We start from the raw sequence: 70,778 nt of genomic DNA, 5'->3' as shown, positions 1-70,778 counted from the left end.
GAATGAATGGATGAATGAATGAGTGAAGGAAGGAAAGGAATGAATGAGTGAATGAATGAATGAATGAAGGAAGGAAAGGAATGAATGAATGAAGGAAGGAATGAATGAATAATAATAAATAATATTAAATATTATTAAAATAAAAAGTATATATGTATATGTCGGCGCCCGCGCGCCACCATATACCGATCGCGTCATTCGATGCCCCCACTCTCCCCACTACTAGCTCTGCCACTATAAAAGACGTGCAACATTATTTGAAAGGCAGTCTTGGCTCTGGCGTGGCTCGGTGCACTAGTTGTACTTCGCTTGCTTAACCTAGACGCTTCGGATAGTTAATTTGTGGAAACGAATTAATTATTATTCCGGTGCTATAATTTGGTTCCTAGACTAATTATACTCGGTTATTATTTAAGGCTAATTTATTGAATTGTTACTTTGGGACATAGTTTAGTTTAATGGTTAATTAAATGTCATTAGTCCTGTGATTTTGCTAAAAACTATTATAAAGTTTAAAGTAGCTTCATTCTTTTAACTATGTCCGATCCTCTTCCTACATATATATATGTCTACCTCAGTATAGCTTGGCGACCCGTCGCCACGGCAAGCGTCGCCACGCCAACAATTCGGTTTACAAGTGATCCTATAGATGTTTCACATCAAAAAATATTTATAATTTAATTGGTGATGGTCGAGAAAAATATCCATCAGCGTACATGTCTGGAACTAGACGAAGCGAGATTGGTGTGCCTGGATCAGTATAATTAGTAATTTGTCTACCTATTCGGCTCACCGGATGGCACAGGATCGATCATGACCATCATTGAGAGGTGCCTATGCCCAGCAGTGGGCATCATGAAGCTGAAAAGAACAATACCTCACGGCTGTGAAAGTAAAATTAATTTGTTGAAACAATTCCATAAAGACAGTTGTATTGTACAGCGGAAGATGTGTCTACTTTCGGCGAGGGTTCGGAGCTGGCGGCGGCGCTGGAAGCGGTGCTGGAGGAGCGCGGGCTGGCGGAGCGCGCCCTCGACACCATCTCGGACTGCTTCGCGCCCCCACACAGCCCCGCCCCCGCTCCCGCCCCCGCCCCCGCAGACACACAACACAATAAACTCAAGGTATAGTGCTTTTGTGTGTGATTAAATGATGTGCTTTTACTCCAATGATGGTACTCACCATCTCCTTCTCTATCTCCTGACTGTACTCCTGATCTATGTAACCTCAATAGCTATATCTGTATCTACATAATTATAGCAGAAACATAGGTCAGGAGATATATATTGAGGTTACATAGGTCAGGAGTACAGTCAGGAGATATATATTGAGGTTACATAGGTCAGGAGTACAGTCAGGAGATATATATTGAGGTTACATAGGTCAGGAGTACAGTCAGGAGATATATATTGAGGTTACATAGGTCAGGAGAACAGTCAGGAGATATATATTGAGGTTACATAGGTCAGGAGTACAGTCAGGAGATATATATTGAGGTTACATAGGTCAGGAGTACAGTCAGGAGATATATATTGAGGTTACATAGGTCAGGAGTACAGTCAGGAGATATATATTGAGGTTACATAGGTCAGGAGTACAGTCAGGAGATATATATTGAGGTTACATAGGTCAGGAGTACAGTCAGGAGATATATATTGAGGTTACATAGGTCAGGAGTACAGTCAGGAGATATATATTGAGGTTACATAGGTCAGGAGTACAGTCAGGAGATATATATTGAGGTTACATAGGTCAGGAGTACAGTCAGGAGATATATATTGAGGTTACATAGGTCAGGAGTACAGTCAGGAGATATATATTGAGGTTACATAGGTCAGGAGTACAGTCAGGAGATATATATTGAGGTTACATAGGTCAGGAGTACAGTCAGGAGATATATATTGAGGTTACATAGGTCAGGAGTACAGTCAGGAGATATATATTGAGGTTACATAGGTCAGGAGTACAGTCAGGAGATATATATTGAGGTTACATAGGTCAGGAGTACAGTCAGGAGATAGTGACTGTACTAAGTCATTGTGGTAAAAAGAAAGTCAATTAGCATAGATTGTAGCCGACCAATTCAGTTCATAATGGTAGGTCTCAATCAGAAGAGAAGATTAACCACACTTAATATGAAACCCTCAACTTTATGAGTTAAAAAGGATTTTCTAACGACACCTAAGAGTCAAAAAATTGAAAAGTATGTTTACTAAACTAAATTTTTCGCTTTATTTTTATTATATAACTTAATTTAAATTTTCCTAGCATTGCATGTTACATGAAGAATGTTTTAGGTAACAATATTAAATTGTATTTCCAGATGACAGCGACCAGTCCTTTAAACGTGGCTATGTCACCGAGTGAGCCGTCATAACGTTGTAATAAATTAGTTAAGCTAAAATAAACTCTATGTTCTAATGATTTAGGAACAAACTTATCTGTAGTCTCAAATGATGGTTAGTTTTTCTTCGCGCTTTAAATTTGGTGTACGTGTGTAATGACGTTGTGTAGGTCACAGAGTAGGTATGAAATAGACACGACACTTCCATACAATTAAAATGGGCTCTTGATTTGATCTACTTAAATATAAAAAAAAATATATAGACGGCTATAAAATCTGTCCTTTTTATATTATTCTATAAAGGCTCTTATTAAAACCACAATTTTATACTCGGGTTCTGTCTGACCAAGAATATAAAAATCCTGCCTAGGGAGCATTTCAATCGTCTATTTTGTTACATCACATTCTGATGTGGGTGTGTATTAGTTCCATATTTTTCCTTAATATGACGAGGATTTTTGGAACGAAGTTCCTTATCGCGCGTTGTGAAAGGGGGCTAGACGGAAAAAATTCTTACGAAAAGTTGTCACGACACTTTTTTGCTATAGTAAGTATGTTAACGACGAATGAGCGCTACTTCACCATGGCAACGACGTGACAATATATAACGAAAATTCATAGAAATAAAATGTACTTCTTGTGAAGACTTAAGTTTTTTATTCATAGAATAAACATTGGTTCCTTCACTAATTAATTGAAAGGAACTTCGTTCCATCCGGGTGTCCCTTGACACCTCTCAAGTTTTTTATATTTCTGGTTAAACTATACAAAGATATCAATTTGGTTGTATGGAAGTTTCGATTGTTCGTAGTGAAATGTTTGTGAGTATTAAGAGTTGGTGATGATAGGCTTTAGTTGTATAAGAAGATGGTTTGTGATTACGAAATTACAGAATTCACGGGCGTTTATTACGTACAGCTTTAATATGCCAAGAAAAGTTAGGAATTTAAAAAAAAAAACTTAGAATTAAAAAAAAAACACTTTTTTTTAAACTCTTGTACTAATTTTAGTTAACAAATCATAATGTAAAAGTTGAAATTCGAATTTAATTAAACCTAATTTTTTTTAAATGATACCTACAAAAGAAAATTTAAAAAATATCTCCAAAATGAAATTGCCATTTGATGTATTTTTAAAAATTAATTTTAAATTATTATCATTTTCTCATTTAATAACACAATACAAAGAATTATTATAATTACTTTAAATATAAAAAAAACGGATACCTTCATACATTTTGATACGGTTAAGTGTTGCTTTTAGTGACATTTAACGTAAAGGCCATTTTCCTCTCGTAAATTCTATTCAGTTAATAAGTTTCATAAATAAATTGAACAGTTTGATGTAAAACTATTCTAATTTTTATCTCAATGTAAGAAAATTTCTAGCATTAACAATGTAATAGTTAATTTAAAAAACCAAAAAAAAAAAACGACTGATTCTTTCATCATTTATTTATCACATATTTATACCTATCACATTTCCCGGAAGAATACAAATACACAACAAAGACATTTCGATGTTCAATATATGTCAAGTAGTCCAGGTTTTATTCAGTGGGAACATCAAATCGTCATACTCCTATAGTCATGCATGTACAATCAAGGAATTTGGCGGTGTTCCACTTTAAAAGCTATAGTCGTTTGAACGATCGGTATACATAGAGACAAAGACGCGAAACCAATAGGAGTAAGCTTTTAAATGTATGACAAAAGGTCACGTGGTACACGGCTAATTTATTTTTATTATTATCTTATAATTTGCGCAACTTACTACTACATTACTTATTTGTAAAAAGAGGCGGAGTTTGTCTCGTAAGATACAAGAATTTTTTCCCGTAAGTGGAACACCGCGAAAAGATCTGACTGCACATACATATATGTTGATAAAAAAAACTTTACTTTTCGCTCAATTGGCAATAAAAAGTGCCTGCCAAATCTTAATACATATTTCATATCCATAGATGTTTTTTTCTTCTTTATGAATTTGAACTGAAATGAAAAAATGTGAGTAAAATTAAAAACATTGAATTTTATCATGGCATTAAAATGTTCCTATTTTTAATCGATGTCTTTTAAATAGATTAGTTTAACGATAGTATATTTGTTGTAGGGATATGCCTTAGTGAACAATTTGTAGTACGAAATTGGAAACATGTTATTATAAGTTTACACTGACGAAACATTTTAAATTTCTTCAGAAATATGGTTAAAAAACATGTTTTGTTTTTATAAATGTTTTGGCAGAAATAATTAAAACGAACTTTGCGCCGTTGTGTTACAATTTACATTTCTATATTTATAATTTAATCATTTAAAATAATTAAACACACCATTGTCTGCAATTTAATACATTTTATGAAAAAGAAAGGGTTATAGTTTTAGAATGAAAGCGCCAATAAATTTTTTATGAAAAAAGAATGATCCACTAATTTCTATAAATGGATAGGTAATAACTTGAATATGATAGGTTTAGCTTCTATCAGATTTAAACGCGCTAGTTGAAGTTCCTCGCGATATCTGTTATTAATTCTAATTCTCACCACTGCTACCAACCGCAACCATCAACGCCAAGATGGCGGAAATCAAATAGGCACAAAATACTACGGTTTTAGCCTGTCCATGTATAGAGATCTGTGGAATTACCCCAGAAGTCCACTACAGTGACTAATACATATTGTCATCCCTTTCACTCTTTTTGAAAAAAAAAAGAGACAGCTATATATATATATATATCGATACAAGTTACAATAGTTTGCTGTTATGTGAACAATATTTAAATCACATTAGCAAGTTTCAATCTTAATGAATGGTTTATTTTATTTTATATTCTTCTAATTCATGATTTGGGTATTTTTTATTATCACAAAATATAGATTATTGGTAAATTCTAGTAGCAAATTTAAAGAAAAATGTATTTAAGTATAGTGAAATTCAGGGAAAATGAGAAATTAATAACAAACCTATCTTAAAATTGTCACTTTAATCAGGTTTTAATCACGGAATTATTAAAAACTAGCAGTTGCCCGTGACTTCTTCCCCGCGGAATTAAAGAGAAGTCAACGAAATTAAAATCCAGTGTTAGGGTAGCTAATAGTGAAAGAATTTTTTAAATCGATGGAGTAGTTTCAGAGCCTGTTCAATGTAAACAATCAAATCTTTCCGTATAATATTAGTATAGACAGACATGTTTGTATCATAAATTAAAACACTGGAAAGTTACAAAAAAATCGATATACAATAAATGACATTGTCAGCCAGTGTCATTTGTAAATCTTTGTCTTTTTCACAGAGAATGTAAGAGATGACAAAATGTGTCACAGAAGTGGAAACACACAGTTGTTAATAATTGCTGATAAATTAATTCAAGTATTGAATATTATTTCTTATTTTATTAATTAAATTTGATGTCGTAGTTAAATAATATTATAACTTGGTAATCATTTTTGTAATGAATTTTCAAAGTATTTACTCGCAAATAATTATCGTATAAACAAAAACAAAGTAAATGATCTTCCTTATTAAGTGATCAAAATATTTAAAAACACAAAAACACAATTATTTTTGTGTTTTAGTGTTTTTAGACACAACTTTAGTTTTCATCAATTTAGGATGCAATATTTTAAATTCAATTGTAGCTTAAAAATTGTATCAAATCATTTTAGTGCGAATTTCTTGTTTAATTTATACTATATTTTTTAGTAATAACTTGAATACTATACATCATCTAACAGTTGAACAAAATTAAGTACAGAAGCAATTGATTAACTTAGTTTATGTTGAACTAAATATGGAATATCTGACTCGAAGGACCAATATAATTTGAGGTTATATTTTACGCACGTTCCTTTTCAATTCCGATGTGAAACAAATAATTTGACAATAGTTTAAACAATTTGAAACGGTAAAATAATAACTTATTAATGTGTAAAAAATGAAAAAGAGTTACAGAAATGATAGTAACACCTGATGTCTGATTGCGACTATTGTCCTGTCTATAAATTTAGTAAATTTATGTCACGTCATTGCAGTTTTATCCCTGAGACATAAATTATATTTTTAAAATTCATTATTTATGGTTTACTTTAAGAGATATAACGATATAAACAATCGTTTTCTTAAATATACATGATTGAAAATTACTTTTTAATCCAGTATCTTATTCTATTTTATTACTAGAGTTATGGCAGATTTTAGTATCAGTTAGACAGTTGTGATGACGTCCACACGGATGTGACGGTGACGCTCCCTTTCCGCCTCTAACAAAATACTAAGCAACCACAATAACGTGATACTCCAAAGTATAAAAGTATACTACGTACTTTAGTCTTGTTGAACACTTATTTCTGCACTGTATGCTCAAGAATGATACAGCCGTTACAGTCTTGAAGTGTCACGTTATTGTGCCCGGGTAGTATATACTGTATATGTATATTAAAATGAATATCGGATACGCTTAATTCTCTATTTGCAGTACCTGCACTTTCGTTTTGTAACATTTATACATAACAATAGCGTTAGACATTATGTAGTTATTGTAATTATGTATTTTTTAATCGCTAGTTATTTATTCTTTGTACTTTTGTAGATGAATTCGAAACCGACTGCTCTTAGGGAGATTAACGTATAATAAAAATAGTTTAAGTGAACATTTTGCACTTTAAGTTTTAAGTTTGTAACTTAGTTTGTAACAGGACGGGGGAAATATAATTACACAATTGTAGCTGATTCATTGTAAAAAAATATAAATACCATATTTTTATATGCACCCATCGCCGTGTAAAGATACGCCATAGACAAGACATATATTTTCTGTAATAAAACTTATATACAATACTAATTAAAGCTATAAACATAATGGTACTTGTTGCAATATATTTTACTTGAAAACTAGCAGAAAAAATATAAAATTTTTAACTCTTTGGCTAATATATTACAGTAAAGTTTTATGTAGCAATATATTTATGTAAACAATAATCTAGATCGAAAAACTTGGCATAGCAAAATATTAAATGACCTTCATTTTTATCCTAATCTTCAGTAAGAGAATAGTACCCAAAAAGGGGCTCCTTTTCGCTTCAAATGAATTTCGGGATCCGCCATTTACAAAAAAACATCGTTAAATTTATTTTAAAATATTTCTGTCTCAAAACAAAGGTCTCTTGACGGTTGAATTGTTCGTTCGCTACGTATAGTGTTGCTATTTAAAATGGTTCTTGAATTGTGGTAGTATTGGATTGTGAAATAATTGTTACAAATTGTTATTGTTGGTATAATATGTTAAGAATTACGATATTATCTTCTTAACGTAGATATATCTGTGTTGATTGGATACTTGTACACGAATTGACCTGTCATTCTATTTCTTCAATGATTTTTTTTTGTGGTAACACTGGTTTTAATGTCATTAAACAGGTGTAAGTAGAAGTTGGTAGAAATATTACGAAGGTAGATTAATAAGTACGTTCGATGTCGAAATTTTAGATAGTTATAAATTGAATGAATGAAGGAATGCGCTTTGTGGATGAACTAAAAAACTGCTACCTCTTGAAATGCCTAAACATGTCCAATACGTGTATTACAATGTTTAAATAAAAATTAAGGTATTTTATCCATTGTTCTGTTTCCCATTTTATTGCAACCCATTTATTTTGTATTCTTTTTTTTTTAATTACCATAAAGTTGGACATAAAATCGATTTTGTACTGTCTATGCCTCATCAATTTGGTTTATGGTGAAATAAAAATTTTACACATGATACATGCTCTTACGTATTTCATAACAATTGCTATTATCATCGAAATCCAATATTCTAGATAGTCACCGTTTTTCTCAATATGTATTCAAAATGTGGTTTTTAGAACTTTACGATTTCGGCAGACGGCTTTGTTGGAACGAGCCCTATAGTAATTAAATTAGGATTTAAACTCGAACAGTAAAATATTTTAGTAATATAAAGACTGGTTTATGATTTTATAAAAGTAGTTAACTGATCTTTTCATTTATCGTGAGCGTAATCATATTTAGCGAGGTCATTTAAATTTCATAGTTGAATAGGTGATATACTAAAGAAAAGCAAAACTAATAAAGTATTTTGTTAGTTTGTATATAAGGCATAGTCTCAGCCTCGATTTTTAAACCTAGATATCCTTAATGGTCTTATTACAGAAATAATTGAGTTACTTCTACTATTGATATTTAAACTCGGGTGTTAAAATAAAACACAAAACCAAATGTTTAATTTTACTTTATTATTGTAAATTCTAAAATAAATCTTTTTTTTATTTGTTGTAATGTAAAAATATAGCTTCTTTAAATGTCAAAATTTTGAATATGTTTAGGTTCATATTCGACGTTGTGTAGATGACTAAATTTTTCATTTTCCGTGACTCTTCACTTTCGAGTAACTCTTCCCTTATTCTTTAGTAAACATTCTAACTAAATGAAATAAAAATAAAGTTCTTTCTTTTAAAATATCCGATATATTAGAACATATTTTCAAGTATCGAAGCTAGGAATATTCAAAAACTCTCCAACTTGAATCAGCAGATGTCCAACATTTTAACCTCAAGTCTCCATTGACGAAGTACCTACACAAAATAAATGTTCAGATGTTAGAAAAATTACATTAAAAGGACAGGAAAATTTTACAGTATGTTGACAAAATTAATATAAAAATATATTTAATAAAGATATTATCCAACAATAACAATAGTAATGAAGACAACAGAATCACTGACAACTTCCATGATATAGTATGCCACAGTTCTAATTAAGAACTCAAATAATAAAAAAAATGTAACAAAAACCATAACAAAATACAATTAAATATATATTCTTTTTTTTTTGCTAGTTTATCACAAGTTTTTTTTTTTGTAAAAAATATAACAAAAAATTACAAATATCAACTCTTATTCATAAAAAGATTTAATACTGAATAATATTTTTGTTGTGATTACAATGTACACAAAGTAATTTGAAATTTACATTGAAACTGATAATCATCAATCGAGTGGTCAATTATGCAGACGATTCATTTAGATCGTTATTTAGGGCCCCCCTTAATGTCTCTGAGTGGTAGTACGATAATTATTGGAATAAATTTAACCCATCTAACACAATAATCACTTACTTCATACCTGATATACGCAACGGTGCGAAAATTCCGTTTAATGTGTACTGTTTGAAAAACACACAAAATATATTTTTGTAATAAGAGAAGCATTTTTAGTTGTAGTTTACATTTTGTACAGATTGTAATTTTGAAAATAATGAAACATCATTCTGTAAGTGTGGTTAAGTATCTATTTATAATTAGTAGAAAAAAAATAAACGATTAATTATTACGTTTTCGAGTTTTACTTTCTTGTTTTTCCCATCCGTATTTTTTCTTAAAGTATCGAATTGGATAAATAATTTTGTGACTGAAGTTACAATGCCGAAAGACTATTAAAAGTTAAAGTTTTTCTTTGTTTTTCAAAGATCAGGATGACTTGATTGTATAAATACAAGTGCTTCAACAGTGAAACTGTGACGACTCGTACTATGCACGCCATTTTTAGGTTCATATAAAAATCTTGCTTATATTATAAATACGAATGTTTAGATGGATGGATGGATAGATGTTTGTTTGAAGATATCTCCGGAAAAGTTCAACGGATCTCGATGAAATGTGGCATAGATGTCACAGGAAGAACACATAGGTTACTTATTAAGTTTTATTTTCCACGCGAACGGAGTCGCGGGCGACAGCTATGTTATGAAAAGGTAACGTATATTAATGGGTCTGGATACGTGTACAGCTGATGCGTTGGCAAGCTTCCCGCGAATGCACCTGAAAATGTTTTTACATTTATTTCAGTCCCAATGACAAATAACGCAGCGGCACAATGAATTAAATAATGCTATTTTCACAGTTATCACTATTTTCGCAACACCGCTTGAAATAAAAGACGTGCCAACGACATCTTGATTAGGTTTTTACATTTTTAGAAGTTAGATTTTGTAAGGGAAAATTTCGAACTTACAAACATTTTTGTCAAATTAATGGGTGAACAAAGTTGCAGTTTATACGCATAATTAGAAAAGTAGTCTATTATTATGCGCCAAATTATCTTCTCGCCAAAGTCCTGTTGAAATTGGTGCAGCCGTTGCATAGATTATCCGAAACAAACGCGGTCTTGTAGACAGATAAAAATTTTAAAAATTGGTTTTCCATTATTAACTACTCAAATACATCATGTGTACGAAATATGAATTTATTTCGATTTTACATACAGACACTCTAATTTTATTAATATCTAAAGATTACATCGTTGAAATACATTTAAGCAATGGAACCAATCTTAGGTATGAAGGAGCTCTGAAAGTTAAGAATTGCAGGTTAAAGTTGAATCAACATGTGAAACTATTACAAAGTAAATTTTTTGACGTTGTGAAAGACAACTACAAAAAGGAAACATTGTTGCTTATCTCAACAGTTTCTCTTATTTCGATGCAATTGGTAAATTTTTTACACAAACAATAAGTGCATTGTTTTAAATTTTTTGTCCAAAAAAGAGTAATTTATTGGAATGAAAATATGTAAAATAGGAAATTTTAAAAATAAACTTAACAGCATAATATAATTTATAAGGAATACAAAACATCACGTTAATTATTGATTTTCTAGTTATGTAAAGTCCCGAAACAGAAATACAAAAAAACTAGTCAAATTACTTTTAGTCATATAAGAACTCTTAATTTACTAAAAGCTTTAAAAAAACAAAAATTAGCTTGATTTCTCTGCTAGCTGCAATGGAGCCACTGTCGTGCAACTGGTTTCTCCCATGTGGACGTGGAGTTACCGACGACTGAGGGTGAACGCAGAAGCAGTGGAGTTAGTGGCTGTTGTCACATTACAAACAACCAGCTAACCACACTGCCAACGAGTTCTACCCTACACACCAATACCATTGTCAATTGTCACTTTACCAGTGTCATTTTTCAGTTTTCTGGCTAGGACACCACTTCTCTCTATTTCTTCATGGATGGCAGTTCAATCTTCAATGCGTTTTGCCTAGACTAGAAAAAAGCTAGTTAAGAATTGTGCATTATGTCCGGTTTATATTTTTCCTGTTGTAGTCCAACGTTGATTTAAATTGCTGGACTGGAATAATGTAAACCGGGCATTACGTGAAACAAAGATATGTGATAATTTGTAATTCCAAGAAATGGAGATGATGAAGGAACAGTTACGGAATTGGATAATTTCTTTAGAGATCTTGTCTTCATCTTGAACTGCAGAGTATTCGTTTCTGTCAAACACTTAAACTGTATTTGTGAGGTAGTTGTGTTTCCTTCCATAAAACATTATTGTTTCATATCATCGAAGTTCTTGTGGCGTTAGTGTTGTCCTGAAACAAATATTTTTATTTATTATCAAAATTGCTATAAGTTACGTAACCTTTAAGCATTACCACAAATCTTAAACCTATTAAAATCAAATAAGAAAATGAGATAATCTAAAGTTTTCTTCTCTGAAATATCTGTACATAAATAATGGGTTCGATGATAATGGTAAAATATTATGGGATTACAATACTATTCTTTCTCACTCAAACCCCGAAGTATTTAGTTCACGTGGCGAGAATTTAAGGATCGTACCGAATAAAAAAACCATGGATGTTTTATTCCTCTGGGTTACAAGGAGTGATTTTTTACGTCAATCTATGATTAAGATCTATTTAAAATAATTTTAAACTACCGCCATTGCTTCGTTTGCAGTCTGATGATGAATCGTAATTTATCTGCGACCGACTCATTATCAATTTTAATTCTCTTGAAGGACTGTCAGACATCTTGCGTATTGAAAATTATCGCTGAATCAAACATTCAAGTAGTAGAACATGAATTAGGATTTACTGTAACTGATTTTGTGAAGCGAGTCACCTGCTTGTTGGATACGTACACGATCACTGACAGATGAGTTATGTTTAATACTAATATTATAAAGAGCAAAGATTTGATTGTTTGTTTGTACTGCATATACTCAGAAACTTCTCAACTAATTTGAATAATTCTTGTACTTTTGGGAAGCTACATTATTCCCGGGCGACATAGACTATAATTATTATTACATTTTTTTATTCCGCGCGGACATAGTCGCGGGTATGCTATCTGTGATAAATATCAACTACCCACCTAGAAAGTTTTGTTATAAAAGCGTCAGTTAGAGGTTATTTGTAATATTTGTATTGGGAAATTAAGTTCACTTATAGCACTATTATGATCGAAAATTTTATCCAGATACTATAAAGCATTGAAGTAGTTTGAGTGAAGTACTCGTGTATGTAGGTAATGCATTTGACATTTAACCTCGCGCCGAGTCTGTTACCAACACATCTATGATAGTTTATATTCGCTATCATTGATGTTTAAGGCCCATTGTACACAACGTAAGTCTTCGAAACACAATTATTATAGTCGCTAAGTAACTTACGCAATAAAATATCATTGGGGTTGATACACAACTCGCGTTGCCGATATATTGTAAAAAAAAGTCGCTGCAATTTTCAAGATGGCGGAGCAAATCTATACATTTGACATGTATTCGCCATCCATGTACTGGCCTAATAGGCGACTCACAACAACGATTGAACGTTGTGTGTAGGGACTGCGCGCAACGCTATTCTCGTGACGCACCCTTACATTATTAGTTTCGACGATTTACTTTGTCTTGTGTACGAAGGGCCTAAGTATTTCTTATCAGTTTTAAAAGTCAACTATTGAATTCCCTGTTTGATGAGGATAGTTTTTGTTAACCTGAAAAATTAAATGTAATAAAAAATAACCTGTTTTAAAAAGGGATGAAATCGCTTTTACGTGTGCTATTTACGTAATTCTTATAGATTTACAACCCTTTGTTGGCCTTGTCTTGGTGCTGCAATTCCTTCCACTCCGGTCTATACGTGGCAACAGATTTGCATTATAACCTTATAAATTTTACAATATATTTGTATAGTTTAGTTCTTTTTTTGGATCAAAGATCAAATTTAGTTTTTTTTAAGTAATTTGGTTGTGGTCTTCCCTTTTCTTCTCTCTGAAACTCTCGGCTCTCGTTCAAATATTCGATACAAATATGTTTTCTTTTGTTATCAAACGTAAATGGTATCACACAACGATACGTAGTTGTTGCGAATTTACATTTAAATTAAAAACGAAAGTCATACGTGCGTATATGCTGCGTTTATTATTCATACCGACAGACCGAAGTTAATCATGTTCGATTAATGGTTAGAAATACATATCCGTAATTCCGTACATAGCATGTATATGATTAAATATTTTTATACATGCACAATGCATCGCTTACACGGTACTAATAAGTTGAGTATAAACGTTTTAGTAACTTGGTCGACGTTGTTAACTATTGCACACAAAGTAGACATTAACTGTTGATTTCTTATACTAAATTTGTCTGTCAATAATGAAAGACCCTGAGTACGATAGTAAATGGTACCATCCAACATAATAGTATGAGACACTGCTACGCATAATATAATTTTAGGAATCGGTAAGTTGTAAAATGTTGGGCGCAAGCCACAACTCTAGAGCGATCTTTCCTCCACCCACAGGCTGCAAGTAATCCGTGTACGGCCGTTCTAGCCTGCGGTGTTTATAAAGTCATCTGTCTGTCTTACCGTGGGTTTCTGAGACCAAAATACTAATCCGTTTAAAACATATTGTTATCTCTAATTTATCAAAGATAATGACAAAGATGACGATATTACAAGGAGACGCTTCCTGTTATTAGATATATTTGTATCAAAGAGGTAAAAAGAGTATGAAATAATTTCAATCGTTTTGCGTTTTATTATCCTGTAAATACTGATGTTTTTGTAATTCGATTATCGCCGTATAACAACATGGTTTTAACCAATCATCAAATGAACACCGCCATCTATTATCGGTATTTGCCGATATTAATTGACCCTACCAGTTTGTTATATAAACACAAATTTTGTTGGGAACTCCCGTGTTAATACTATGCGAAATACCGAATTATAGAACTGAAGTTAAAAATAGTAACTGATATTTACAGTATGGTAAAAAGTTCCATTATCATAAAAGTATAAAAGTTCTGTTTGGTTTATTATTATTTCATTGAATTAATTTAAAAAACATTTGCTTATTCTGCTTACTGTTGCATTACTCTAATCTCTGAAAGTTGGCTACCTTTCCCTTACACTTAAAATTTAAATAAATTTTCTAATACATGCTAGATACTTACGGTAACTAGTTTCGTACGAGTGTTGGGTAATATTGAAATGTATCTAAATGTGATTATGGCTAGTACATACGCAACTATTTACATTAACCATTGGCCCAGAATTCATTCAATTTGTTAATTAAATTTGTTTAATCGACTCATAAACTAAATGATTTGAGATAATGTTTTTTTTATATCTTAAGGTGGCAAATGAGTAAACGGCCACCTGGATTCGCCACAATAGCGAGGCGACCATTGCCCATAGACATCCGCAAATGCAGATGCGTTGCCTACCTTTAATTAACGGAGGAGACGCACAGAAAGAGGATATTTCTCCTTCCTATGCGTCCCCTCTTCCGTCGAATCCACTTCCCTTTCCATCCTTTTTAAGAAAGGTATTACGTGGTAAGGTACCTCACGTGTATTTTACTTGGACTTATTTGCATATCAATGGAGTGTGAAATTCATATGTAAGTTACGAGCTTGAAAATGGAAACACATTTGTAACTTTCACTTATTTTATATACTACCGATAAAACTAATATTTTCATGTAATATTTATTTCTATTTTTATTATAGTTTTAATACTTAATATTCAATGTGACGGTAGCACACGTTAATTGAATTACTAAAAGGTCGGTCTCAAAATTGCTCGAATACGTACACTACAAGCTGAGGCCACTAAATGTAAATGACGTTGGGACTCAGTTCATACCGTAAGGAATTTAGAAATAGTTGTTGGGTAAGAAAAAGGTTATTCATTACTGTCGCTATAATTCTATTTAATATTAATATTACTTCTGAGATTGATTTGTATTCCAAATAGATTCAAATATCAAGTAGATGTGGTTAGGAAGGCGTTTGTTTTGGCACGCGGGGTCGAAGAGTTCTCTTGTTCCCGATGTGCCAAATCAAATGCCGTATACTAGATAATTATAGGATTTTCATATGTAACTTAACATCAAATAATCTATTAATCAATTTAATCTGTTCATAATAGTTTGAATGTGAGATTAAAAATGTTTAATTAATTTAAACATAATAATCGTGGCTTAATAAAACAACATAAACAAAAATAATAATCAATTTTATTTAAACATAAAAATAAAAAGTAAAAACAAAATACAAGCTAAAACTAAGAAAATAAATGACCTGTAAGATTTAGCACGTAAGTGCGGTCTTCATTTATTACATTGTTAAGCATATGCGAAATAAGATTACATAGCAAGGCCTCCAGGCTTCGCTACGGCTTCCTAAAGACTGTGGCCGATGTACTTGACATACTGCTTTCACGTTACTCTGTGATTTATTTTATAAATTATAATCCTTTTTACACTTTCACCCTAAAGAAATAAAAATATGCTTTATTGTGACAGTCTGCAGATTTTATAATCAGCCAGTGCATAACTATAGTGATGGGAAAGCATAATATTTATCGATATCATTTAGCGATAATAATTCTGCAGTATCGTCACATCCTTATCAGACGCGTGTTAAATACGTCATTGGGTAATCATCGGTTGATGTTTTTGTGATGGAGTCAATAACAACTAAGATTCCTAGAAATGTGTGTGTGTAAGTCGGTGTCTCAAGGCCGCGCGAGAATAGCGCACATCTATGAACACCGAGTGAAACATTATTTGTTGCGGTTCTAGTGTTTCTCTAATTATATTTTAGCACAATAATTTCTAACCGCCAGCTGAGGCTGAGTGAGACGAGTGCGACATAAAACATCAACAACCAAGTCGATCATGAGTTCGATCTTATTGCAATATGTTCTTTGTTCCACATACTTACTTTGTTTGTTACAAATGATACTTGAATTTAAACATTTTCGATTTTAATGTCAAAAATTGAGAATCGAAGGAAAAGTCGACATAATTTATATGTGAAAGTCTTCTAATCTAAAAGCGATTACCGCTTTTCATTCTCAAGGTCATAAAGTGCCACATGTGGTAGAAATTCCAAGTTATTTTTTATTTAATTTATATTTTAAAAGACTCGCAGATCTTATTGCTCTTTCGGCTTCTTTTAAGTTTGATTTTAATAAGAAAGAGCTGGTCATTTGAAGACAATAATGACGTCATTGAAGCATGATTTGTATTAATTAATTAATGAAGGTCACGTCATAGAATAACGTAATGGCCTTAGCGTAGTTAAATACCTTTACTCGTAGGCGTACTTTATATAAGTATTCTAGTGACTATAAAAAGGTAAGTAATACATTAATATCAAGGGCGTATACTGGAAAAATAACAACAACTACTCGTAGTGGAAGAACTAGTTAAAAATAAAACAAAATATCTATAAAAAAAGCTGTAATAAAATAAACATCATATAAAACATTTATAAAAATCATGCCACAATTAAATATACTATTCACAAATACATTTATTAAATAAAAAAACTACTTATAACATAAATACTTCACTACTAATACAGATAACAATCCATATAGAATAAATATGACAGGTAAATTATAAATCAAATATATTAAGAACTATTCAAGCTATAAATGAGATTTATCGACTATTACAAATAATATAATTTTAAAGAAAAAAAACAACATATTCAAAAGCATAATTGTAAAAAATAAATACTGCAAATATAAGTGAAAATAAAACTGTGTTTTAGAGTTGCACTTAGAGTTCTTATGGTACGATTGTACCGAATTGCTTGGTACGGGCGTTCTGGAGCGTCGCTACACGCCCCGGGGTGTCGTACCAGATAGTGCATTTACAGTATCAATTTTGCAATAACGCAAATTGGTCGTATTCTTTGCAAACGCACTCCTGATACGAACTCCGGGACGAAAACAAAACCGTCGATATCAATAGTTCACGATAATGGCGCGTCACTAAACCGTCTTTTCACAAGCGTCTTTGACCGTCAACACTAATAAACTACACTCAAAAACTTCGCATCGAAAGTTTTTTAAACACAAGATTATAAATTAGTTACTTAGTTTTGGGTTAAATGATTGGTTACATTATGTACAAGTGAGAAAAATTAAAGATTTGAATTAGTAAAAATGAGTGTCGTTTTTTTTTAATTTTCAAATAATGAACATATACCCTCTTGTTAAAAGTGGATATGAAGCGATGAATGCATTCGTAATATCCTTGGCGTACTATACTCCATTGGGATTTTATTATTCCCGTGTTATTTGGCGATATTTTTGCTATATGACGGTTTTTACAGAGATTGTGACTAAGGGGCCGGTTGTAAGCGAGAGAGGCTCCCACATTCAAGTTTTTGGAAAGCATTCGTGTGAACTTAAAAAGATTCAAATGAAAGTGTGCGGCGAAAGCGTGATATTTAAATGGATAGAATTAATTTGTTAACGTATACAGAATAATAAAGAGGATTATCATTTATTTAAACAAATAATCCTTTTTTGATACCTAATTATCAAAGTCCATTTTTTTAAGTTAGGCCTTCTTTTGTAACTTATTCTATTGTGTTTTTGTTAATAATTAAAAAAAAATCCTCTACTAAATTAAAAGCGTTAAAGTACAACACTAGTATTAGATTGTAGTAGGTACTGAAAAAAAATATGCCGGGCAATGACTTTTATATTGGTCATCTGTAATTCAATACGAATTATAATAAAATTGTATTTAATACTTTTGCACCGATGACGGCATAATTATTAGTAATACGACATAATACGTTGAATGATATAACATTGTTAATATAACTGAAGGTATTTTGAAACTTTTGTAACAAATTACAAAATATCATTTTATATTTTGTAGCAAAATAAATTGAACGATATTAGAAACCGCACTGGCCGTAAACTACGTATATCCGGAATCGATTTTGTATCGACTTCATATCGATTCATTTTAATTATCGAGTTAGTTCGAATATCGATTTGTGGTAGTTATTTTGTATTCGTTAAAGGCTAGTTTCGCTTGGCATTAATTCGATAGGTGAGCGCAAGTAGGTCATACTCGCGTCCTTGCGCTGTCGAGAGACTGACACAGGGCTGCATCCACACACAGCGAAGCGAATAGCTTACGATATTTTATGCTAACAATGAATTGATATTTGTAATGCAAAATGCACTTGCTTTTGATGTTTTTTCTTTTATTGTATGTAGTTTGCGTAAATTTACGTAACTTTAACTAAGCTTGATTATAATAGTAGTTACGATGACTTCTTAAGTTGAAGTTAAATTGAGCCAAATAGATTGTTTGGTTCTGTCTTTCATTAATAATAATAAAAAAAGATATTCGGATAAAAAATAATAATTCCCACAAATAAAATAAAATTGTGCCAAATGTAATTTAAATGCAAAGTTATTTAAATGAAAGAAAAATGTAAAAATTGTTAGATTTTACATGATTATGATTTGAACGTAAAACTATAAATATTTATATAGCAAGCGAGCGAAATATGATAATGCGAGGTAGTTGCAGTCCGTGGCATGTCGTGTACAGAGTAGCGAGGTATGTAGTTGTTAATGCGGCCGCCTACGCGTGCCCCCGCGCAGTTGCAGTGCTGACGTAACTGCACTGCGGCTATTTCACACTAGCCACTCGTTAAACATCAGCTATTTCATCCTATTTATACCTCAAACATAACTAGCCACCTTATTACCCTTACAAAAAACTAAAAAGTACATTTTAAAGGTAAAGTGAATGTTCGTATTATGTCACGGTACCATTGAGTTATGAAAGTGGGCCGTATAATTGTTAGCTCTATGGCAGATAAGCCGTTGTGCAATAGAACACCGGCTGTACGATAAATGTGTCTGATTGTCATTCACTACACACTATTAATATGTCCTTGAGCACATGGCATCGTTAAAGGGAACGTACGCTGCACGATTACAATGCTCTATGCAAGTACTCTCTGTACTCTCTGTACCCTAGGTACTCTGCATCGTAGATGATTTGTAGCCACGAGGTATTTGATCGAGTGGCGGAGTGGCGCGAGGAATACAACGCTCCAATGAACACTTTCCCTTTCCTCGGAGCTACGTCACGTCCCACCACCGTTTCGGTTTCAACACGCGTTAGTAATTAAAGACATTTTAATCGACTCAGCTCATTCGATTCGATTTCATTTTCGAGCCGTAATCGATTCAAAAAGGAAACGTTAATTAGCAAAACCGTTTTAACTGCACGTTACGATTATTTGCTCAATCTAATTTTTAGTAGAACCAAGTTTTAGATCACATAGTTTTAGATAAAACAATATGATTATTTTTATAATGAGTTTAAGCGCAGCCTTGAAATGGGTATGGAAAATATGGTCGATGATGAGATCATGCATTATTTATACAATGTACATGTATGCAATGATATTTTAATGCAGTTATGAAGTACATGCGATAGACGTAACACGTGCACAAATAAGACACTAGTATGAGATTATAAATTGAGACGGCGGCTTGCGATCCGGGCTAGACGGAGTTCGGACGTAATCTAGTTTAAAGTATTCCCGTGGGCGTAGCGCAGGGCTTGCGCAAGCCGCGGTGCTCTACAAGCGGCACTGTCACGCGCGAGAACTGGCACTGGCACTGGGCACTGGGCACTGCACAGTCGCGGCGGCGGCGGGCGTGCTGGTGCGGCGCGCGCGGCCGACCCACTGCGGCCCGTTCCACTTTTCCTTCCGGCGCGTTGCGAGTTGGCAGCGGCATGGCTTGCATAACCAACGGTTTCGCAAAGCGCTCGTTCACCGCTGTGAGCTCTGCGCTCGCCGCTCGACACGGTGCAGCGGCCGGTCGCAGCACCGCCGCCTCACCTGTCTGACTCGACTCTCTTCCTTCGATTTCACGACGTATCACTTTCGCCAGCCCCGCTATTTTACTCCCCGCGATGGTACCTATCAATTCTGAGAGGTACAGTCGTTATCAACTGTTGCGGAGGTTGCACGCGCGAAAGATAAGCGCGAAATGCATCGCTCAAGTAGGTCTCCGTGCACTCTGCCATGCGGCCGATCGCAGTCGATAACCCGCTCGCGCCTAGGTACTATGTTACTCTGGATAATTGCACATACGTTTGGGATATTCGTGAGAGTCGTGTGTCAGTTACGATAGTGTCGCGGGCCTCGGCCGCCACAAATAGCTGCTCCATTTCGACGGCCGGCCGCGGCAAGCGAAAACATTACGAGATACGTTGTCTCCTTTATATTCAAGCTTGTACAAAAAACAATATATTCGTTAATTAATTATGTATATATTTAGAAGCGACGACGAGCTCACGTAAAGTATACTTTGGACGTAATCATGACGAGTAATTACGTTTGTACATATATTTTATAGTAAAGAGGAAATATAAGCTACCTTTAATAAAATTTCCCGCCAATAAGATACACTTTTGAATGGATTATCTAATAATGACCATAACATTTTTAGTCTCTCTAGTTTAGTTATATCTCTGTGTTAAAAGGTTAACGATTCGTGAGGCGTCAATATGGTTTAAAATGAAAAAGTGCATTTACTTATATTGGTATATCTGTCGCGATTAACTGGGGAAGTAATAAAAATAACATTTTAGCGTTGAAACTGCGAAGTGCCGTTGTGGCATGGTGCCGTGGCGCAAGGTCGACTGACTCACGCGAGACTATCCCGAGCTCAGATCATTGATGTCTCTTATATGGAACGTTGTCAATGATTCGTTTATAAAATTACTATTTAGCCCATAAACCGAGGACTACTGTAATAGATATGAGCGTTTCTTTGAAGAAGAGTTGGCGAAAAGCGCGGTGGGTAATATCGCAGGCCAGGATAATTATTGTTATATTGTATTTTGCCTGTTCGTTCTAATATTGACATGTGTCAATTTTAAAAAGATTTTACCAGTTTTGAAGAGTCCTAGATGTCAAAGTTTATTTTTAACTAGCGGGCGCACGCGACTTCAACGGGGTAAATTAAAAAAAAAAAAAACCTATAATATTCCCGCGTGCATCAGCTACCTTCCCGTCAAAATCGGTCCAAAACAAACGCGGCCTTGCGGACAGACAAACATTTTATAAATGTTTTTTTCGATACTACATACATATACACTATTTTTTTAATATAAGAACATAAAGAAATGTTGTAAGTCAAAAGTACATCAGAAACTACATTATGCATTCAGCTATGCATGTACCTTATACAACCTATGAATTGATGCCATACCTTTAAAGGACGATACTTAGTTAATCTATTATTTTAGTATCAGGCTGATTTAATATAATTAATTGGGTACAGAGAAACGTTTAATACATTCCAATTGGGATGAAAAATGATTATACATTCAAGAGAGGTTTTTTTTTATGAAAGAATTGTAAGAAATAAGAAGTATTGTAGAAACAAAACTTAACTAGAATTTATTTATTTCTTAAACTTTTCAACCATATATTTAAAGCCAGTATTCGCGACATTTGCGAACCTAGTTTTTTTTTTCAAAAAGGGCAATCGCGGTAAGAATCCCATTTCATACAAACTACATGTGAATTTATCGATTTGAATCGATCGAATACAAGAATTTTAATCAATATTGTAAATTATTATATTTTTAAATAATGAAAAGGCACAGCAGCTGAGCGGCTGCATTCGCAAAGCTGTGCGAGGCCGGGCTGTGAATAGAATGAGAAGTATGCACACGATCTGCTAAAGGTCGCGACCAACTACACTGATAAGTACATGCAATTGCTACGCACTAAGTCGACTGGAAATATCGCATGATAATAAGAAATTCTAGCTTATTTACTCCTAAACTAGAACGCGTTATTTAAAAATGCACAGAGATAATGTCTTAATCCTTTAATGCTGCTTGATATTTAACTTGCCCTTTGATTTACGTTTACTGTGTTCAAATGAAAAAAAGAATTGTAATCTGTTTGAAAAATAAAATAAAGTTTTTAAAATCGCAGGTAAATTGAAACGAAGGTCGCGCTAGTTATACAAGCCGGTCAACTTATTGATCGGAGCTGGAGCGTTATTGGAGATATCGGTCACTTCCTGAATGCGCTAGCATCCCGGCCGGGCGGCGCGGGGGAGCTGGCAGCTCGCCCAAGGACGCCTAGGCAACCTAGGACGTCGCGGTCAAGGTCGGGTCACATCTAGACTTGCGCAACCGAACTATCAGAAACGTGATTTAGGTAACCTTGAATTAGCTACCTATTGTATGTAATAAAGATTATTTTATGATATCGGTCACCGTGCAAGTCAATAACCGTCTTTTTATCGATTTTCACGCGATATTATTATCATAAATAAATTATTTTTATACCATAAACGTAAAAGGTTATGGACCATAAGCGTGTACGACTATCTCTGCCATTTTCGCTGGTAACTGAAGTGATGAGTGGGAATTATGCCGTATTGTACCAACGTCATTAACATCAGCTGTCTAACAACTGGCTAATACTACAGACAAAATAATCGCAATCGCATTCGTACTTTCTACGGATTTGCGAAAATGCTACACGTAAAAAAACATATAAAAAAGTAAAGTAATGAGATCGCGTGTAGTTGTGAGGCGTGTCGTGAATTACAATAGCCGGGGGCGATCACCGCTGTTACGACATTAGAAAGCCACCACGGTCGACGGTCGCACCGGCGAAAGTTAGCATACGTGCGCGCGATGGCCGCGTGAGCCATGCGTGCAACTTTACACTTACCGCCGCAAGATGTCGCTGTATTTAGATGAAAGTGATAGCACAACGCCCACAATTTTAATCCTTGCAGTAGGTGTAGACCATTACTCCAAATTTTAGAGTTAGGATTATAATTTTCAACACATACCAAGTATCAAATTGACTATAACGTATTGTGTTTTTACACGACTGCAAAAATTATACCCCAATGTTTATTATTTTAGATTATGGGTACTGCTATTGAAGTAATATCATTGTTTTGTGTAACCCGACGCCCACATTATGACCTTTCCTCCCGGCTCCGACATAGTTTTTAATTTTACTGCCAGTGCCTGTCATTCAATATATGATTGAGGTAAAATGTACCGAAAGCCCTTTTTATATTTTTTCCGTTGTCGAAATCGGTTTCCGATTCTTGTTAATTAGTCTGTTATTTTCTCTTATGATTCAGAAAGATTCTTATCTTCATGGTCAATTCGGTTACAAAACAATTTATAAGAAACCTGACAAATCTGCTCAATGTTGAAACAACAACTACACTAACTACGAAACAAAAAAATATAAAGCTCAATAATATTAAAAACAAAACTAATCAAATACGCAGCAAATTAACTTCAAAAATATTATAATATTACAACTTACTCATTTAGGCTTTCCACTAATTACTTCGTTCCTATTCCCAGCAACTCCCTATCAATGACAAAATTAAACAGCTATATTTAAAAGAGTTAAAATATGTACCTATAAAATCTCAATACTTTAAAATAGTCAAACGTAAAATGCATTCGCGCTGTTTGAAGGTTGCAAGCGAATTGATTTATCTAGCCCTAGCTGTGTCCCGGGGGAGTCCTGCGCAGTGCTCGGGATTGCATCCCCTCCCACACCCCGCCCGGGACTCGCAACCTCCCCCAGCGAGCTCCCGCCTCCCCGTAACCTTCAGCAGTGCATCCCTGGCCGAAAGCCAGGTGGATTTGTTATAGCACTTACATGTCCTCGCCTAAAAACGTCCATATTAATGAAGATGGATAATACACTAGACTTTTAAATGTCGTTGTCTTGTGTATATGCCTATTTTTTATAAGCTACTAAATGTTAAAGCTCAATTAATTGCAACCTGAATGAAAAAACTGAGTGTGATAATTATGACACAATCATATGTTCGATGGAAGTAATTTTGTAAAGATTAACTCATACATTTGATGGTTTTGGTACAATATTTTTACATAACAATTGTAATGATTAGGCTTAAAATGCTTGTGGTGACTATACGTAATGGATTTGATCAGAGATCTCCAGTTCTGAAGGATACTCATAACTAAGCAGTTATCGTGACTCAACTATCACTTTTATAAGACTACAAGTTGCAACATACATTGACTGTTACATATGTATATATACTTTTCCTGCTACCAATGATTACGTTTACAATTACTTTTAAATTCAAAAGGAATAATTGCTATTAAATTTTAATTAAAATGTTTCATATCAAGCTGAGTGGTGGAGGAAGCGGGAGGCTGCAACCTACCCCTCGAGCCAACCCGGGGCCGGGGGGTGGCTGGGCGTCAGGTGACCTTGGGAATTTAACATTCAAAGGACGCAAACAACGCATCCCGCGAAAGCTAAATCGATAAAAACATTCAAGATTTCTAGTGGAGTTTTCCTATCGACATTCCTATTGATGTATACTCTTTAACGTATACACATATACATCACCGGGTTATAAACAAGTGCGTCGTAGGAAACTGTAGACACGTGAAACTAACGTTGACACGTAATTATCGTATATATTTGCCGCGCACACTGAGTACTGACTACTGGTTCAGCGCACGGTGCCGTCGTAGTCGTCGCCGGAATGTGAGCGGTGAAAGTAGACGCGTCCGCTACCGAGAAAAAGAGTTTTCCACGACGGTTTCACCACGCGAGCAACAGGTGCAGCGCCGGATGGCCAGGAAAAATTCGTCGACTATGTAAAAAACGCAATGTATAACACAATGTCGAGGTGATGGAACCGCATCGCTGGCAGAGTGCACGAGAGGGGCGTATTAGAGTGTAGTCGATGCGAGCGTAACACGAGCGCGCTATCGGAGGCGCGGCGAGCGACTGCGGCGATAGAGTTGCACCGAAATAACTGCTCGATGCAGCCCGGCCGCTCGATGCAAGGCAGGGGCCTTCGCCGCCTCCCTCCCCGCCTCGCCCCGCACCACCCCGCGCCTCCCCCCTCGTGCCCCACCCCAGCAGGTCACGGCTGCAGGTCGCCATGGTGATGTGGAGAGTTCCTCTGCGAGCCTCTATCGATCCAGCTGTTGCTTCTAGGCCCCGGAGATAGCGACATTGAACTTGCGATCTTTCTAGTCGTTAGGGCGGAGTCGTTATGTAATTTCACATTAATTGTCCACTGAATTACGTTAATGCACTTATAAGTGATCAGATATTTTTCAACGCATAATACATTGAAAACAACAAACAAAGTGACACTGGTGAGAAAATCACAACAAGTAATAAAACCAAAACTGCAACTCATTTGCAATAATCACATCCATTTTAAACATTCAATCAAATCCATTTAATAAATTCATAAACGTGTGTGGCTCCTTATTTTTTTAAAAACCACCGATTTAAAAAAAATGCATAAGGAATCTAAAAAAAATCTTTTCTATTCTCTTCGTTGACAACTTTCTTATTTCCTTGCTATAGTAATTAATTACGAGTACATAGAGTTTAATACGAGGAAGCACAATTTTAAATTAAATTATTCGTATAATAAGCAAGCCCAGCCTATACTAGCGTAGAAAATATTTAGCAGCTGTTAGATGTAGTTACGTCAAATCAGCTTAAATGCATTAAATTAAATTAAGCATTTTTTATAGAAGGAGGCAAACAAATCAAAAATCGCCTAAAATTAACCAAAGTAACCGCAAACGCGTTGCCGGTTTTTAATGATTTACAAATAAATTGTTTATCAATCTAATATTATAAATGTGAATGTTTAGATGGATGGATGTTTGTTTGGAGATATCTCCGGAACAGCTCAACGGATCTTGATGAAATTTGCCACAGATATAAGACATAGTCTGGAAGAACACATAGGCTACTTATTAAGTTTTTTTTAAATTCCGCGCGGACAGATTCGCAGGCAACAGCTAGTCTATTATAAAATATAATTGATTTAAAAAATCGTAACTGTGGGTTTACACTCTATAACATAGTCAGCGATGTTTTATACAAGAGTCACAAAAGTGGAATTCCACTACGTACATCTGCTTATTTCGAGCGCATTTTGCTTTCATAGTTCGCGCGGTGAGCGATGAGTCAGGCAAACAATATCCTTCTCAACCTGTAACGTTATGACTTTCATGAATAAACAGTTTCACTCGGTATCATAAAATAACGTAACGCATTTTATTACTTTAAAAACAATTTAGATTTAAAAAATGTAAATGTTTTAAGAGTTAAATTTTTTGTAATGCTAGATTCGTTGCTAGAGCCATACTTTGAGAATTATGTAGGTACTTCTTACAAAATATATGTCAACTCACTATTATGTCATAGTAGTGAGTTGCGTAAATGGCGGCATAACAGTAAAAATCAATTAATATTGTACCACAGAACGACATTTTGTCGTAAAGCCACATTTAAAGCTGCGTACTATTGGTTATTGTTCCGCGTCGTCGTATTATTGCGTACGAAACGTTCAAACGACAGTCGCTTTCAAAGTGAAATACAGTCAATTTACTTGATTGTACCTAAGTTTTTAATTGTAACTTTGAGATGCCGCGCCACCAGTCCAATTACCACCTCGAGCTAGTGTAAAATTTGGAATTTCAGGTCTTTCTCCATGACGAATGAATGGGAATTTCGAAATATGAGCAGAAAGATATTGTATTATATAATATCGTCGCATTAATAGTATCATGTGAGGGCTTGAATCGCAAGCTGCCCTTGCCCGTTATATTAATACGTTCACGTAACGTAAGGATGTGCCAGATGCCGCTGGCATCGACATTTGGCGGTGGTCAGCCCGCGCCCGGCCAAAGTTATTCAGACACGATGGTGCCAAGGCATTGTCTTTCGACTTTATATCAGCTCCCCAGTTTATATAAACCAAACGACTAACATTTGGGCCTTTAATTGTTACCGCGAAATCGTGTAAGCCAGCAGTTTCTTACTTGACCACAAATTGACGTGCTATATTTCGATTCTATTTACAAAAGTTCGCAATAAAGAATCGCGGATTGGCGGAGACTGATGACAGTGCACCATTGAAATATCGCATTTACGAATTTCCAAAATATATCGTGTCGCTTTGTGAACGCATTCGTTAAAAGTTTAAGAAAGTTTTACCGCACGTATAGTCCGACAAGCTTATGTGGGCCGGTAAGAGCGTCGCTGCTTAGTTCTGGGAGAAATTAATTTTACCTACATGAGTATTTAAAATGACAAAACAAAAAACATGACAACTATAGTACAACACGGATTTTGTGACACTTTTTTAACGTTGACAGGGGGCGATATTGAGCTGTCATAATTTAGTTTGACTTATGCCCACCGGGTCAGAAAAGTTTTTCGGTCTATAATTTGTATGAGATCCATCGGTACCTATAGTCTTCATTTACAGTGACAACATTGAACTAAGCGTCGTTTTATTTGTTTTTAATTAGAAAAAACGTATGACATTAAACTTTTCCTTCGGCAGTGGCAATCCATGACGCATTAGATAAATAACATTGGATTATTTTAAAAGTGTCAATAAATGAAAGTTTGAACTTTGTACACGTTCCATTACTTGTATATAACTTGTGCGTGTTTTCTTGACAAGGTTTCATCCAAGACATTCTTTGCATTTCAATTGAGCTATTAGAATAATTAATACAACATGTCACTGTCAACATTTTAGGTTTGAATACAAATATAGATTAGTGTAAGTATATAGTTGACATCATGTTCAAGGATGAAATATACAAACCATATATTATATTAAATAAAACTTTATGTTAAAATAAGCTACAAACTTTAGGTTAAAATTAAGTAATTTTTTAATTGTTTTTTTTTGTTTGTTACCGTGAAACTCCGCCCCTGATTTTGATAAAAATTATTTTAATCGAAAGGAAGTGCTTGCAGATTTTTTAATAACTAGAAGACTAGTAGATTTTGAATTTAGCTTCAAAATGTGTTGCGAAAATTAGGTACATTTTTACTTTCAGCGCTTACGTAGGCTAAACTATAGGACCTACATAAAAATGATGTATGGAAGAATTGTAGCTCTTTAAATGTGGTAAATAAAATAAAAGTCCGCGATAACATATATCTTATCTTATCTTTTATAGTTTTCTCACAATAACCATTTTTTTCTTTAGAAACATCAATTAATTACATAAAAAAGTGGTAATTTTCAATCACATCATATTTGACATCTTTTACATCTTTTCCCGATTCCAATTTTTCCAAATAAGATTTTTTACTGATTTTCATCTGAATGTTATGTATAAATAAAAAACCTTTTAGCACTTTGCGAGTTACGTAATGTTTTTGTTTGTGCATTACTGACCTTTGAAGGTGCAGTTATTGCAGCATATAAACTCATTTAAAACCTGACATCACAACCTGATAATATACCCGTTTTCACTCCCAGAATAAAGGTACAAAATTATTATAATTATTATTTTTACATTACAAGGTGGCAAACGAGCAAGGGGCCACCTGAATTCGCTGAAATGGCGAAACAACCCCTGCCCATAGACGACCACAATTGCAGATGCGGTGCCTACCTTTTATCGACGGAGGAGGAGTCGCACAGAAAGTAAATCTTGCGCCTTCCTGTGCATCCCCTCCTCCATCAAGTCCTCTCCTTGTAAGAAAAGGGTGAGAAGTTAAACAAGACTAAAATTAGGAAGACTAAAATATTATTTTACGTTCGTTTTTTCCAAAGAGAAAGATGATAATTTTGTGAGTTTGTTTTGACAGTGGAAACACATTGTAACATTGAAATGATCGTAAGTAACTATAAAATTATTTAAATAATTGAAAACCAAACTTCATTGATCTTATAAAAATAAAAAACAAAAAACTTAATTTATCAAAATAAATACCTAATCAGATTATTATTATTAAGTAATCACGTGACGAGTATTTATAACATGGCAAGTATAATGCTGTGTCAGGGAAAATTCAATAAGTCTACAACCACAATGAAACCACACAACATAATGCTCATGTGGAGATCCGTACCGTCCGTACATCGTCATCTTCTAAAGGTTATAGCGTAAAAATATAGGCTTTTAATGAACTCACAGTGAAAGAACTATTACATGTGGGTCAATCAAGTGATATGAAATCTGTTTCCTATCGAAGCAACCGAAATTAAAATATTATCTCAGATTTTTCAAGAAGAATAAGAGGGTTCATAATATGTTTTAGTCCACGAGTTTCGTCAGTGAAAACGCACGATGATGAATGTATCCAATCAGCTCAATGTTAAACCAAGAATTAGGTTTGGCAGAAGTACTAAGACAAAACACGTGTCCCCAATCTATTATCTTACAAAGTCTATTGTCATCACAAGTAGTGTGCCTCTCCAAACTTATAGCTATAGATAAGGTAGTGCATTTAATATATTGGTAATAGCGTTACATAATTAATGTTTAATACAAACTTAACATAACCAATAATCGACTTAGCGTGGATTACGTTCAAAAAAAATTCCAAATAAAAACAAACCCATCTTCAAATATCTATATATATAAAAGAAAGTTGTGTTAGTTACACCATTTATAACTCAAGAACGGCTGAATCGATTTGACTGAAAATTGGTGGGCAGGTAGCTTAGAACCAGGAAAAGGACATAGGATAATTTTTACCCCGTTTTCTATTTTTTATTCCGCGCGGACGGAGTCGCGGGTAAAAGCTAGTTAAACATAAAGAATGGCTACCTTTTCTCTTATACGATTTAATTGCGTTCATCGAGACAAGTACCAGCTAACCTACATACCCGATACGGTGGCTCAAAAAAAAGTAAAACCAAGACGCGTTGCCCGTAAACAGATATCATCGCGACTTTCCCTCGCAGCGAAATACGCGCGTTTACCTCCAAATAGGGTTGCCAACTTGCCATAAAAGTAGACTCGAAAACTAAAAAAAAAACAAAAACAAAAGACGATCGTTGAAAATTATTTCAAACCTCAACTTGTTGAATGTCAAATAAAAAGACGTCCACACTTGGTCATTAGCGAAAGATATCCAGTGATTTGTAACGCACCATACTGACTCGAAGTCATCGATGTTAACGCCGTAGCCCAAATATTCATAGTAACTCGGAGAATTCGGATTATCTGGAAGAAGTTCCAACCCTATCGAATAGAGCCGAGCATTCGATGTACACTAGCTTCTTGCAGTACAAACAACTTCATTAAACACTGTCTGAGCTTGAAAGGAAAGTCAGCACATGATCATCCCGTTTCTATTGTCCTCTTGGGCGCAAATATATATATTAGAAGACCTTAAGACCTTTGATCTACATATTCCTCTACAATTTAACAAATATACTAGTTACAATAGTTTGAAGTTTATAATTCGTACAATTTACAACTTAATGTTTCCTTTTTTGAGAAATACTTTATATTAAACGCAACACGAACATAATTAATTTATCTTCTGCGTGTATAAAAATCAAAGTTAGTGCATTGGAGAATTAAATTCCTTGAAATTGTATTTCTATGTGTAATATTAAATTTTAGGTCACTTCTTTAGCATTATTTATAAACAAGGTAAACTTATAGCTAAATATATTTATATTCTATTTAGTACTTAAAAAATAAAAGCAGACAAATACGAGTACAAAGGCTACGCCAAGTAAAGTCTGTAAAGGGTATAAGACATAACAAAAGAAATCTGGGTATAGTTTCTTCGTCTTTTTAAATATTTCAAATCAGATCCGAAACATTGTAAAAAAATTGTCTCACTCAAAGTAAATTCCAAGGCATTTCAAGAAACATCACCCATCTATGTCTTAACACTTTACATTATCATAAAAAATACAAAAGAATTGTCTAACATCTAAAAAAAAGTCTAATGGCCTCTTTTTATGACAAATGACAGAAAACTTAGGTCTTATTTGGAATAAATAAACATAATAGACAAAACGAGAATTGTCATTTTAAGCCGTATTCAATTGTACATAATTACCAAATAAACCGATACAAATTGTGTTTTCCGTATCAAAAACAATATAGATAATTGACTGTTGCTTTTATCTTCCTCTTTCTTATGTAGTCTTCAAAGCGATGGTAATAATTTTATCCAATTTCCATCTTCATCTTCTAGATTCTTCTTTATTTTTCTTCTAATAGTGGAAGACTAGGGAACAACTGAGATACCACCAGCTGTGTTCACTCGACCTAATTCCCGAGAGAGCACAGCGTGGCACCCGGTCGTTCAATAGCCCGGCGATTTTGCACCAAAGACCATGCTGCTGAAGACGAGCTGAACACGAGCTAAAGGAACCTAAATAATCCGAACTATATAATATTAAATTGTAAATTCAAAATATATTCCTATTCAAACTTCAAACACTAGAGTCACGTATTTGAAATTGTTAAACCATATGTTTAGAAAGTACTAAGTTATTTTGTACAATTAGTATTATTTTATAAAAAAAATTAACAATTTTTTATTTGTATTCAAAAGAAAGTAAGAAACAATTACATAACACATTGAAAGATATAACCAAAACAAGAGAAAGTCGGTAAAAGCGACCTCTATTAACCAACAGGTAGACAGAGCCATCTGTGTTCCCATCAAAACAATATCATAAAACCCAGGCATCAGCCGTTTCATTTCTCTTTTGTAATTTTCCGACAGATGGCACTGTTCAACCCCATCTTGCAGATTTTTTTTTTAAATTAAGCTTAATTTATTTTTTGTTATAAAAATAAATTACGTTTTTTACTAGATAAAGAATATTAATTCTAGCTAGTTAGTTACCTATGCTATTTTACTATTTATTCAAACAATATTTATGCCACTTTCCTGTTAAGAATACTGGTTTTAAATCAGCGATTAATTTAAATTTTAAAACCCATTATTATAATAAAATTACTTATTAAATAGAAATGCTGAATTTTGCAAAATTATCAAATATCACGATGATAATATTTCCTAAAGAAGTGACTTTAATTATGGAAAACACAAATATTCAAAATATCAAGTCTACTCCATACACTGCATTTTTAATTACCTACATATATGACTTCGTTCGACCATTGTCATATAAATAAATGACTAAGAACTTACGTGGATAAAAAGAAAACAGGCTTACGAATGAGTCCACAAATCGAGCACCACTAAGTTAACCAACGAAGGTATCGCAAAACAGGTTTCAAAATAAAACAAAACCACAACATCATCCTTCACCTAAAGAATCTGACCTATATACCTACTTATAAGTTAAAACTGTCGTGGTATTTGATGGGGAACGGTTTGAAAAATTCGCAAAGGAACGCCAAAGAAGGGGCCGGGGGGAAGAGACTACAGGGGACTCGGTCCTCCTCCCCGCGCTGCGCCCCGTCTGCCGCCACACGTGCCAACCTTGACCTTGAGACACACACATACACACTACTGCACTTGTCAAGCGTAGTTTTGCTCAGATAAAATGAAATAGAAATGAAACTTTTCGATATTATTATATCAATATAGATATTATTCTATTATTATTATTTCAGATATTATTAAATCTTTTATAAATTTTTTTCCCGTCAGGTGTTTGACACTGAACTATTGAAGTACTGGTTACTTTTGTTCTTTTTTTGTTTTTTCTTATTTTTATGCTTATCCAAGGTTCAAGGATCTTGAGAATTATAAATTGTGTGACTACGTAAATACTAAAATTTCTATTGGACACTAAGCACTTCAAAAAATAAACCACGTTTCAGCTACCACAGAGCAGACTTGCTAAAAGCGAATTGCTCGTATGCTTACGTTACGAAGTAAGATAACGTACCTATCTAATCTTGAAAATTACTGATATATCGGTCATAGGCTGATGTCGTCTTTAATGCTGTTTTTTAAGTTTTATAATACTTAGATGTGAGATTCCACTGCCGAATTACTGCACATCTTAGCAGGGTGCAAGATGAGTCTACTGCAAGTGCAGGAAAGCACGATTACCTAATTTTATGCGCACCGTCTCGTTCAAAATTGCGAAGTGCTTTAATGTTTGGATGGATGGCGCTGCGTAAATTGATTTTCAACGTTATTTAGTAGAATTTGTTGCATTTTTTAAATAAAAAATTATCTATTTAATGTTAACAGTTGTTAAACAGTAACAGGAAAAAAATATTAGCTCTTAATCAAAATGACCGGCATTCGGTTCATTCAAAACGTGACAACTCTATCGAGTTGGTATCATAACGATGGAGTTTTGTTATGGAAAATAAAACCAGAAATAAGCTCACCTCGTTATGCTCTCTGCCGGCCGCAATCAGCTAGTGCCTGAAAAAAAAAAACAAAGAATTATCTCACTAGTATTATAAATGAGAATATTTAGATAGATGTTTGTTTGAAGTTATCTCCAGAACGGCTCAACGGATTTTGTTGAAATTTGGCACGGTTGTAGAACATAGTCTGGAAGAACACAATGGCCACTCATAAAGTTTTTTAAAGCCATGCGGACAGAGTCGCGGGCGACAGCTAATATTAAATATACCGTAGAACCCTTTCCTTTCTTTGCTAGTTTTTCTTTACTTATGTGGCCAGAAAGGGCTCTAAAATAAAAAAAAAAGACTTAGTAAGGAACTCAGAAAATAAAAATTTTGGAGTTTGATATTTGATGATAATTAAAAAAAATCACAACTCCAACATGTTACAGAAATAAAAATGCAACTATTACATGTGTATTGTACCTATGGATATCGAGAGATTATTAATCCTGCTAGTTTGATTACAAACACTGAGTCAAACCAAAGCAGTCTTCGTTTAAAAAAATTTAGGTTTAACATTACATATGAGTATGTAATGGATCAGAATGTTCAGCAATAAGTTACTCAGCTACATAGTTACACAAAACATAGTGTATGACGAAGTTACACAAAACATAGTGTATGACGAAGTTACACATATAACTCACAAATATAGCACAGACAATATGTATGAATGCATAAGTCCCACCCATACTGACTCACTGCCTGACTCGACGCGACGGTGTGACATTTTTATTGTTTTTTTTTTTTTAGTGTAGGTTTACGAAAGAAATTACAATTTATGCATATTTTTTAAACATACCTTTAACGACAGGATAATTATGGTACTCCGTATATCAAGGTAATTTAAAAGCGAAACTAAATTTAATTAAATCTTACTAATATTATAAATGTGAATGTTTACATGAATTTTTGTTTGAAGGCATCTCCAGAACGACTGTATGAATCTAGATGAAATTTGGCACAAATGTAGAACATAGTCTAGAACACAGGCTACTTATTAAGTTTTTTTTAACTCTGCGCGGACGGAGTCGCGGGCGACACCTAGTAAAATATAAGAATGAATTATGATATTTTTATTAAGGTAATCTTATTAATATCATAAATGGGAAAGTTTATATATACCGATGGATGGATGTTTGTTAGAAGGTATGTCCGAACGGCTCAACGGATCTTAATGAAATTTGACGCAGATGTAGAACATAGTACGGAAGAACACATTATTTATTATTTATTCAGTTTTTTTTATCGAGCGGACAGACTCACGAGCGACTGCTAGTTAAATAAATTCTATTTGGTTGATTATTAGGTATCCAAAAACAGAAATTAAATACATAAAGCTCAAAGTGTAGTTTTCCTTGTAAATTTTACACAGTTTATAGTAATCAGTTTTTAAAATCCTTAAATGATATTTATTACTTAATAACAATGAAACAAGAATTCTAAATATAGTCATAAACGATCGCTAGTAGGTTTTGCGTCATCTGCCCACGCTAGGGGGTCAGGGAAAGGGGTTTGGGTGGGGAAGGATTTGCGCATGCGCGCTCGAACACCCACGCTTTATAATGTCAAAGGGCACTCCCGGGGAGACCTGGATGCCTAGGACGCAGGCTGAGCTAAATTGATTTACACGGCCCCAATTGCGTAATGCGAAGTACTTCGGAATACATACCAATACAATAAATATACATGAAATGGCATTTCGTACATCAATTTGTTGGTGGAAAATTATTTCTTTATTTTCATGTTTTTTTGATCGTCGCTTTATTTATCTTATGACTTTCAAGCAGATGAGTTCTAATTTATCTTGATTTGAGATGTTAGTTTCGTTTTTGGCGGTAGACGAAACATGTTCTCACCCGTACATAACTATTTTTTTGGAAATTCAAGATTAAAAATTGCTTCAATTGTGGTTCAAATTTTAATATGTAATTTTAAGTATAATGTTTTATTCAATTCAAACAAATTTTGTTAATTGTACTACTAAATTATACTCAAGCCATACAACATGTATGTATAAAAAACTCGAAATAAACAGAAAATCATATCTTATCTTAAAAATATGTATGAAAAACACATGTTACTGTATTAGTTCCAGGTAATATATAAAACTGCCCTAGGATAAATTAGTTTAAGAATATTTTATAATAAATATGAGTAGCAATTTTAATAATTATTATTCTAAAGTTATTTTTGCCAGTCTAACGTTGTCCTAGTCTACTTTACGTGTACATCGCGCGTTCAATAACATGAGACTCAGCGCTCTGACGTCACACCGTGTGCGTCCTTGCTCTTAGACATGAAACCTATGTCTAATTATGTATGGTTTTATATTTTGAACATAAATTGAACACTTTATTTGTGGCCATGGCAAGTGTAATTGTACCAGAGTTACTACAAAAATAAGTTATGACAAAAAAAAACTTTATTTATCATTGTCGTCTTAGTCGACTTGTTATAGATTTACTTTTTCAGATCTTTCATAACAAACCGTGTTAACATTGTCAATGCTGTGTTGTAATCTAATAATAAAAGTGGGAGTCCGGTAGAATGGAAATCCAATAGTGTGGTAATACTAAGGCCAGTCGGTGATATTGTGAGTATCATGTTCAATGTTACTACGCTGTACTGTAGACATATCCGGCTTCCCCGATATATTTATGTTACTTCTTTTGATTTGATTGATATGTACCAAGTTTATGAAATACCTACATGTTAATCAGTACGAGATTAATAAGAAAAACTTTTTGTTTTCCACGTTTTTGTTGATAAAAACCTGAAATCGTTGTAGCAATCGAAATTATGTGTTGCAAACAAGTTTTAATTAGAGATCGAGATGTATACTAGCTGTCGCTCGCGACTCCGTCCGCGCGGAATTAAGAAAAAACATAATAAGTACCTAGCCTATATGTTCTTCCACACTGCGACCTACATCTACGTCAAATTTCATCGAGATGCATTGAGCCGTTCTGGAGATACTTTCAAACAAACATCCATCCATCCAAACATTCGCATTTATAATACGAGTACGATACGATCTCTCTATTAGTAAGATTTAACAAGACTGTTTCGCGAGGGTAATTTTTGTTCGCGTGTATGAAGTCTTTATGTATGGAGGTTTGTTGGTAAATTTCCATTGTGACTGTCTGGTACCTGAAAGACTGAACCAATTCTGACAAATGACATTTCATTCGATTCGTATTCTTCTCCTGAAACATATTTTAAGACTAGCGGTCGCCCGCGACTTTGTCTGCGCGGCATTAAAAAAATACAAGTAGGCTATGTGATCTTCTAGACTATGTTCTCCGTGCCAAATTACATCAAACGTACATTACAACAAACATCCATCCATCTATCTAAACTTTCGCATTTATAATATAAGTAAGATTAAAAACAACGCCATCTAGTTTATAACAACAATCGTTTATTACTTGATAGTGCTTCATTACTTGAAACTTTAATAAATTACTACTGTTTTTCAAAGATTTAAAAATATACAACAGACGTGTTATATTTTTAAATCTTTGAACTTTAAAACAAAACCTTACTTTGTTATGTCTAGGTGATGTAACATACTAACATAGCAATATTTTATCGTACGATAACAAAGCAGTTAGTCATTGCACGAGACAGGAATGATACTGATAGTGGCCGTTTTGCAAAGATAACCACGATTTTAAGATACTTTTCATACTTGCAAATATTTGTCTATGAAATATTTACATGGTGACATATCAATTATAGAGTCTATCCATTTACATAATATTAGGTGGTTACTTAAATGGTAGGTATTAACACGTCCGATGCCACTACAACTTTTACGTACTAGATGAACTGGCATGGTCGAGTCGGTGGCAGTGAATGTATTAAATTAGTTTAGTCGAAGTACAACAATTTCACTGCTTCTATTTTTTATGCTTAAAAATCTTACGACCTTAACTTTTTCTACATCGATGATCAGTGTCTTCGTCAGTTAAAAATAGACATTAAAATGTAAAAATGTTAGCAAGAAAAAAATCATCAAGAGATTATAGTGACAAAACAATACAATGTCACAAACGGTGTCATAAAGCAGAGTGTGCCATCTTCAAAAGAATGTCAACACATCTGACGGCAAACGTCTAACTCCGCCTGCACCATTATGACTATACATAAAACGTTCCGTTTTAAATTGCAAGCGAACGTGCAGACGAGTAAAACAGAAATAAATAAGTGTGGTGCAGTTGGCAGCTCTGTTGCTAGGCGCGTTCAAGGTCTGCCCGGCCCTGGCCCTGCCCCTCACCCGCCCCTCGCCGCATGTGCAGCGCGCAAGCTGCATTCGTCCGTGCACACAAAAGACGCACACAGCGCTTGCAAAATGGCGCGTGTTTATCAATGTGTGGGTTACAAGATGGTCGATTTATAATGGATATTCTTGGTACGAACATGTACGTAATGACATTAAGGTATGTGTGTGTATGTGTGTGATTAAGAAATAATATGTGGAAACTGCCGTGTTACGCAATATCCGTGATGCACGCATGCATGGCAGTAACTAGGCAAAGAACACCGGATATAAATCGTTATATTTTATTATGAAGTCAAACTGCATTTAACATACATATACGGTTAGCTTGGTTTGTTAGGGAGAAAGATGGAGAAAGCAACGAGGATGAATGTGGACAACTACAAAGGTAGAGAGTAGAGAATACATATATATGAAGGGAGTGCTATCAGATATCACGACTGATGAAGGTATGAATATATAACTGTGGTACTTATATACAATCTAGGTACTGTGTCTCCTAAGTAGGAAAAACGGTAGGGGATCAAACTTTACTACAAAACGATTAGAAATTACTACAAGTTTTTTTGGTAATATAAACGATAAAAATGTCAATGACCTATTGAATAAATTTGGGTGCAGGTTTGTTACTGAAATCGTCGAATATAAATATGATTCTATAAATATAAGGGGAAGAGACTATGCTTTGGTATATATACTTGTATACTTAAAGGAACCTTATATAAAAAGACTAGCTTTTACCCTCGACTTCGTCCGCGCGGCATTTAAAAGAACTTAGTAAGTAACCTATGTGTTCTTCTAGATTATGTCCTATATCTGTGCCAAATATATAAAGCCTCCGTTATGATTGTATGATTTTGTTGAATTGACTTATATTATTTATTTAAACGTGCCCATAAAAATAAATAGACTTTAAATTAGATGTACAAATAGATTTAAAATATTGAGGATCAGTGTAGCACGCGGGAAATCCCAAGTAGAAAAATGATCTCATCATGTATGGTTTAATATCACTGGAAATATATTGGCCTATAGTTTTGTTTGTTACTATTTTGTTAGTTTTGTAACTTTAAATAAGAAAAATAATTTAGAATCGAGAAATTTGATAAAAGTCCTAACAAATTATAGGAAAACAAAAGAAAATATACAGTAATTTTGATTTAGTAAAAAAAAATATTTACCTAGTAATTTATTTAAACTATTACTTGTATTTCAGTCTCTTAACAGCACATGCTATATCTCGTCAGAGCTCCAAAATTAAATCTAATAGAGGACGATAGTGACTGGCTGTAAAGAACAAAAAAACCTTAGGTACGACTACCTGACTTCGAATAAATGAATGCTATTTGTCAGAAAAGTCACCCAAATACATACACGTTAAAGGCGTCTTATATCATCTGCAATATTTTTACACGTGCTCATTCGTTTGACTCCGCTGTGACTAATGCGAACGTTGTAAATAAACATTACACAGTCCGCCATATTGTCCGCCATGTTGGCGATGAAACGTCAATGTGACGCACCTATCAGCTGATACTAGGGTGACAATGTAGATATCTAGGAAAAGTTGCACACTACTAAACAGAATTAAAATAAAAAGAATAGATAAGATGATTTTATATTTTTTTTAGTAAATTTTATTATTTTTTTGTAAGTAAATTTGACAACAGAAAACCTTACATTAAAATTAGGACCTTATAAGATATCACTGTCGAGACAATTTTAAAGGTTTATTTTTATACTAATACATATCATTAAATTATTTCTTGTTACCCTAGCTTGTCGACTTTGGTCGCAGCACGAAACATGTTTATATTATTCCTAAGAAATGTATTCTTCGACAAACAATATGAACTGAACGTGAAATTGCTAAAGGTTTACTTCATAAACAACACCATAGACCATTCATGCTCACCGTTCTTATTTTAGCACAGTAATGAAATAGGTTTTATACACTACGCCAAGATCGTTGTTGGATTTCGGATGTTGATACAAATGTAAGCGTATTCATAAATATTAAAGGGAAGTTTCTAAGTATGGTTTGCTCTAAATATATAAGTGTTTAGCCGTGAGTTTACACTACCAAACACCCGTAAAAACAGTGCAACAAACAAAAGAATAAAAAGTATAAAATATGTGTTTGAAATAATAAGTACGTACTGATTTTCTGCTTTCAATGGAATCTTAGTCCAGGAAATTCTCATAGCTAAGTTCGTCTACAAATGTACAAATTGTTTAATAAAAAAAACCAGTGTAGTGATATACAAAACAACACAGTTAATGTTTATGTATGAAAGAAAAATTTACATCGTTTAGATAATTATAAAAAAAATCTCATATTCAAGAGACTAACCTTGTTCTGCATTTATAACTACAAATTGAGATCTCAAATAAAAAACTTCGCATTTTGCAGCTATGTATCAATTCTAACGCATAATGACGCACGTAACAGATGCTTTAAAACATAGATATATTATAATGATATTAAACGAGATCTGATTTAATGTGTGTTGTATTGGATAATTGTTATGCAGACATTGCGAGCGTGAGTTCAAGGCAAAGCAATGGTGTGGGAGGCCACGAGTCGAACGTATGGAAAAATATTGCCTTTTGTGTAACTATTATAACATCAATTATCCTCAGAAGTATTTTATATTTAAATTAAGTGGTTACTAAAGAGGATTAATGTATATTTAATTTTATTAATAAAGACTTAGCGACCATTAACCATCCAAGAACACTGACCGTAGATTTCTGAGGCTAAAATCCTTGTACAAAACATATTATCATACCTGGAACTTATTTAATCATTTTAACTAATATTTTGAATTAAAAGTTTCATGACGGATCATTTAGATTGAAGTTAACATCAGAAAAACTAAATATTTTTTTCCTATATACAGCATATATAAATTGATCTTTTGATGTGATTTTTTAACATTGTATTGAAATTTAAAATACTCATTAGACACGTACGCTGAAATACAAAATACATTGTACAATACTACAAACTATAAACCGAGCAATTATAATTAGTAAATAAAAAATTACACCTGACATTCTGGCGAAAACATATGAATAAAGACCGACAACGTTTTCTGACCCGCTGGGCAAAATTCAAAGTAAATTGTAATTGCTCACTTGCGCCTGTCAATGTCAAAGGAGTGTTAAAAGATCCGTATTATACTGTTTTGTTATAGCTATTTCTTTATCATTTCCTATATCTATGTAGATTTTACGTATTTTCTGGTAGAACTAACTGCGATGGCCTCATCACTCTTACGTCACAGTCAAGCTTGACTTTTTCAATTGGCTTAAAGAAATTAATGAGTTTTTTTTTTTTTTAAAGACAGATTTATAATTACATGGTCACTCTATCACATCGGGTTTAAGTCAGTAAAGCTATTTAAAAAAACACAGCCAAAAATTCCTCTTCCTTTAAGGAAAATTTTCTTATAACCATCATCATCAGCTCTCTATGCGGCCCCACCGAGGAGCTCGGAGCCTACACTAAGTTAGGGGTGATTAGGCCATAGTCAACCACGCTGGCCCAGTGCGGGTTGGTTGACTTCCCACATATCACTGAATTTCTTCTCAGATATGTGCAGATTGCATCACGATGTTTTCCTTCACCGTAAAAACGTGGGATAAATGTACATATGTAAATCGAAAAACATATTGGTACATGGCGGGATTCGAACCCAGGACCTGCAAATTGCAGAGACCCCTGAGCCACCGACACTCTTCGCTTTCTAATAATGAATGATTTTTATTGCCAATGTGAAAAGTAAAATAAAGAATATTAAATTTGATTATTAGATTTCTATCGTATCTTGCTTTTGCATGTAGGGTAGTTATGTTAATGTTAGTTCTTTCCTGTAAAATTTGCTTTAGAAACATGCGATTTTTACGTAGAAACATACCTACATTTGTTAGCATTCGTAGTCCAGTTAGCTGGCTAGGCAACGAGTCTGGGATCACCCGATTGCCTTGAACTCGTCACTTGGACATTTTTTGCCGACCGTCTCGAACAGGATACGACTATTTCGTTTTAATCTCGGGCCCTTTGTCGTTTTCTTGATGCCCGTGATTCGCTTTACGAAATTTTCGACAACAATTTTAGAATTTTGGAGTCGAGATTTTCGAATAAAATTAAGAAGAATTTCACCGTGGCTCTTATTATAAATATTCAAGAATACTTAAATATTACTATGTTTAGTTTAGTATTCTATGTTATTAGTATGCTGGGGTGGGAAAGAGCATTGGAGAGGGGGGGTTAAGAAGTGGGTATGAATTGGCAATTCACGAAATTATCAGATATACATACGTAAGTAATCCAATTTGAAATAATCACAATCTCATCTTGAATCTTATTCAATAAAAAACAATAAACAAATTCCAAACTCAAACCAAAATAAGGTAGTAATAGGGCTAGCGATCCTTTTACATTTTTTTTAATTTGCTAGTCCTAGCTCGTATTCTATATTCCAAATTTCAAAATGGCGGATAAATTGCTCGTTGTGATGATGAATTGAGTACACAAAAAATGTACAAGGCTGATACAATCATCCGCATAAAACTAAAAGACATACAAATTAGATAGGTGCTCAGATTAAAAATTATTTTCCTTTCTTTTCTTGTCGTGATAATACTCGACGTGTTAATATAATATAATGAATATATATATTCAGATGTTAGCAATAGTTTGTAACCACATAAAACATGAAATATTGAATACTTTGTCGTAACTACTGTATTGTAAAGACTAAAAATCTATAGACAAAAGTAAGACATAGACAACTAGATTTCATCTATTGGTTACCTACCTAATGCCTAAAACAAATATGGCTACTGTTGTAACCTAACGTCATTGAAGGTTTTCCTTAAATCGCCACATTGTAATATCAAGTCTTTAAAGGGTGAAATGGGCGTATGTGATTAATACGCAAAAAAAGTTCCGTAAAATTTGTATATGTAAATTCTGAACATCAGTCGGTAGTGGTACTTACCGGATGGGGCGGTGTTTATGAAAATATTGCATAATCTTGGACCGCGTCCGACGCGCTAACGTCAGCAACTCACATGGTGTGCACCAATCGTTACACGTTTAGTTGGCCGCCATTGACACCGTCTATGAATTTATCTGGAGGACCATTGGGCCGTATCAGATTAGTATTGTTGCGGAAGTATAGGGTCGAAGCGCGTCGGTGTGTGTGTATCGAACGTCGGCAAGGCACTGACGGCTGCGAACGGCGGCCGGCGAGCGCTCCTGCATTGCGGCGCGCAAGCGCACTCGCGCGCGCATGACCTTGGCATTGAACTTGGCAATGGGCCGGCGCGGAGTCCCCCCGGCGGCGGGGGAGGGGACGCAGTGCACCGGCAGCTGCACTGCCCCTTCCCCTCAGTGTCCTCACGCCTCCCCTGGCTGCGCCGCCCCTCTCAACCCCTCCTCACTGCCTTCCAGTTTAATCAATCATATAGGATAAAATTGGTACCTCACCTGTACTCGCTAAATGTCATCCAGACATAAATTACGTATTCATATCAAGAATCATGATAATTCATATAAACAATCATCATATAAATGATAGGGATTAATGCTGCCAAGTAACCACTTTCTATTATTTTGGACATAGGAGTTATACAAAGAGAGGTTTTCATGTTTCAACGTAAATTTCCGTATATTCCTTCATCTTTCAGTTTGCATCATTCGCACTTTTAGAGGATAATCTTAATATATATGTATAAATCTCGTGTCACAATGTTTGTCCTCAATGGACTCCTAAACCACATAACCGATTATAATAAAATTCGCACACCATGTGCAGTTCGATCCAACTTGAGAGATAGGATAGTTTAAATCTCAAATTATAGTCGCAATTTTAATTTATTGCTAATTATTTGTCTGTTATTATTTGACAGTCACAATTATCTGTTAACTCCAAATGATTCTAACAGATGTCGATACCTTTCGACTGGGTTGAGTAAGTAATCAATAGATGGCGCTGCTATGGTAAATCTACGAACGTGTCATATAAGCTTATTAACTGCGCGCGGACGACAGCTAGTAGTTTATATAATTTTGTTGATTTCTAAATTCTGTTTATCATCTCTCCTTTGTTTTTTGCCACTTTATCAATTTATACGTAAATCAAAATTAAATTAAAAGTAATAAATCAAATTAAAAGATTCTTTAACTAGTGGGACGATTTATATCAACTCGGCCTAGTATATTGACCAAGACAGTAGTTCTAAGGTAGTAGTAGCACACGCGTACAAGGGGCGACGATTTCAGAGATTTGAAACCCTCATATTATTTAAGCCTTGGAAATCATGCGGTACTAGATCTAAAAACTCCATCTTGGTAAAATTAGTCTGAGCATACCAATGAATCACTTCCAAATAAACCTTTCAATTTATCCTTAAAACATAATTAGTGGACTTATTGGGTGTAAGTTCGAGCCAGTGGGAGAACGGGTTGAGTTTGACAGGGTTGGCTTAAGATGGGTTGAGTCGGGAAGAGTTATACACGTGCCGGGTGGCGGCGGGTAAGATCGATTCTGCGCATGCGCGCTCTCCCGCCGCCCGGCTCTATCGAACGAGCAGACCGATGCATATTGCATTGCACATACCCTCTACATTTATGTTACTGTAACGGTTTCTTATTTTTAATAATTCTGACGACTAAGATCAAGGACATTGTGGTCCACAGTTGAAGATAGTAAATCATTCTAGTGGAAATAAAATACGCGACACCAGAAAAACGATGGTAGCACACATTTGGCTAGTTAGTAGAAATGAGCTTAGATACATATGTTGTTGTTGAGGATGTTGTATAAGTTGACATTAAGTGATGATTGTTGAAGAATACGTAATAAAATAAATGTTGCTTATTCTGTGATATCCATACGAAGCGAAGGTGAGTCTATTAGAAAACTGTAAAAACATGGAGATAGTTTAAAAAATTTCTAATGTGATATTAGTCAGTGCTTGAATGTTTGTAAGCTACTTGTACTAGCAGTTGCCAGTGACTTCTTCCGCGCGGAATTAAAATAAATCTTCTAATAAATATAGCCTTTCCGGGGATAGTGTAGCTTCGTAATAGTTCAAAAAATTTTCAAATCGATTTAGTATTTTCAGAGCGTATTCAGTGCAAACAAATCTTTTCTTTTTATAATATTATATATGTAGTTAAAAAATTAATGTCTGTGTATGTTCTGCGCTTTTCCAAATCAACGGATCTATTTTGATGATGATTTAAGCTAATAATTATTTTGATTTGTGATCGTCAACTATTTTAAAATAACTTTGATTAGTTACATTCAACTAATATGTTGGTTCAACTAATATAAACAGTGGTAGACGCCAGCGACAACAACATCAGTTGCACGAATTGGTCGGCTCGCCCGGTGAAATACCACAACCACACAGAAGACAGGCGTGAAGTGGAAGTAATTACGCGTTTCGTTTGTGTGGTGCCGGAGCTCTAATTTTAGTCCTCTTTCCCTTCCCGTCCCCTTTTCTAATAAGGAAAGGATGGGAAGGGGAGGTGGATTTGACGGAGGAGATGCATAGGACGGTTTAATATTCTCTTTTTGTGCGTCTCATCCTTTGTTGATTCAGGGTAGGCAATGCATCTGCAATTGCGAATGTCTATGGGCAGCGGTCTCTTCGCCATTTCGGCGAATTCATGTGTCCGCTTGCTAGTTTGCCACATTGTAATATAAAAAAAATGTTTCAACATATTACACAAACTGTTCGGTATAAGGGCTGTTTGCACTGTGACCTTATCTTCGTGAAATATTATGACTCGATAACCCGGCTATCGACGTAATAAATACTATTTATCGAGTCATACAAGACAAGAAAATTGCTTACTAAATAACAATTGGATTGTCTAGAGATTACACTATTTGTAGTACTTTGAATATGTCTTTAAGTCGTACTAAATAAACGTTATGGCGATTAAGGGGGAGGCTTCAGTTCAGCAATGCACGACCATAGACTAAAGAATTAGTAATGAGTTTAGATTTAGTCAATCTTTCATAAATAATAATAACAGCCAAGAATAAATTCATAGTTAATTTATGTAAATAAAGTTATGATAATTTTGGTTAATACATATTTTTGTAACAGAAAGAGGCAAATTAGCGGCTTCCCACCGAGGTGATCAGCGACATCAGAGAAACTGCAGATGCGTTGACGGCCTCTTCCTACTCAAATTCTTTTTTATAAATTTATCAATTCGTTTTCAGACTTTTCCTAATCAAATTCGTCTATTTTAGAAATTAAAGTTAGATTTATTTAATTAGGCTTTTTGAAAATAAATAACGACGTTACAGTGTCAATTAGATAAACAACCGTGTTTGGTTTTCTAAAAAACTAGAAGAAGCCTTTTAAAAGGCTTCACGCGATACGAAAATACAAAACATTTTCTCTTTATATTATAAATGAACCATTCTAAAAAGCAAATAATATTTTTCTTAGAACGAAAGATAAAACTAATATAATTTCTCTTCCAAGTATTCGTAAGACGTTCTAAGTGATTTCAAATAAGTTTTCCTGGTACAAAATAAATAAAAGCCTACTCCCACACACTTTATTTCATTTCTAAGGACTGTATTCCCAACATTTCGATCTCAAATCTTAAAGGTCAAAGGTTTCCTCGTTTTCGAACCCAAATAAATTGAAATACTTATGCGTAACTCAAGCGGGAGTATATTTCGTTAGTTTCTTGCCAATTTTCTCAACTTTGACGTAGGTAAGGTTGTGTGGGTGAAAGTATTTTTATAGCAATTTGTTGCGTAATTTGCCGCTAGATTTCTAGGTACCAAAGATAGAAAAGTAGTTATGTTGCAATACTATATTTACACACTTAGATCAAAGTAGTGTGGCAGATAGGGTCAACAAATTAGCTGGTTGAATTATCTGCTTGGTCTGACAGAACAATTTTTTTATAAAGAAGTTCAATTCCAGATGCTAAACAAAGATTTTGAATGTAATTGTTAGTTACTTGCTATTAATAAAAACACGTTTTGATTCACATTTATGTAGATAGAGATAAGTTTGGACGAACAAAGAAGGTATGTATTAAAAAAATAAAAATAGTTTTATAATTTGAACATAATACGATGTCGGAGCGCATATCTCGTGGTTATCGGTATCACGTAGCCTGGCTACGAACTGCAGCTCTGTTAAGGCATTCAGAGGACATCAGCCTATAGTTTGTCTGTTTTATTATATAGTCAAAGGACATCTGAACCGGTGAGAGGCGCTGCTATCGCAGTTGGTGCTGTCAGGATATATATAAAACCTACTTAGATATAGAAAATTATATAAAAGAAAATGACTGCTACAGTAAAAAGAGGATCTTGTGACATTTTTTGATGATGACAGAGGGCGCTAGTGACATGTCATAACTTAGTTCGACTTATGCCCAACGGTTCAGATAGCTTTGGCGGTATATACCAACTGAATATGTCAATTATTTTACTATGTTACCAAGCGTAGTCCAGATGAATATGAAAATAGAAATTCAATAACAAGTTTAAACATCATTACACGAAATGTACCCAATCCTCGGTGCTTGATTCTGCGAACGGAGAGTCAGCCGCGAATAGACACAGCACGAATCAATTCTGGTACATTGGTGTTTCTATATGCATTGTTCAACTTTCGTTGCTAGTTTAGTGAAATCGCTCATTTATTTAGTAATATTCAAATAAAAATTTAAATGCTAAACAGTTACTTTCCACCTGCTAGTAGAGATCTGAACTTTGCACTAGAAGGATCTCATGTATAAATTATGTAATTGCCTTTTCAATGATATAAAATTCCAAACAGCCACCCTGTATAGTACAACTCAAATTTTATGTCGGCTGGCGAGTTCGCACTACAATTTTAAATATCGGTAGAACACAAAGGGATGTTTCATCATGTCCCATACATCATCGTCATTTACCCGTTTTAGGGCCATGTATAACCCACCTGTGAAATCATGCGCTCGTTCCTAAAGACGAACTGCCATAAAGTTCAAATGGTTTAAAACGATATCAGGAGCGTTTAGATGGCGAGGTAGCAGAGGGAGGCGGCGGGGGCAGAGAGAAGGCAGGCAGGGCGGGCGAGTGGCGGGTGAACGAAGAGTGTGAGAGAGCGTGGGCGCCCTTGTCCTTGCGGGAATCGATAGGCGCGCGCCCTGACGAGCTCAGCTGGCTTATATATGTAAACATACACCACGTACTAAATGTCGACGATTATAATATTTTTATAACATACGATTGGATTGTTTTAAGCCATACACGGAGTATGGCTTAAAACAGTAGTGAAAAAGTGGATTGCAATCTGCGAAATAAAAGCAAAAATACCAGGAAATCATAGATAGAGTAACTGTAAGCTTTTACACTGAAACACTTGTATTATATAATAATATATTCTCTGGAAAAAAGATACAACATTATATTTTCTTCAGGTATTTCGACACTAAAAGTTTGTGCTCGTTCATAACTAAACACGCAGGTATGGGCGCTGGCACAGTCGCAAAATTTCAAACATATAATGTTGTACGAGAGTGTTCAATCTAACCAGCGGCGGAGCTCGCGATTTATCCGCAACATCATGTAAGTAATCGGTTTGAACCGGTCGATCGCGTCCGGGCTCGTACCCGCGAGTACGGTATGAACAAGCACTTTAAGACAGCGAAAAGATAGAATTTTTAACAAACAATTAACAAGTAAACTTTAAAGTGACGGCTTCAAATATAACTGAAGTTATGTATTATTTTATCTGAATGGTTTAATTCGATATCAACGTACGGGATATAACTTTTTAAAGTTTACGTCCCAACAGTCTCGCACTCTAATTCGCTAATCATAAAACGCGACTAAAAATAGATAACCAGGAGCCTACACTTACTAGGGCCAACGTGTTGATTCCTTTAAAGGCCTTTAGTGATCAATTAACAAATATGAGTGTGGAATTACCTACTAAATAACAATAGACTTTTAGACATCAAAAACAGAAGATAGCTTAATAGACAAATGCACAGCAGAAATCTAGGTTGTGATCGACGTTTGACTTGCAGTTCGTTTGGTTAACCAACCCGAATGCATAAATTACATACTATATTGCCTAAGTGGTATGAATATAAAGCCGGGGTGAGTCCCGAGTATACATTGCAAAGATCTCAGTCGACATATATTGTGACGTCATAACTGGTTTCTTCGTCCACGAGACAAAAAAGCGCTAGTCACATGATACAGAAAAAAATGTTGAGTGCTATAAAAACTATCTAAATCTGTTTCAATTATAGTGAAAACTTCGGTTTTTACGTTATTTATTTTAACTATCATTATTTTTTGAATTACATAGGTATTAAACATCGGAGTAACAGAATTGTACGATTTAATTTTAAATATTTCTATACTTCATTTTTATGTCATGTTACTAGTGGAGTTTAATTTTTTATTTCAACTATCTTATTTTGTAAGTGTAAAATCTAATCAAAAACACCAATCACGAAAATCAATGAGTTTAGTAATGATTAACTTCTTTATAAAATTGTGGCTTAATCTGGTCGTAAGTGTGGTACAGCCAGCAAAATAAAAAAGACATGACATATATAATCATAAATATAGGTACTAGCTGGTAGGAGCGACGTCTTTTTTTTATTGCGCTCACAAACATGGCGGCAATAGACAGCAAAAAGAGGTCGTATTTGGTACTAGTATCGAACATAAGATTCTTCGTCGGGTTAATAACCTAGATATAATTATATTTCTGCGAATCGCAGTTGGATCGTTTTGAGCTTTTAACTACAAGATTTATTAAGGGCCTTTTTACTATGTCGAAGCAAAGTGCCAGACAACTAAGAAATGAATTACCGGACAAATAATAATACTTTAGAGCGTCGGTGGCTCAGGTTAAGCACTTGACTTGCAATCTGCAGGTCTTGGGTTCGAATTCCGCCATGTACCAATGTGTTTGTCGATTTACATATATATATTTATCCGACATTCTTACACTGAAGGAAAACATCGTGATGCAACCTGCACATATCTGAGAAGAAATTCAATGATATGTGTGAAGTCAACCAACCCGCACTGGGCCAGTGTGGTTGACTATGGCCTAGTCACCCCTAACTTGGGTTAGGCTCCGAGCTCCTCAGTGGAGACGTATAGTATATCTGATGATGAATAATACTTCCTGTCAAAACAGCGTTTGGCAGCTTATTTGCAGATTGTGAAGCAATAAGAAGTTTATTTGACTAATAAGTTCCAAGTAGCTTATTCAAGGTTTACATGGACATTGAAACAGGCTCCTATGCTTTTACATGGATTTTGATACTAAAAACTCACTCTGAAGGCCTCTTTTAATCATACAGCTACGAAGTGGAGACATAAGTATGTATATGTATAAAGGTTGTCGTAGCAGTTTGTGAAAAACAATGATGTATTTTTAACGGATAAAGTACAAAGGAATAGATTCGTAATTTTGTATGGAGTCAAACAATTTTAAACTGTATAAAATCATATTTATTTTTCCGGTAAAAAATAATACAAAGTTCTTCAAAATCGATCCTCCAATCGATATTATCAAGGGGTTACAGGAAAAAGGTCTTAGATAGTCAGGTAAGAAATAGCATAAACAACCAATAACGGACCACTTAACATTTGAAACCAATGTGGTTTTTTTTTGTTTGTGGGCGTTAGACCGGGTTCGGTCGATAGAGGGGTGAACGGAGATAGGACGCCTACGTTCATCCCCATCCCCCCGTACTCCACACCCCTCGCAGCTTCCCCTGACCTACATAGAGGGGGTATCAACGCTTGCGTACATCGCTTCCATAAAGATGCCGATAATAGAATACATTTTGATTCGAAAATACATAATTTCAAACAGGAGCGTTCCCGGAATCCGCCATTACATATAGGCGATGTATGACGTTAATAAGGTTGTTAGTGACATCATTAAATATTTTCTATAAATAAAATAAAACATGCTTAATAATGATCTACGTTATTTGTTATTTATGACGTCATTTTTCAATCTGAGAAAGTTTTATTAAGATATTTATAGAAAAAAAAATTATTGAAAAACATCGATTCCAAAAATTAGGTGAACTTTATAATCAACTAATAAAAAATGACAAACTTATTAACTGGAAAACTGGTACGAATTTAGCTTAGCAATGGTGCAATTCCCTAACTAAAGCAAAGTAGGCGAAGTTTTTGTGCAATTTTACAATGTACCTATATAAAGTTCAAAATAGAACTTGGGCAATTGTAAAAGCTTAAATGGCTTCTTTTGGATTTGATACGTTCTTTCCGTCGTCATGCCAAATATATCACTGCTTTTCGAAATTAATGTTCGCTAAACCATTAGCCGTTAGCTAAGATTTCCACTTCTACATTTTTTATTGGTATTTGTGTAGTAGGTACTACATACTCTAAAGTACCGTGCATTGAATGAGGAATAAAATAAAGTAAAGAAAATATAGTGTACATTTGATGAGTTAACATTACTGTAAGCTACCCATAGTACAGTCGAGAAGTTTTCGTAAAGAATATTTATTGATAAAAAAAACAAGTATATGAGGAAATTATTATACCAATAACTAGCTGTCGCCCGCGACTCCGTCCGCGCGCAGTTAAAAAAAAACTAAATGGGGGGGGGGGTTATGAAAAATAGATGTTGGCCGATTCTCAGACCTACTGAATATGCTCACAAAATTTCATGAGAATCGGTCAAGCCGTTTCGGAGGAGTATGGCAACGAAAACTGTGACACGAGAATTTTATACATATATTAGATTAAATTATCCTGTATCCGGTTATCGTTTTGGATTACAGGATAATGCTGTATTGGTTCGCATGTGTTCTACCGCGACGAAAGTAAAAAAAATTATAAGGACATGCGGGCCCTTAAAAAGTACTTAAATTACTGACGGGTACTTCCCTTTAACAAGTCTCCATGAAGACTTTTTTGAACAAATTGCGCATGTAAATTGTTTCTTTCTATTACTATTTAATTTTCCAAAAAAAAATCAAAAATTGAGATTATGAAAAACAAAAAAGATACGTATTTAATGTTCTTTTGGTCCGGTGCGGTGACAACCGTTCATTAAGTACATCATTAATACTCATCTATATATATAAAAGAAAGTCGTGTTAGTTACACTACTTATAACTCAAGAACGGCTGAATCGATTTGACTGAAAATTGGTGGGCAGGTAGCTTAGAACCAGGAAAAGGACATAGGATAATTTTTACCCCGTTTTCTATTTTTTATTCCGCGCGGACGGAGTCGCGGGTAAAAGCTAGTACAAAATAAATTCGATACTCATAGGCGTCAATTGTCAAACTAAACAACTCTTAGACACACTATAAATGTCATATTTGTCATTTTTGGCGACCTTTATACACTATTAACATAATATTTTCATCAGAAACGGAAATTTAATTATGTTGTAGAAATTGTGATAGTATATGAAGTGATGTGAGAAAAAGTAACAATATTTTGCAATTGACATGTTAACAATAATAAGGTTTTAATTTCTAACAATGAATGAATTTTAACAGCTGTCACTTGGAGATCTCATTAATGAGATCTTGATGGCCACCGGCGTTCACTCGCCGCCACCTCGCCACCGCCTCGACGTCGCCGATTGAGCGGGATAAAATTTGTTAGTAAAACGCTAATTCATTGTTTCATGCGTGACGCGGCGGTCAGGATAATGGCAACCGGACGCTTCGCGGATCACGCGCCAACAACCCATGCAAGCGAGAATGGCGTATAGAAATTATTTATCTTTATCCCGCTCAATCGACGACGTCGAGGCAACGCCGCGCTGCTGCGATCGCAAGGCTGGGCGGTGCCAGGTGGACGAAGTTTAGTAATGTGCGCTAACCATTAGTCGACTTATGGGACAAATAGTGTTAAAGTGCATGTCTTTAGGAGGGAGAACAGAGTAAAAACTCAAACAGCATTCCTACTAACTATGTAGCAAAACTTATTTCTAATAACATCGAAGAGTTAATTCATCGAGAAAGGCACTTTAAAAAAAATGATGCGGTCATTTTTTTTTGTTTGGTTATATAATAGTACCATCCTAACAAGGGCTGTCATCTTTAATAAATCGCGATCAAAAAACACAAATCTTGTTTTTTGCCAATGAAAAAATGACTAGTTTTACACCACACACTCTGCATCGTCGTGCAAACCCGAAGAGGTGGCAACCCTAATCCTAACTGATTATCTTAACGTACTGCCTACAACAAAAATGAAAAACACATGTGTCCTTGAAGTCGTGAATAGATTCATTTAAATACACTTCAAGTTTTTATAAATCAATTGGAATGTATGTTGTAAGCCGTAAAATGCGAAAAATTATTTATTAGTTACAAACATAATATATTGTTAGTTACAATTTTAAATCAAAATTATTGTTACAATTACAAACAAGGTCTTCCTACTATACGCCCAAATAAAATATATTAACTTAAAAGTTACTATGAAAGCGTATGATTTTGTACCTAATTTGATATGCATAAAGTTTAATTTTGAATTTAATGCTTGAATATGAATAAGGAACAATACAAGTTATAAAAAGAAATCAAAGGATTATTTGTTTTAGCGATCAATGGTGAACGCGATGACGCGAGAGGCATGTTAGAGCGCAAGGTGATGTGGCCAATTATACTATAGGTGTTACACGAACAACAACTATTCGTTCGCATTGGTTTACTGCGAATAAATTACAGCACATCTGCCCACGCTAACGTCCGTTGTTTACATTGCTATTCCGACCATCTTGTATAATGCAATTTTATTTGTGAATTATAAACGACATCTATGATCATCTCACGCTATGGTTTCCGGATCACATGAATGTAACCAAGCAAAACATTGTTTTTATTCTATAACTAGTAAAACAATAAATGTATAATTACCTTACAAATGGCTCGTCCTCGCACCGGTTTGCTTTCACTCCCGGCCCGTATTGCGCATTTATCCCTATAGAGAAGGTGTTTCCAGAAAGAGGGCGCACAAGAGACCAACCGAAGCGGCGGCGCACGGCAGAGTCGCGCGGCCTCGACCTTGGCCGTCAAACCAGCGCATGCGTCCCGCGCCGCGCCCCGCGCTTCCCCCCTCCTCGGCCCCCGCGCCTCGCCAATTATGTCATTATGTTTGCTGCTGTTGTATTGCCAAACAGAGACGCGCTTCGCTGGACATAGATCCAGATATCAACTGTGTTTGCTTTTCAGTTCTCAAAATTTTTAAAAGGTAAAACGTTACTACCATAATAGGTCTACATACATAACATCTACACATTACTGAATACCAGATTTTCTTAATTCTACTTAATTAACACTAGCTATGTGACTTACTTTTGAATTATACTCTTTAAAGGTCATAAAAATGTGTTGTAAAAGATGTAAAATACAAACAAAATGTACTTCGAATGTATATCGAATATCATATTGATGGTTAGCTGCTCCCCCCTCCCCATAAATTTAGCTTAAGTCATCGACTGGCGACGCCCATGGGTTCTATAATTATGATAATATGTCTATATTTCCCATCGCAGTTATTTACACAAAGACAAAGTTGAGAAGCGAATGCGATAGTGTTCTCTTACGGCAAAAAACTTCAGCACGACGAGATTTTTGAAACAAAGGTAGTGAAACAAAATAAACGCCTTTTTTCTATCAAACTTTTTGTTTATTTATTTTGATTATCACATTCGTATAAAAATATAAGAAATCTCTTGTTTTCTTCGTTCCGACATAACTTTTTTCAGGAAAATTGTATGACTTATTAAAGTGTCATCTATCGGTATAAAACTAAAACTGAATGGAAAAGATTAAAGATAAGAAATACAGAAAAAGAACTATTCGTCACAAGATGGCGCTTACCAAAACAAGTAAAAGCTTCAAAACAAGCTTACAGTTGCACAACGCGAAAACTTCACTTATGGTAGTGAAAACATAATACTGTTAAATCAGAAGAAAAAGTCCATTTTAAAGTAAAAAGGTGCAAAAATAATTATCAACATGTCTGCATTATTCAATTATAACAAAAACACTCTTACAATAAAGTATTGCTTAAGTATTTTGTAAGTATCGGTTCACCCTTGAGTTAGGGTAGGTTCCGAGACCCTTAGTGGGGAATTATAATGAGCTGATGATGGTGATGATGATATTAGAATATAAATATTTATAATCTAAGTCAGGGGTGATGAATATACAACACATATAACATAGTTACAAAATATAATAAATTAAAATTTAGAAACAACACTGGCCGGAGACGGAAGACTATGTCGATGTTCTTGTAAAATGCCTCTGTTGTCAGTTCTTTTTTGTGAATCTGCATCATGATTGTTTTCATTTGTTTTGTTCCTAAAATTATTAAATAAATTTTTTCAATTTTTTGATAGATGGCGCTATTCTAAATGTAAAATTAAAGTACTATCATTTCATCCTAACATAATTTTTTAAAGGATAAATTTATTTTAATATACTTTTATATCTCAATTGGATTATGTTTTCAAAGCTAAACTATTAATTAAGGGTTAATGCCGAAAATATTTCGTAAATTGGTTTAAACGCCATCTGTCGCCGACAATCGTACACCCAAAATACATCGTTTGCTAAAACACTTCTGTAACCTTTTCAATATTTTCATCCCTCCACTTCAGACTTTCCATTTTCATTAACCTTTGGAATTCTATCTTTGGCTAAATCTATCTAATTACAGTCTGAAATTTTCAACTTTAGTTCCTGAACTAAATCCTGATTTACTTACTTTGTTGTGAAGCACAAATTAAGTAAATTGTTTATTGGTAGTTCATATACAAGCAGAATGTACAGCGCTGCAATGCTACCCATCATGATGACACCTAAAGTCTGTGTCAGCTGGAAAAATAACATAATATGTATTTGTATCGCATATTACTTCATCTTATATCCAACATTCCATTCGTCACTATTTAAAATCTCAATTATGTTACTTATTTAGTGTAATCCATAACATTTATTTTCTAAAGCTTGGCTTTTTTTTGTTGGAAGTTAAACACACTTTATAATTTTCAAATAAACCCATGACAGCACGAACGGTAGTCTCCGCCATAAATCTATAAGTACCCCAGGGAACTTAGTACGTACGAATAAGAAAGTATCAGCGCGCTGTGACACTCTGGTGCTGAAGACGTTGCGGGAAATGATTATGGTGTGCGTGAGGTACAGACCGTAGCTTAGCCGGCTCAGTGGCACCCACGGGTACCAGCTTAGGAAGCTCTTTATCAAAGCTGAAAAGCACAGTTACATAATATATAATTAATCCTGGCAATATATAAACATAATTGTGAAAGCAAACTATGAAGAATTTAATCAAAAATAATATTTTAATTTCTTACACGTCTATAGACGGATGGTTATGGCTATAGGCGTCGCCAGACGTTCTAAGATAGATCTAGTGGGGGGATAGCTACCATTAATATTCGAGCTAGTTTTTGTATCTATTTTACATTTTTCAATTCTTTAGGGGCCGGGTGGAGCAGCTGCCCTTCCCTGCCCCCCTGGCGACGCCCATGTTAATGGCTAAAAATTCGTCTGAATCCTACCAAAGTCTGAAATATGAACGCTTCACGCTTTCGTCCAAACTTTATAGGTGGTTAAGGTTTGTGAGTAATTACCGCACTCACGTACGTTAAGTCTAATCTAACTTCTTAGACTTGATTGAGTAAAAGGAATATATACAAATTACTTTTTAAGTACGCTTTGCAGTGCGGCAAACAAACGTAAGTACTTACGTACGTGTCCCATAGAGCAGCATAAGACTAGTAGTGCAATACTACTGGCGAACAGAGGGCGCTCAAGAGTAGCGTATATAGTGCCTGCCACCCACTCGTAGCTGCGCCATACGTAAGTCGCCCCGTATAACATTAATCCAAATGTTACCACTAAAGATAAGCAAGCGCCCAATACGGAGTATTTCTGAAAATAATCTTACTAATATTAAAATACCCGCTTTTACCCGCGACTCCGTCCGCGCGGAATAAAAAATAGAAAACGGGGTAAAAATTATCCTATGTCCGTTTCCTGGTTCTAAGCTACCTGCCCACCAATTTTCAGCTATATCAGTTCTACCGATCTTGAGTTATAAATAGTGTAACTAACACGACTTTCTTTTATATATTAGGTCCTTACATATGAAATTGGCGTTTTTCGTACTGGTCACTTTAATCACGAATTTCTCCTCTTTGGCAAGGAATTCCAAATTCAAATTTGTACAGCTATAGACTCATGTATTTGTGGTTCGATGACCGTCATTCATTTGTTTTTTTTCTTCTGTTTTTTTCTGTTTGCGTCACTCATTTTACAAAATGGAAAACTTAAAATATCGCATTATTTACGAGTACGAGTTCCGCCGTGGCACTAGTGCTGCGGAAACGACTCGAAGGGTGAATGATGTGTATGGCGGTCGTGTTGCAAAAGAAAACACAGTTCGTTTTTGGTTCCAACGTTTTCGTTCTGGAAATTTCGATCTGCAGAACAAGCCCCGTGGACGGCCTGAGACTCAAGTTGATAATGAAGAGTTGAAGGCTATTGTGGAAGCGGATCCATCGCAAACCACGTCCGATTTAGCTGCAGGCTGCGATGTTAGTGATAAAACTGTTTTAATTCACTTCAAGCAAATTGGGAAGATTAAAAAGCTTGAAAGGTGGGTACCTCACGAATTGACTGAAGCAAACCGGCAAACGCGCGTCGACTGTTGCGTTACATTACTAAACCGGCACAATAATGAAGGTATTTTAAACCGAATCATTACCTGTGATGAAAAATGGGTTCTTTACGATAATCGGAAGCGCTCAGCGCAATGGTTGGATCCTGGCCAGCCAGCCAAATCCTGCCCCAAGCGAAAATTAACCCCAAAAAAGTTACTTGTAAGCGTTTGGTGGACTAGTGCCGGTATTGTTCATTACAGTTTTCTCAAATCTGGCCAGACTATTACGGCTGATGTCTATTGTCAGCAATTGCAAACCATGATGGAAAAGCTAGCGGCTAAACAACCTAGGCTGGTCAATCGCTCCACACCACTGCTGCTTCACGACAACGCTAGACCACACACTGCGCAACAGACGGCTACTAAATTAGAAGAGCTTCAATTGGAAAGTCTAAGACATCCTCCGTACTCCCCGGACCTTGCTCCAACAGATTACCATTTTTTTCGAAATTTGGATAACTTCTTGCAAGGGAAAAAATTCAACTCCGATGGGGCAGTCCAAATCGCCTTCAAAGATTTTATTGATTCCCGTCCGACTGTTTTTTTTAGTAAAGGGATCAATGAACTACCTATGAGATGGCAAAAGTGCATAGAAAATAATGGTTCATACTTTGATTAATTAAATATATTATATTAAAAAATATTCGACTTTTTGTTCCTCCCATACAAAACGCCAATTTCATATGTAAGGACCTAATATATAGATTTAATACTACACTAACATAAATGCGAATGTTTAGATGGGTAGATGGATGTTTGATACATTCTATATCTACAGAAGGGCTCAATGGATCTCCCTGAAATTTGGCATAGATATAGTAAATAGTCTGAAAGAACACATAGGCTACTTATTAAATTTTTATTTTATTTTCGTACGGATGAAGTCGCGGGCAAAAGCTATAGTATCATAAAAACAATGTAAGGAATGGGGGAAAGCATATATCCAACAGTGGAAGAAAACATTAGTACAATAGTCCCCAGATTATTCTAGTTAAGATGCCTTTTACACCAAGCTACTAATCGTCCGCTAGTGTAACCTAGTCCTTTAATTGAAAAAGGTTTATTGCGAATATTCCAATGTAAAATGAATTTTTTGGTAATGTCAGTCTTTCTACTTCATTAAATATATATATATCGAAAAATGATCGGATTATTTCAAAACTTGCGTTGCGCCAGAAATAGCAATAGTGCGGTTTATCGTGCGAGTAGAAGAATGGTTTAATATCTAACTTACGCGAGATATTCTTTTAACATTGCCGGTTGCTTTGCAGTGAGAAAAGTATAGTCCGCTGAAGAAGCCCACCAGGTATGCAGCGTAGCGCGTGTGGCTCTTTATGTAAGTTAACTGGAATTGCTGCTGACTTCTTGGGCTCGATAGGAAACTGTAAAAGATGATTGGCGTAATTTTATTTCATCTTGTCAAAGGGAATATGAGGATAAGTGTATTTGCCTTTAGAGCGGACGCGTAAGAAGGGGAAACATTCTCTTCTTACGCGTCCCCTCCTCCGTCGATTAAAGGTAGATAACGCATCTGCAATTGCGCATGTCTATGGGCAACGGCTGCATCGCAATTTGGGTGAATTCACGTGGCCACTTGCTCGTTTTCCAGCTTATAATTTAAAGAAAAAAAGAATTATTGAATTACATATGGGCAATGTGGTTGCAAAACGCTAATTAGTTAATATTAGTTCTACAGTAATCTGCATATTTTGTTTTGATCTTTAGTAAAACTTCATAGTTTAGAGTCGCATGTAAAAAAATCCATTCACAACATTGTCTAAAAAAATTAACAATGATTATTTATGACCTACGTGAGGTAAGCATTTGCATGTTATCTGCAAATTATTGTGAAGTCATCTTTGTTCGTGTTAATAATTTTTCCTTTTTAATTATGTTAATTATGCGATTACTAATCATGTTTACGAAGTTAAGTCGGAATAACAATTGTTCAGCGGAAATATTGCGCCTTGGATGTAACGCAATTGATGCTTTTGATGATTTTCTTCATTGATATCAATGGACATGGTATTGTTGCTTTACTTCTATGATTGCCTTTATTTTTTTAATTAACTGTCACATCGAGACTCGTTAATGCTGAAATCTATTTAAGTTACAATTAAACGACTAAACGGCGGAAATAAACCTTACTTTACGCAACATTGTATCATAATTTAATAGCGTAAGTAACTAATGCTTACGAAATGCAGCAATTTGTAACAAGTGTAAAACACAAGTGTGTTTAACACTTATAAATACTATCCATATTAATCTACTTCTTACTAATATCATAAATGCGAATGTTTAGATGGATGTTTGTTTGAAATATCTTCGGAACGGTTCAACGGATCTTGATAAAATTTGGCACAGATGTAGAACGTAGTCTGGAAGAACACATAGGATACTTATTGAGTTTTTTATTAATTTCGCGCGGACGGATTCGAAGGCGACTGTTAGTATGTTATAAATGCGAATGTTTATATGGATCGATGTCTGTTAGAAGGTATCTCTAGAGTAGCTGAACGGATCTGGATGAAATTTGGCATAGATATGAACATAATCTGGAAGAACCCATAGACTATTTTACAGTTTTTTTTAATTAATTACTTACAGAGTCGTGGGTGACAGCTAGTTCACAATAAATTATAAAAGTAAAGAATTAAAAAATAATAGAAGATGTTAAAACTTACTCGTACGTGAACAGTTGTATTGGTGGTAGTTTGTGGTAATAATTAAGTAATGCAGGTGCGATGAGAGCACAGATGGAAACAACAACAGCACAAGCAACACCCATTTTCGGCTGAGTTCTGTACAACCAGTACAGTAGTAGCGTAACCACGAAGAAATGGAAGTCGCAGGGTATGTACCATGATACAACTATACACTGAAACAATTGTTCTAATTTAATTCTTTGAATACAATGCTAACGATTTGTGAAATAAAATGAAAAATATCTAATATAAAATGAAAAATATCTAATACTAGCTTTTACCCGCGACTCCGTCCGCGCGGAATAAAAAATAGGAAACGGGGTAAAAATTATCCTATGTCCTTTTCCTGGTTCTAAGCTACCTGCCCACCAATTTTCAGTCAAATCGATTCAGCCGTTCTTGAGATATAAATAGTGTAACTAACACGACTTTCTTTTATATATATAGATATAAAATTCTCGTGTCACAGTTTTCGTTCCCGTACTACTCCGAAACGGCTTCACCGATTCTCATGAAATTTTGTGAGCATGTTCAGTACGTCTGAGAATCGGCCATCATCTATTTTTCATTTTTTTTTTAACTGTTCGCGGACGGAGTCGCGGACGACAGCTAGTTGTGTATAAATATAACAATTGAAAGAAAAAAAGGCGACTTCATATAAATTAGGACAACATGAACGAAAACAAATGACTTCCTCCTATTTTGAATTCAGGATACATATAGTTACTGTTGAGTTTCCTAAAAAAAATTAAAAAAATCTTCCGCAGTAGATATTTACAGTTTGAAAATAAGTATCAAATAATTGTTACTGTCAAATAGCAAGATATGCTATAGGACATTTTATGACAGAAAAAAGAAAAGATTTCCGGAATTCAAAAGATTGCTTATTGCTAAGATTGTGAATTGCTTTAAATAGAGCGTCGGCGGCTCAGGGGTTAAAAACTTTACTTATAATCTGCAGGTCCTGAATTCGGATCCCGCGGATACCAACGTGTTTTTAGATTTACATGTGTACATTTATCCGACGTTCTTAACGTGAAGGAAAACATCGTGATGCAACCTGCACATATCAGCAAAAGAAATTTTAAAGATACGTGTGAATTCTTGAGAGAAAAAGGAAGCAACGCGGCTCGCCACCCGTCACGTTCCATCTCCCGAAATAGCGAAAAGTGGATTGCGGAGGTTCATTTGGCCACACCAAATGGAGGTCCGTGATCTCTGCCTACGCCTCTGGGTTACAAGCGTGATTTGTCTGTGTGTTTTTCTTATAATATTTTTCCTTTAGGGTCTATTATTTATAATTTCGCACCGATATAACAGTTTTCACGTGATTGGCTCACAACAAACCATTTATCTTTTATATAAGTGTTCTTTGAAAAATAAAAAGGAATTAATTAAATTTTTTCATTGATGGAATATAATTGAACGCATTGACCTTATAAAGTAACATGCGCATGAATCACGTGCAATTATTTATTAACGAGCTGTCGCCCGCGACTCTGTCCGCGCGGCATTAAAAACGTAAAGAGTAGCCTTCTTCCAGACTATGTTCTACATCTGTGCCATATTTCATCAAGATTCGTTGAGCCCTTGTTGTGTTGTGTTGATTGATACCTTGAAACAAACATCCATCCATCTAAACATTCACTTTTATAATATTAGTAAAATATAGTGAATGGGAGTATAAGATTATTTATCCAGGTTCCATTAAATCACGGAAAAGAACAATAACTGTGCTTTTTACCCTAAAAATTTAATCTTACTAATTAATTTAATTGCGAATGTTTAGATGGATGGATGTTTGCTAGAAGGTATCTCCAGAATAGTTAACAGATCTCGCTGAAATTTGGCGTAGATGTACGATATAGTCTGGAAAAACACGTATATAAGCTAACAATTATGTTTTTTTTATTCCGCGCGGACGGAGTCACGGGCGACAGTTAGTATCTCATAGATGATTACTTACAATGTTCTCGGAGTCAATATAATTGTTGAGCATCAGTAGACTGAGCCACCAATTCTTGCGGCACTGGTCGGTGTCTAAAGCTATGGCTCTGCCCCACAGAGGTCCCGACCCAGTAAACGGGTATACAGAGCAGATGTAGAATATTATATACGCGTAAGCCACTATTAATCTGCAAAAAAAGTTAAAAAATTACACATAATCTTTTTAATAAATTGATAAATTAAAAAAAATACAGTCGAACACGCATAAGCAAAAGTCTTTGTAAGATCCTGACGGACGACCGCCAAACTATTTAGGGTTAACCTTTATAAGCGAGAAAAAAATTGCTGTCCCTTGGACTGTCGCTTATCCAGGTTCGACTGTATTTTTCTTTTCAACCCAACAGGATAATTAAGTAAACAAAGCAACGTCAAATTCCATACATAGCGGCCATTATGGTAGAAAACTTTTTCGGTTAACTATTTTGTAAAATATTAAATGGTAGGTAGACTGCAAAATATATTTCAATGAGTTAATGACATACAGTTTTGAAATATTAAAGTGATACTTATATCGAAAACATTTTGAAACTTAAGTGCTCTATGGTAAAATGAACATCTATGTATATAAAAGAAAGTCGTGTTAGTTACACTATTTATAACTCAAGAACGGCTGAATCGATTTGACTGAAAATTGGTGGGCAGGTAGCTTAGAACCAGGAAACGGACATAGGATAATTTTTACCCCGTTTTCTATTTTTTATTCCGCACGGACGGAGTCGCAGGTAAAAGCTAGTTTAATCTATAAATAAAATATTTCGGGTATGAGATTAATGGAATAAATAGCTTACCTCACGTATCTTTTTAGAATGATAATAAATAAATTAGGCAGCTTCTTGAAAGCCGACAATGTATTTGCTGAGAGGAAACCTGATAGGAGGAAAAACGTATCCACGAACAAGTCGTTGTGAAGTACCAAAAGGCCCTTGAACGATACCGCATCCTGGAAAATAGATTTTATTTAATGGCAAACTGAGAGTCGTATAATGGTAGCTGAAGGTGACCCTTATGTCTGGTTTACATTATGCCAGTACAGTAGGGCATTGGCACTTGCTTGGCATAGACTGAATGGGCTCACTGACGTCAGTTTCAGTTTACCAGTTTTTCTGTTTATGCCAGTTGTACGGCAGCACTGACTTTGACCTACTGTACTGGAATGTAAACCAGACATTTATATAACTTTGCGATAGAAATCTGTACTAAGGGACTGCTTATGTATTGTGAATGTATTTTTAAATTGCATTTGTTATTTTCAAAAAAAAAATTATAAATGCAAACATTTGGATGTATTTTTTTGTAACTAAGTAGTCACTGTTTGCCTTGAAGAGGCATTTACAGTTTCACCGGGCTTGAGGTAGCCGGGCGCAGATGGCGCTTAGCCTAAACCTCGTTTAAGGTTAACTAGGTTCGAGGGCTCTCTCAGGAGCCTCAGCTCGGGCTGTTACTTCGTTATTATTATCGGATTGGGTTTGGATGGAAGCTTGTTACCAGGTATTTAAAAGGTAGGTAAAAGGTTATCTACTGGTTAAAAAAAGCTGTATGCATAGCTGCTAATAATGATAAAAAAATGAATTTTATCCGTACCTCGTCAATTTAACTCCGGAATAACGAACGGATTTAGAAAAAAGCCCACATAAGAGATAGTACCAGATAGATACCACATAATAGTTTGGAAGATTTCAAATGATTAAAAACTACGCGCATCCGAAAAATGGTACTGCGGCGCGCGGCTGCACAAAATTAAAGGCACGCTCGATGTATTAGTTCGTTAATTTTCAATTAGTATACCGGTTTTGATAATTATTTCTTTGTTTAAAGGTTGAGAGGTTATCTGCTGCATTCTTAACACGTTAGCTGCGAGGCCATTTTGGCGGAACTTTCAGCCAGTGCGTTTGAGGTCTGTTCGTGGCAAAGTTGAACTTTTTTCCAGTGCTATTGAGGCCTCTCCTGCCTCACAAAATTATGTTTTCGAAAAACATTTTTAAAAAGTCCAAATTAGACGATATTTGCTTGAAACTTCACTCTTATGAACTTAAATATGTGCATAATATGAATCTAGCTTCGCCTGGAGTTAGGACGTTTCGTTAATGAATAAAGTAAAATTAAAAATTTGTCATCGGTTCTGCTTCAAATCGCACTGAAAGGAAGGTCAATTAATGCCTCGACTAGTGATGGGATTAAAAGAGAATTGTAGTTACGATAAATGTTTATTGAGTATTAATCACTGAAAATGTTTTTCATTAAAACATGGTAAACAAAAAGATTTGTCACACTGGACACAAAAAGTCACAATTTTCTTAGTTTTCTTAGCAGCTTGCGTGCCATTCAATGTCAATCTTAATTTTTCGTAGCAACCTACGCAGCGCTTTCTTTGACCACCTCTTTGGAACAAATGATCAGCACATCTGCCGATAGGAAATCTTGAAATAAAATATATATTTTAGATCTCTTGTGTGTGTGCGTGCGTGTGTGTGTGTGTGTGTGTGTTTGTGCGTGCGCGTGTGTCTGCGTGTGTGTTTATGTGTGTGTGTGCGTGGCTTTGTCTGTGCATGTACTTATCCGTTCATCGATGTTAGGCATATATGGTACAAATTATGCCCTAGCGCGTAGTTATTTTACTATACCTGAAAGGAAAGGAAATTTCCTTTTTTTTTTGAATTTGAGTTTTGTTGTTTATTTTGGATTTCGTAAGTGTTTTTGCGTTTACTTCTTTTTTTTTTTTACTCACAAGTGTGTTGAAAAACATCGTATGAGGGAGCATGATGATTGTTGGTCGCTCGGTTTTCTTGTAGAGGTCGCCTTTGAACAATGCCACCTCGCACGCAATAATCAACTTTGCTACCTAGTAGCATAACATACTAATATATGTCTGGTTTGCGTTTACGTTACCGCGTAGTACATATGTGAGAGTGTGGGTCTGTGTGTATGTATGTATGTACCTAGTCTTACTAATTTCAGTATAGCAGCCGTGGCCACCGAAGAAACAACTCGAACTTTCCAAAAGAAGATAAGACTTCCTACTATTAAGGAATCTGGAATTGTAAACCAGAAATATAAATATAACATTAAAATATATGAGTAATAGGTAACATCAAGTTCCATGCTGCAGCATTAGCAAAACAATTCACACTTAAAAAAGGGCAAAATTGCAAAGGGGATTTTTGTTATTGAAATATTGGATTTTAGTCATGGTGTGACGAGAGCAAGCTTTTGCTCTCGTCTCAGCGAATAATCAGCAAAAACATTCAACGTTCTCTGTACAAAAACGATGATCAGCACACAATGGTAAAAATTGCCACTATGGACTAAACTTCGAATGGAACTGTGACTTGCTTAAAATAACAGTGAAGAATAATCCACAACTGAGCACACATTTTAAGGCAACACCCATGTGCAAAACAAAATAATGATGATAATTGAGTATTGTTAGTGGTGAATGTGCGTGCGTGCGAATATTATATTAAGTATAAGATGTATTAATCGTGCTATTTAAGTAGAATTAGTTAATAGTAGCTTGGCTATTAGTGTTGTGTTTCTGGCTCGTAAATACATTCTGTGTCCGATTTATGCACTTTTGGTTCATCTTAGACACAGGCCACCCCCTTAAAATTCAAAGTTGCAGTAATTTAGGTTTTGTATGGTATAAGTAAAATTTTTACCGAGGTCAACATAGTTTCTCATAACTCTAATAAACATTTTCAAATAAGTCAGATGAGTACTTCATCTGACTTATTTGGTATTATTGGTTTAAAACGTTAAGGATTTTAAAATAAAGTTCTACGCTCAATCTTTAATAAATCCTGCCAAAACGTCCTCGAAACTCGAAACGTTATCGAAACTTTCCACAACACTAAGCTAGGATGCGCGGCGCCCGCGCCGCCCGCGCTTCGTGCAGTGCGGCCATGAGGCCTACAAATTTTGAGATAGATTTGACCTCAATCCGCACTAGGCGTAATTAATTTCTTTTCAGTGCGTTTGGGGCCTGTAGGACCTCATTTTTATCTAATTACGCCATTGGGCTAGATATCGCAAGAGAAACATTTCTATTATTTGACTCTGTCGTACTCATAGAAATACTGATCTAGTAGCCTCCCGCACAGAGCGAAACAACCCGATTTTGACTGCCGCACCAGCGAGAAGTCACGCTTTGGGCCTGTTCTGCCTCAATCCGCAGTTAACGTGTTAATTAGTTTTTGAATTGAAGTACACACATATTATTATTTAAAATATTAATTATGTATATATACATAATACCGACTTTTTTTGGTATAAAATTATGTTCTTAGTAACTTAATTACTGGTACGCAGGTTTAGTTTTAAAAAAATTGGTTGCAGGTATTTTAATGATAAAGAAAATGAATTTTATCCGTACCTCGTCAACTTGAACTCCGTTACTAATAGGCCCACCGTTGGCGAGGCCGAACTGATGGTCCATTGTAATAAGACAAATGCTCAAAAAGCGTATACCATAGAATACATCCAAACCACCCTTATTGACTTTTAAAATATCTGCATAATTGTTTCTTAGGCACAAAGCTTTTAGGACTTGATTTTCTGAAAAAAAAAACGTTAACTTTCACTGATAAATTAGGTGTATCTACATAAACACTAAGTAGAAGTCGGTAGGGTTTTAGAAAAAGTTAGGTTACCAAATTTAGGGGAATTTAAAGAATTTGAAATAAAAGCCTTACTAACCTACAACGTCTCAATAAGATCATTGTAATAATGTATTAATAAAACATACTTACTCATCGAATTACTGTCGGATTCTTTACTCCGTTGCCGTATGTATGTACATAATAATACAATTGCAGTAAACAAAGTCGTAAACGCACTAAAATAAAAATACAGATTGTCATTTTATCAATAGCTACTAAATTTATTAAAAATCTAAATTTCATGAGTAGTCCGGTACAAATATCGAATATACTTATTTGTTATCTAATATATAAAATTCTCGTGTCACAGTTTTCGTTGCCATACTCCTCCGATACGGCTTGACCGATTTTGATGAAATTTTGTGACCATATTCAGTAGGTCTGAGAATCGGCCAACATCTATTTTTCATAAACCCCCCCCCCCATTTAGTTTTTTTTTTTTAACTGCGCGCGGACGGAGTCTCGGGCGACAGCTATTTTATATAAGATATGTTATCCTTTGTATTTTTATCAACGTCGTTTAACTAGTGTCTTATAATAAGCAAATTATAAAATCTCGACTTATAAGCCGTTTTCTATCTATACTTATGATTTCTCAGGCCAGGTGTACTATGCACCTTTACAACTAAATTTGGATTCGCTAGCCATCTGGTATTCTATTTTATGTAGCGAGGTTCACTTTTTATGGACACATCATCTTTAACAACTAAAAAAAAACATTTAGTATTTACATGAAAGAATAGAAGAGAACATCATACTGTCTCGGCTTTTCACTGCTCTGGCAAGGTTCTGGCACGGCAATCCTGGCGCGTAGACCGGCCGCGCCAAGGTGACTGTGTGCCAGCAAGATGCCAAACAGCCGCCGGACAGATTGCCGCTGGCAAGTGCTTGGTACGCATAGGCCCCACGTCAAGTAATTCAATGGCCGCATGAACAAGGATCGGTGCTAATTTAAAAAGTCACTTGTCAATATATGTAACGACTTTAGGCACATTACCGCGAAAGCAAACTGTCACTGAAGCCAACCTAGTTCTGATGTGAACCTTACGTATTCATAATTTATTCATAATTTGGGCATCAGCGCTTACGTGCAAGTTCTCACTATATGCTCACTTGCCTGCCTGTTCTTAGTAAGTTTTTTTTTATTATAAGGTGGCAAAAGAGCAAGTGGCAGCCTGAATTCGTCGGAACAGCGAAGCGGCCGCAGCTCATAGTAGTCCGCAATTGCAGATGCGTTGCTCACGTTGAAAAGGGGATGGACAGAAATATTTCCCCGTCCTATGCGTACCCTCCACCAACAAATCCACTACTCCTTCCTGTCTTTTACTTATAAGGGTTGGAAAGCAAAGAGGAATGACGCCTCCGGAAAGCACATTCACCAGACGAAATGTGGAGTTTATTCCACTTCACGTCTGTCTTCTGTGTAGTCGCGGTATCGCACTTGTTATTGTTACTTAATTACTATTAGTTTCGTAATTGAGGTTTTTATTTTCAATTATTTCTCATACACCCCGTTAAGGCAATCCTCATCATTAATCACTATGTATTTTAAATGAAAACATACCTCAATAATATCTAAAGCTGATTGGTAAGGATCATTAAGGTCTTTGTTTCGTTTCCTAGGAGTTCTATCAGATCTTTCTAGAACGATATCAGCTAGGCAGTACTGGGTCCTCAAATCTGGATAGTTTTTATGCCAAGGCGAGTCCATGCATTGATCGAAGTTGCCTAAGTGGAAGCGATTGCCATAAAGAAGACCTTGCGGTTCTGATGATATTGAATCCCATTCTATAAATACGGAATAAATCACGATAATTCTTTGAGTATTAAAACAATGTTAGGATCCTGTTTATTTTCTACTTACGCCACACAGCCCAAAGCGTGAAATTTTGTAAATTTTGCATCATTTGCAATGTCTGTTTCAAACATGGTACTTCCTCTGATGTCCAGTTATGACTCTTTAAGGCGAATAACACATCATCTAGGTACACTCCGCGTTCCTCTTCCGTAAAAGTCTTCAAAGATTCATATTTTTTCACGTTTATTTTATAATATGAACTCGAAGCTTTCGGTGATTTTGTTGAATTTGTATTTTTAGTAACATAACTGTTAACATTCACAATAGCTAAGGTAACAAATAGATAAATGCTTTTCATGTTTTCCACATCCAGGTTTAGTATAAACTGAATTAAAGAGAGCGCTGTCAGACATTATAAGTAACTATTGTACATTGCATAATCAAGTCAGGCGATCTGCAAAGGAATCGATGATTAACCATTGTTTTTTTACAACTCCATAAGTACAATAAAGTTAAATTAATTAACATATTCATCACGCCATATTTGTTTGTAACTTTACACTTTGTACTTCAAGTACCCACACTTTTAGGTACTTAAATAAAAATATTAGTATTGTTAATAATAATTAAAATTTAAAATATATGCCTAATTCAACTTCCGGCCCCATCTTGTTCACTTTGATTATTTGATTGTGATTTTTTTTTTCGCCAACTTAAACATTTTACATGAATTGTGTTAAAGTAATATTTTAAGGTCTCATCTATTAGATAACTTTTGACAAAATCGACTTATCGTCACCTTAAGTCACACGTGTTAATGCTTTAAACTTAAAAAGCGCCATCTATACTTAAATTTGAGCATTTGTGGATAACTTAATACAAACTTAACAAGCACTAACTGAACTCCTGCAGCAGTATTTTGTTTATTATTAAACATAGATGGCGTAACAGGCTTAACAAAGTCGGTCGAGTAAAACTCGTAAATAACCCTGGTTGGCAAAAACAAAAAAATTGCGTTATTTTGATGAACTTAAAGAATCAGATAAAGTGTATGAAGATGAGAAAATGCACGAAAGAAAAACTCAACTGTTTTAAAAAGTCGAACAAAAAAATTTGATCAATTTAAAAAAAAAAGTGGAAAAATTTAAATGTTTAAACATGAAAAAAAAATACAAAAAATCTAATAGAAATTAATATATACGGAGCATCTGCTGTTCCTTTGGTGTTGCGGATGTCCATGAGCGTCGGATTGATTCATATTAGGCGATCCGCCGCTAGGTTGCTCTTTGAAGGAGGTTATCAATTCGACTGTTTTTTTTTTTTATGTGTGTTACTGCGAATCTCCGCCCCTGGTGGTCCGATTTTGATAAAAATTATTTTATCGAAAGGAAGTGCTTGCAGATGGGTCCCATTTTTGTTTTTTTTTTTAAATAACTAGAAGACTAGTAGATTTTGAATATAGCTTCAAAATTTGTTGCGAAAATTAGAGACATTTTTGCTTTTCTTGTATAATAAAATTGAAGTCCCTAAAGTAAGCTGCTTGTGTTAATATCAAATAACTAACTAACGCCAGCGACTCCATCCGCCTGGAACTAAAAAAAAATAATCTTAATAAGTATCTATCCTATGCGTTCTTCCAGACTATTTTCTACATCTATGCAAAATTTCATAAAGATCCGTTGAGCCGTTACGGAGATACCTTCAAACAAACATCCATCCAACAATCCATCTAAACATTCGCATTTATAATATTAGTGAGATAAGATATAACATGGACTTTTATGCTACTACTTATTACTGTAGTAGTTTTCAGACATCTTGTGGGATCGGAACATCGCACGAGCCGTTGCGCATGAGTCGGATACGGGGAGAGGGCACTGCGCA

General features: G+C 34.9%; 2 protein-coding genes and 1 long non-coding RNA gene across 3 annotated transcripts in view; 1 reads left to right on the top strand and 2 right to left on the bottom strand.

Annotated features, from left to right (window-relative positions):
- Positions 1 to 1,130, top strand: part of LOC106721454 — a 5,870-nt gene extending 4,740 nt beyond the window's left edge. The window contains exon 11 of the mRNA XM_045682001.1: positions 943 to 1,130. Coding sequence (XP_045537957.1) covers positions 943 to 1,130 — 188 coding nt within the window. The remainder of the gene's footprint in view (positions 1 to 942) is intronic.
- A 10,469-nt stretch (positions 1,131 to 11,599) lies between these two features.
- LOC123721868 lies at positions 11,600 to 43,346 on the bottom strand. The gene is made up of 3 exons (XR_006756319.1): positions 42,952 to 43,346; positions 33,634 to 33,670; positions 11,600 to 11,738 (listed from the first exon to the last, which is right to left on the bottom strand). It is a non-coding gene; the product is annotated as an uncharacterized LOC123721868 (long non-coding RNA).
- An 11,860-nt stretch (positions 43,347 to 55,206) lies between these two features.
- Positions 55,207 to 69,255, bottom strand: LOC106721562 (nose resistant to fluoxetine protein 6). Its single transcript, XM_014516523.2, has 13 exons — positions 68,961 to 69,255; positions 68,661 to 68,884; positions 67,828 to 68,042; positions 67,187 to 67,272; positions 66,811 to 66,992; positions 63,230 to 63,381; positions 62,401 to 62,569; positions 60,414 to 60,607; positions 58,961 to 59,108; positions 56,753 to 56,936; positions 56,106 to 56,248; positions 55,747 to 55,856; positions 55,207 to 55,340 (listed from the first exon to the last, which is right to left on the bottom strand). Exons 1-13 carry the CDS (start codon positions 69,250 to 69,252, stop codon positions 55,220 to 55,222), a joined length of 2,220 nt encoding a protein of 739 aa, XP_014372009.2. The 5' UTR covers positions 69,253 to 69,255; the 3' UTR covers positions 55,207 to 55,219.
- Positions 69,256 to 70,778: the final 1,523 nt, after the last annotated feature.

The sequence above is a fragment of the Papilio machaon genome, chromosome 17 (assembly GCF_912999745.1).
Source record: "Papilio machaon chromosome 17, ilPapMach1.1, whole genome shotgun sequence".
Taxonomy (NCBI): Eukaryota; Metazoa; Arthropoda; class Insecta; order Lepidoptera; family Papilionidae; genus Papilio; species Papilio machaon.
The sequence above is the reverse complement of the archived record's forward strand: the minus strand, read 5'-3'. Positions and strand labels throughout refer to the sequence as shown.

Excerpts from the sequence above, each read along its gene's own strand:
- LOC106721562 (XM_014516523.2), bottom strand. The coding sequence starts at position 69,252 with ATGAAAAGCATTTATCTATTTGTTACCTTAGCTATTGTGAATGTTAAC. Across the intron at positions 60,608-62,400 it reads ATATTGACTCCGAGAACATT|TGTATAGTTGTATCATGGTA; the intron begins GTAAGTAATCAT and ends CAATTGTTTCAG. Across the intron at positions 56,249-56,752 it reads CTGCTCTATGGGACACGTAC|CTTTGATAAAGAGCTTCCTA; the intron begins GTAAGTACTTAC and ends TGTGCTTTTCAG.